General features: G+C 38.3%; 1 protein-coding gene and 2 long non-coding RNA genes across 3 annotated transcripts in view; 2 read left to right on the top strand and 1 right to left on the bottom strand.

Moving 5' to 3' along the window:
- Positions 1-33793: 33793 nt before the first annotated feature.
- Positions 33794-41589, bottom strand: LOC125910228 (uncharacterized). Its single transcript, XR_007453897.1, has 3 exons — positions 41504-41589; positions 35755-35914; positions 33794-35407 (listed from the first exon to the last, which is right to left on the bottom strand). It is a non-coding gene; the product is annotated as an uncharacterized LOC125910228 (long non-coding RNA).
- A 3463-nt stretch (positions 41590-45052) lies between these two features.
- NSMCE3 (NSE3 homolog, SMC5-SMC6 complex component) lies at positions 45053-48674 on the top strand. Its single transcript, XM_049613981.1, has one exon. It carries the CDS (start codon positions 45165-45167, stop codon positions 46023-46025), a length of 861 nt encoding a protein of 286 aa, XP_049469938.1. The 5' UTR covers positions 45053-45164; the 3' UTR covers positions 46026-48674.
- A 14772-nt stretch (positions 48675-63446) lies between these two features.
- LOC125910227 (uncharacterized) overlaps positions 63447-72089 on the top strand; it is a 54627-nt gene continuing 45984 nt past the window's right edge. The window contains exon 1 of the long non-coding RNA XR_007453896.1: positions 63447-63552. This is a non-coding gene — a long non-coding RNA (uncharacterized LOC125910227). The remainder of the gene's footprint in view (positions 63553-72089) is intronic.

The following is a 72089-nucleotide window of genomic DNA, read 5'->3' as shown; positions in this document are numbered from 1 at the left end:
TTAATGGGACAGTAGGCATACTATGTCATCGAGGTTTTAGGAACAGTAGGCTTAGCATAGCATCTGTGGTCCCACACATTATGTATTATTTATGGCAATAGCCTATGTAGTTTTATGGACTAGTTACTTAGAATAACTTCATTGCACATACCTGGGATTTGAGTTTTGCAATATTGAGCTATACATTCAGGCACCAGTTTGGTTCTATTCTAAAAAACAAGGCTGTTTTGCATAATTATCAAACTGAAACAGCTTAATTCTTTATTTCTTTTTCAAAGGTTCTTTTGCAAAACCAATTTGATTTTGTGTTTAACAAAATACTTTATTTTTTTATTTTTGTTCAATATATGAAATTTATTGTCAAATTGGTTTCCATTTGGTTCCCAGTGCTCATCCCAAAAGGTGCCCTCCTCAATACCCATCACCCACCCTCCCCTCCCTCCCACCCCCCATCAACCCTCAGTTTGTTCTCAGTTTTTAAGAGTCTCTTATGCTTTGGCTCTCTCCCACTCTAACCTCTTTTTTTTTTTTTTCAAAATACTTTAAAAATTTGGCAGAGTTATACTTATATATTTATTTGTTTTATATTTAGGTAAATATAAAAAACAACTAGACTTTGTTCAGTTTTGCTACACAACTGGCCTTAATCATTATATCATTATGTATCATTAATCATTATATCATTATATCATTAATTTGCCTTATGACGTAGGTTTATGTGTCCTCTTTTCAAAATGTAGGAACTGAGGTTTCCCAAACATAGGGAGATTTTAAAATCTGGCTACATGACAAGGAGCTAGGGTCTGAACCGGTATCTTTCCATCTCTCATCTTTTTTTTTTCTTTTAACTGTGGGTAATTTCAAATATATACAAAGGTAAAGAATGCAGTATATTGGGCTTCAAGCACCTGTCAATCAGCTGTAACACCCCTTGGCCATTCTTGTTTCACTGATACCATTTGTCCCACTTAGTGTTTTTTTTTTTTTTTACTGTTTGTTTGTTTGTTTGTTTGTTTTAATGTTTATATTATTTTTGAGAGAGAGACAAAATGTGAGTGGGGAGGGGCAGAGAGAGAGGGAGACACAGAATCTGAAGCAGGCTCCAGGCTCTGAGCTGTCAGCAGAGAGCCCGATGCAGGGCTCAAACCCACAAACCGTGAGATCATGACCTGAGCCAAAGTCGGTCGCTTAACCCACTGAGCCACCCAGGCGCTCCTCCCCTGGACTATTAAAGCAAGTCTGAGACATCTTATCATTTCATTTCAAAATCCTGAGTATGCTATCTGTAAAGGAAAAGGATTCCTTTTACAAAATGATAAAGTCACAAAGCCATTACCACACCTAATGAATACCAGTAAATTTGTTTTATCATAAAATATCCCATGTTCAGATTTCCCAAACTATATCTATCTGTGTCTCTTAAGTCTCTTTCTCTTTTGTTTGTTTTGTTTTGTTTTTCCTGGACCTGACGAGGGGGCTGCTAGAGCCCACACAGCCCTTGTTATCCCTTTGGACATATACCACTAGAGAGATAGAGTGCAATTACTTATTTTAAGGTTACCTTAAAACTACTCTCTGTGGTTGAGCCACCAACCTAGATACTAATATGTCATTTTGCTTTTGATTTTAGGGATTTATTTTTCAAGTTTTGATTTAATTTTGTATCATGATCATATAGAACATTTACTGTTACAAAGTCAGATCTATACAAGAAAGGATTTTTGGAGGCTTCTGGTTGTCATCCTGTCCCCTTTATCCTGTTTCTATTTCTGTCTTCCTCCTGTCCCCACCACCTCACCTCCACCCCCATAGCAACCAGTCTTATGGGTTTTTGCTTTATACTTTCATCTAAAAATTATAAATCTATGTGTGTACTCTATACATACTGCATGCACATTTGCATACTAGACACACCGTCTTTGCTCTTGGTTTGTAATTTAATGATCTATCCTGGGGACGAGTCTATAGCATTATATAGAGATGTTTCTCCTGCTTTTTACAGCTGCACATGTGAGGGGTATTAATCCTTGTCTATGATACAAGTCACACACTCTGCCCTAATTTATCATTGCCTTTTTTATTTACTTCCGGTGGGTTTTTTTAATATGTAAAGATTCTAATTTTTACATACATAAGTTTCCTATTCTTTTTCCTTATTGCTTTGGATTTTGAGTAATTGGAAGTATTTCTCAAATTATAGGTTATAGAGGAACTCCCTATTTTCTTCTAATACTTAAATGGAATCTCTTTTCATCTTCTCTCTCTCTTTACTTTTCCACTTACATTTCTGATCAATTTAGAATAATCCTGATATAATTTGCATGAAACAAATCTATCTTTTCCCTTTTCCACATGACTATCTGGTTCTATCAATACCACTTATTAGAAAGTCCATTTTCCCCCCAGTGGTTTTAAACAACACTGTTTTCATATTCTAGAGTCCCATAGACAAATATGTCTATTTCTGGATATTTCAGTTCTATTCCACTGGTCAATTTGTACACCAATACTATGCTGTTTTGATAATAAAGGCTTTATAATATACTTTAATATCTGGTAGGTTAGCCTTCTTTGTTGTTACTCATTTCTAAGATTTCTTAGTGATTCTTGCTTTGGTTTTCTTCCAAATGAACTGCATAATCAATTTGCCTGGCTTTTAGGAAACAGTGATGGGATGTTTTTATTGATATGGTATTAAATTTATAGATTACCTTTGGGAAGAATGATATCTCTAATGTTGACTCATGTCTAAGAACATGGTGCATCATTTCATTTATTTAAACCACTTTTTTCTTTTTTGAGTGTTTTGCAGTTTTCTTTATGTAGGCTTCAGATTTTTTGTCACGTTGAAAGTAATGGTACTTATTTATCTGTTTTATTACTGTAAATGTGGTCTTTTTCTCTATTACATTTTCTATTTGCTGTGAATGAACATTGTTTTGTATACTAAGTTTTCTTTTTGTGTTTGGGTGTACTAGTTTTGCATGGATTCTTTTGTTTTACAAATATATAATCACATGCTCTGCAAATAAAGATATTTTTACCTCTTCTTTCACAAACTTTATGGGTCCAGTTTATTTTTCTTGTCCAACTGATGGGTGAATTACTTGAACTCAGTGTTTAAAAGTAGTTCACATTGTGGGTACCCTTTTCTTGTTACACACTTTAGCAGAAAAGCCTCTAATTATCTGTTGGCTTTTGTGGTGTTATATAAGTTGTATATGTATATATCTTCTATTATGTTGTGTTGTGACTTTATTATCTCCCTTAATTCCTGTTTTTTTGAGTGCTTTTCATATGAACCGATGCTGAGTTGTTTACATATCTTTGCTGTATCCTAGAGATGATCATATGATTTTTCTCCTTAGCTCTATTAATATGAGGAATGTATTTCCTAATGTTAAATCACTCTTGCATTTCTGGAATGAAATGCATTTGGATTAATCTTTGTCTTCCTGAATCTGCAGCCTTCCTTGATTGTATCTGCAGCTGGACAAGATCTCAGTCTGGTTTGTATCTTCAATGTCTAAAAATGCTGTGTGTGTGTGTGTGTGTGTGTGTGTGTTTATCTAAGGAATGTTGAATGGATTTTTTCCTTTTATAATAATGATTATGTGTGTGTGTGTGTGTGTGTGTGTGTATATATATATATATATATATATATATATATATATATATATATTTTAGAGAGAGAGAGAGTGGCATAGAGGGGCAGAGGGAGAGGAAGAGAGAATTTTAAGAATTTTAAGCCTCCACGCTTAGCTTAGCCCTAATGCGGGCCTCAATCCCATGACCCTGGAATCATGACCAAACTCAAGAGTCAGATGCTTAACTGACTAAGTCACCTAGGCACTCCAGTAATGATTATATTTTTAAAAACAAAAACAATGCATATTTCTACTAAAATAAGCAACATAGAAAAGTAACAACAGCAGAAGCAATAAATTAACTCAATTACACCATCCAGAAATGATCTATTTTTTTAATTTTTTTTAATGTTTGTTTATTTTCAAGACAGAGAGAGACAGAGTGTGAGCAGGGTAGGGGCAGAGAGAGAGGGAGGCACAGAATCCGAAGCAGGCTCCAGGCTCTGAACTGTCAGCACAGAGCCTGACGTGGGGCTTGCAACTCACGAACCCACGAGATCATGACCTGAGCCAGAGTCAGACACTTAACCAACTGAGCCACTCAGTTGCCCCAATCTATTTTTTCATATAGGTGGCCATAAATTTAGAAGTCTCTAAATGGATATAATGATAAAAGAAGAAAGTACAAGGGAATAACACTGTGTGTGTTTTAAACAATCATTTTTATTTGAAATTAACAGAAGAAGCACTGAGGTGAAATTAAAGTTAATTCTAAACTTCAAATTGGTGTTCCTTTATGGTAAGACACATTCGTTTCTAGAGCTAATGGAAAAAAAATACCTCCCAGCTGCCATTCAGATCCCCTTCATTGTAATTAATCACATATCACTTTCCTCCCCCACGAAATTACTGTGGCGATCTCACGCTTTCCCCCATGCCAGTACTGTGATTTTCACTCTTGTCTACTATGTTCTTCACTGTTTTCAAATTATTTATTAGATGTGCAATGGTGAGGGTTTAATTCTCACTTTGTAATTGGTTTCCTGAGTTCTGTCCCTAGTGTCCTGTAAGAGCACTGTCTCCGTTTATCACCTTGAGTGCTTCTGGTGTTGGATTTAAATTCTTATTAGGATCTTAGGTTCCATGAAGCACTTGTGAGGAGCTTCTGTTTCTTGGTTTATGTTTTCTTCCTCATTGTCAAGCTCTGTTTTCACAGCCCTTCTGCCTCTGTTTGTTTACTTGCTTGCTGTAGCAGTGGATGTTTGTACACGCACCTGCCAACACTCTGTCTCACTCATGTGCAGTGCCACTGGCTCTGTCCTTGTGTTTCTTGGCTCCCATCTGTGTGACTCCTCTCCTATAGCCCTTACCCGGCTTATTATCCCCTGTCAGGGACAGATGTTACCTGTCAGCCTTTTTTTCTAGCCTCCAGGAGAGGATGGGGATAGCCATGCAGGCTGAGCACTGCCCTTGCAAAGGCCCTGGGGTCTTGCTTTTCCTTTGGAAACCCCACAAAATGACCCCTTGGTAGAGCCCTGGTGGGTCTCACTCCTGTGAGTACTGGCTCATCCCTTCAATCTTGGCTCTTTCTTCCTCTGTTGAGCCATGAGATACACTGTATGGGCTTCTATTCCAAAGGGATTTTAAAACAAAATTTCCTAGAGCCAGCTACCCCCAACTCTGCTCACATTGTTACCGGACAGAGAACTGATTCTGAACTCAGGTTCGACTGCTCCCTCTGAGAGACAAGGATGTTGGGAAAGGAAAGGTTGCTTTATTCAGGGAAGCCGGCAACCTGGGAAGATGGTGGATTAACGTCTCAAAGACCATCTTCCTCATATGGGGGAAGCTGCAGGTTTTTAAAGGTGAAGGCATGGGAGAACAGAGGGTTGGGGAGCTGTAGGCAGGAGAAACAGGTGCCCTGGCAGTTAGTCCTCTGTCGACACAACCCTGAGCAGATTTGCTGGCATCGGTGACAGCTGTTTTCAAATGTAGTCAGGGCCTTATCTTCTGGAAAGTGTGGTCCTTCGCTCCTCAAGACCAGTGGTCTGCAAATCTCCAGGAAAGCAACTTAGTTCTGCTACAGATCGAGGGACTTAGGTCAGCCAGAAAGAGTGCATAAGTCTGAAGCAAGTTCACCCTTCAGACCAGCTGGAGTGCTGTTACAAGGTCACTTCAGACTTGCAGGTATTACTGGGAACTCTCAGGACTCTATTTACCTTCTGTGCTCACAGTGACTTTCGAAGGGGAGGGTGGGTAAGGAATCATATGCTGTTGGAACCTCCTCTTCACTTATTTCTGTACCCAGCGTCCCTCTCCAGTTCAGATATTGCGCCTTTCTCTTCCTTTTTCTTTTTTTTTTTTTTTATTGTGCTGGTGAATTTCTTAAAATGTTTGTCCTGTGTTTTTCATGAAGAGCCGGAAGAGGGCCCTGTGGTCTTGCCTCATACGGGTATTTAGGTGAGCTCCCAGGCCCTGTGTTTCCTTCCCACGTTCCGTTACATACTGAGGCCAGTGTGGACACTTTTTGAGGGACACTGAGTGCTGAGAGTTCTGATGGGCTCAGCATGTATCACTGTCTTAATCTTTCCAATTGTGTTTTGGGATAGGCATTACTATTAAACGTGTTTATAGACAAGGAAACTGAAGCACAGAGAAGTCAAGCAACATTGACTTGATTTGAACCCAGAGAACCCTGATGTAGAACCTGAAGTGTTTTGTGTGATGTTGCCTCTGGGTGAAAACACATGAAGGAATCTCATGGAAGCCAGTTACTGACACAGGGATGGCAGTCCCCCAACGTGTGAGCAGGCGTTGGTATCATAAGAACTGAAAATGTTTTTTAAGGAAACTACCCTGGGAGCTGTCAGTATTACCACTCTCAGATTAATGACTTCTGAGTGTATTTCTTCTGTCATAATTCAGTCATTCTACAAATAGCTTTCTGTTAGGTGCCAGGAACTGCCTAGGGTGCTTTATGAATATGAATCTTTCACCCTTCCCCCTTCCCACTGACCTGCAGGAGGCTCTGATTTTTGTGTTACTGACGGAGAAAGTGGAGGTCAGAGTGAAATGAGGGGATTCCCCAGGTCACCTGGCTAGTGAGGGGTGTAGTAGCTGGATTCAAGTCCAGGTTCACGTGGTCCCTGAAGTGAAGCTCTTTGAATGATGCTCCCCTGCCGGGAGTTAGGTCATCAAACTTTTGTCAGTGAGTTTTGAAGAGCTCTCTGCTTTGCCTGTGACCGATCTTTACCATCTTTTTTTTAAAGAGAGTGAGAGAGAGAGCATGCACATGCACGAATGGGAGTGGGGGACAGAAGGGAAGAGAGAGAGAATCTCAAGCAGGCTCTGTGCTCAGCATGGAGTCCAATGTGGGGTTTGATCCCACAATCCTGGCATCATGACCTGAGCTGAAATCAATAGTTGGATGCCCAGTGAACTGCGCCACCCAGGGGCCCCTAATTTTTACCATCTTTAACGAAAGTGTCAAAGAGAGTCCTCACCCTTTTAAACAAGCATCAGAAGGGAAATTGTTGGGGCAGCAGTGTATGAAAGAAGTGATCTGTAGGCAGGAATCTTGGGGGAAGATATTGACTTAATTTTCAACTGTCTCCCAGAAAAAAATAATAGAAGTATATGAAAACATTATTACTTATAAGTTAACATTTAATCCAACATATTGTTTTCTCTTCTAAAGTAAAAAATAGAAGTAAAATCTTCTTCATAGGTATCTTAGCTTGGGCTACCATAACAAAATACCATAGACTGGGTAGCTTAAAACCTGAAATCTATTATCTCTAAGCCCTGATTGGGTTCTGATGAGATTCTGCATCCTGACTTGTAGATGGCTGCCTTCTTGCTGTGTTCCTACATGCCTATTCCTTGGTGTACACATGGGGAAAAAGAGTGATCTGTCTTTTTTCCTATAAAGGCTACCAGTCGTATCAGATTAGAACGCTGCCCTTGTGGCTCATCAAACCTTAATGATCTCCTTAAAAGCCTCCCTCCAGAAGCAGTCACATTTGGGGTTAGAACTTCAGCATATGAGTTTTGGGAGGACATGATTCAGTCTATAGCAATAGACACAATAGAGAAGATGTTTTCATTTCTCTCTTTTATTTTTTTTTTGCTGTATTTATATTTTATCCAATTTTTCAGCTGGATTATAAACACCAGTGGGAAGGATGTGTCTCTAAATGTCTAATTTACAAACCACCCAGCATATTGTTCTTTTTTAAAAAATTTCGTTAAGTTTATTTATATACTTTGAGACAGAGAGAGAGAGAGAGAGCATGTGCACTAGTGGGGGAGGGGCAGAGAGAAGGAGAGACAGAATCCCAAGAGGCTCCATACCATCAGCACAGAGCTGGATGAGGGGCTCGAACTCACAAACCATGAGATCATGACCTGAGCTGAGATCAAGAGTCGGACACTTAACCGACTGCACCACCCAGGCGCCTCTGTTCTTAATTTCTTCCCATCAGGTGATAATTATCATAGAAGGTAATGAGGGTGATCAGTGTTTGAGTAAAACTTTGAATATTTTATATGGTAGTTGAAAAATAACATTCAATCAACTTTTAAAAGGTGTGTCCATCCAGAAGAGGCTGTAAAGCAACTAAAGTATTTATTTGTGATTACAGTCCCAGAGACACAAAGTCTAGTGACATGGGAAGTTTGCTCCAAATTTGCTAGCAGGAAGGGTAGATTTGCAAAGGCAAAACCCAGGTTACATAACTTGTTTTGAAAGAATTAAGATTGGTGTTGGCAGAGTTTAAACTAACAGGTGGTACATTATCTCTAGTTCGGTCCAAAGTAGAAGGATGTGTTCCAAGAAGTGGTGGAGTTGCAACTGATTCAAGGGAAAAGTTCATGGTGTTCCGGAAACTGAAACAGGAGAGGTGCATGGGGTCTACTTCCCCAATCTCTTTTCAACTCTATTTTGAGTGACTCTCTTCACAATGCTTATTTTATCTTGAAACTCCTTCCACAGGTGGCTGTGCATATTTTCATTCTACCGGATCAGGTAGACATCCTGTATGTTTTATATAAGAGAAAGGATAGGATGCTCTGTATGGTTTTAGTGGAGAGATACATTTGGAATTTAATGCTCTCATTTAGTTACAGAAAACTAGAGAGAACCGCTGCTTTAAACAGTTGGGTTCTTGGCAGATGAACTTACAAAAGAATATTGCCAGTTTTTTTTTTTCCCTGTGGGTCGGAGGTGCCTTGATATAACTAGCTCTTAGGGGAAAAAAATGTATGAGGCAAGTATAAAATGTGGCTCAGTGTGATTAGAAAGGAAAGTCTATCTTTTTAGAAATGTGTTGAACTCTGAAAGTTTTAATTAAAACTCAGACATCGTCACATGATATTCTAAACTTGAACTTAGCCTTTCCCTTGAAAAGAGATACCTCTTTCTTCTCTGTAAATGTAACTATCCTGGTGTCTTAAATCTTCCAGCTATATAGGATCACCATGTCCCTTAAGATTCAAGTGAACCTGTTCACACCCCAGTGTTCTGCATTTGGGAAACCCAGCATGCTCTGTCCCTCTCCTCCTTCCCCAAGGATGGCTATACCTGGCCCTGGAGATTTTTCCGGTCACCCTGACTACAGTTTCCTGCCTCTGCTGAATGTTCAGGCTCCCCTGAGCACTGGGTCTCCCATGACCAGCCTGTACCTATTCCACATGCTTCAGTCTGGGCACTGCTCCCCATCTCAAAGGACCTAACACAGATGACAGCAACCCATGTGGTACCAGCCATACTGCCTGGCAGTTCTGGAACACTTCCTGCATTCGTGTTGTGAATCCAGTGGTCATCTTTGGCTCATCTATTTTTCCATGTGCTTTCTAGAGCAGTAGAGTCTCACCAGTCTCCCCTATATCACGGGTTGCCCCCTCTCAGCCTCTCTGGTGCCTCTTTCTCCTGAAAGGAGAAAAGGGAGAGCCAAGTCCATGCTCTCTTGCTATGGTGGCTTCAGCTAGACCCGTGGCCTGAAATACTAGCTCTAGTTCAACTTCTTTCTTGGACTCCTGCAGACTCATGTGTCCCACTGCCCAGTCACCATCTTTATATGGATGTCTGGTAGGCATCCAAATAGAATACATCCAAAGCAGAAGTCTTCATTTCCCGCTCAAGTCTGTTCCTCTTAGCCCTTTTCCGCACAAGTAACTGATACTTCCATTTACCCTGTTGCCCAGACCAAGCATTTAGCAGTCTTCCTTGACTGCTTTCTCTTTCTCTGCAGGTCCATCAGCAAGACCCATTAGCTCTCCCTCCGTGATATACCCAGAATCTGACTCCTTCTCACTACCTCCGCCATGACTTCCCTAGTCGAAGCCACTATAACCCCTTGCTGCACTAATGCAGCCTCAGTACTATCTACCTAATTCCATTCTGGCCTCTAAGTCTGTAAGCCACACAGGTGCCTTGGCGGTCATTTAAAAACTTAAGTCACATGACGTCACTCCCTAGTTCAAAATCCTCATGGATGCTAGTCTCACCCAGAATATTAATCTGAACTCCTCATCATTCCCTGCAAGGCCCTGTATGATTTGCCCCTTGCCCACCTCCTGGACCCTCCCCTTCTGCACCAGCCACCTTCACCTTCCTGCTTTTCCTTGGGCACCCACATGCTTGCCTTTCTTAGGGTCCATGTGCATGCTGTTCTTTCCCCTGCCATGCTCTTCCATGAGATTTTACTCTGGCTTTCTCCTTCGCTTCTGTCAGGCTACTACCCAAGTGACAGCTCTACACAAAGGCCATCCCTGAGCACACTACCTAAAATACCGTCCTTGCCCCATATAATTTTTATGCAACAAATTCTGGTTCTCACTCTCCTTTGCTTCCTTCTTCCAAAATGAGTACAGTTGATGAGTGGAAATGGAGAGGAGAATTAGGAATGGAGGGACTCTGTTTTCTAGTGTTGAACACTAGATAAAACCATTGATTTTCTTAAACAAGGGACCAATTCCTTGAGATTAGCTTCCCTAATACCTGAGGACAGCTGAAATTATAAAGCTAAATTTTAAAAGCTAAAATATTAAAAATTTAGATTTTTTTTCCTTCTGGCTACAAAGCAAATGGAAAGAAATATTGTTATATTGGTATTCCTACTGTGCTATCCAGATAATACACAGTTCTAGAATGCTTGTCAGATATCGTGGGTCCTGTATCTCAGGGTTAGCAGGGATTTTCATATTTATGGCAGTGAATTTTAAATATTTTAAAAATTTACATACAGTAAAATTCACTTCTTTTTGACATGCAGTTCCATGAGTTTTAACATATATACAGATCAGTATAACCACCTTCATCACAACCCCCCCCCAAATATTCTCTTATATTGCCCCTTCGTAGTCAAACTTTGACCCTACTATTAATCCTTGGAAACAAATGATGTGTTCTCCCATCCCTAAGGTTTTTCTGCTTCCAGGATATCATCTAGCTGCACTCATGCAATGTGTGCCCTAAGAGACTGGCTTCATTTACATTTGAGGCTCATCCGTGCCTTTGTATATATAAATAATTTTGTTCCTTTTTATTATTAGGCACTATTCATTCATATCGATGTAATACAGCTTCTTTATCCCTTAACCCATTAGAACACCACATTATTTCTACTTTTTGGTGATAGTGAACAAAGCTTCCATAACATTTGTTTATAGGTTTCTATATGGACATACATTTTTGTTTTCAATAAAAATAGGTGGAGTCAGGATGGCTGGGTCATATGCAGAGGGACCCTCAACTTTGTAAGACATAGCCACACTGTTTTATCAGGGTGGCTGTACCATTTTCATTTCCTCGAGCTTGTATGACAGTCTGGTTGCTGTGCGTTGTCACCAACCTAGTTTGTTTCCTTTGCTCTGCCATTTAATAGGTGTGCACATAGTAGTATGTTACTGTGGTTTTCATTTGCATTTCCCAACAACCAGTGATGTCCAGTGTCTTTCCATATGCTTATTTGCCCTCCGTGTATCTTTTCACATAGGAATATCTGTCAGCTCTTTTTCCATTTTTATAGGAGGTGTTTGTTTGGAGATTCTTTACATATTCTAGATGTTGTTTGTCAGCCATATGATTTGAAAGTGTTTCCTCCAAATCTGCGGCTTCTCTTTCATTTTCTTAACAGTGTCTTCCTCCAAGTAAAAGCTTTTCATCAATTATTTCTCTTCCAGTTAATCAATATATTTTTTCTTTTAGGGATCATGCATTTGGTGTTATAGCTAAGGATCTCTGCCTAAGCCAAGGTTCTGATGATTTCCTTCTATGTTTTCTTCTAAGACTTTTTTTTTAGTTTGATACATTACCTTTAAGTCTACCAAACATTTTGAGTTAGTTTTTGTATATGATGTGAAGTTTATATCTTTTGGCATCCAGGTACCAAATTGTCCCAGCACCGCTTTTGAAAAAGACTACCCCTTCTCCACTAAATTGCCATTGCACCTTTTTCAGAGTACATTTGGCCACATTTCTGTGAAAAGATGTTCTGGCTCTCTGTTCTGCTCCGGTGATCTGTGTATCTACCCTTCGCCAGTCCCATACTATATCAATTACTGTAGCTTTACGGTAAGACTTTAGATCATGTACTGTGAGCTCTACAACACTGTTCTTTTTCAAAAGCTGTTTGAGTTTTCTCCTGCTTCCAAGAGGCACCTTTTATCAGTGATCTGACCATAAAATGTAGGGTTTTGCATTCCCCCACTCTCATGTACTTCCCATTACTGCATTTGCCTCAGAGCAGAGTGTGAGAGGAAAGAACTTGGTTGGGGGGTCAGTGTGGCCACCCTCCTCCCACCCCAGCCCACCTCCCACCACCCCAGCACCAGCTCCTGTCACTGTAGCTTCCACTGCAGGCTCTCCTCAGGAGGGCCAGGAGAATCCAAATAACTCGGTCTAACAGTTGCCCCTTCTTGTCCCTTTCCAGAGGACTCTGAACAAATAGAATGAGTTTTTTCTTGGAACTTTTATGTCTGTATGAACGTCTAAGAATCTAAGCCAGAGGATACTGGTGGGAGAAAACAAAACTAAAAACAAACAAAAAGTAGGGAATCCATCATCATATGATTCTTTGAGGTTCCGTTTCCTTACTTACTCAGTCTACCTACTCTTATTAACTTTTCAGACTCTTAAGATCATTGTTTTGTACACTCTGCCCAGGGTTTTGAGTTGTAAACAGTTGGCGAGAGAGGGTGGAATGTGCTTGTCCCATCTTAACTGGAACCAAAAACTCTGACCAAGAAATCTATTAAGAAATGGATCTTTGTATTTTATAAGTCATTCGTTCATTCATTCATTCATTCATTCATTATTCATTATTCATTCATTCAACAGCTATTATCACCTTCTAACTACTCGCACTATTCTGAGCATGTAAGATATATCGGTGAACAGATCAGACAGAGAGTTGATATCTTAATGATGGTGTTGAGTTATAAAATTAAAAGAAGAATGTTGTATGTTTGAAAGTGATATGTGCTAGGGAAAAAGGAACAGGTGGAATATAGTACAGATATACTATACTCTCTAAGAGATATACTATACTCAGAGAGAGTGATTAGGGGAGAGGTTGCTATTTTAAATATGGTGGTGACAGCAGGACTCGTTGAGCAGGCTATACTTGGACCAAGTGAAGGAATGAGGAAGTAAAAGAATTAGCCATGTGGATATCTGAGACAGAAGGAATAGTCAGTGCAAAGGCCTTGAGTGGGAGTGACGGGTTCTAAAAATATCCAGGAGGCCATTGTGGTGAGAGGCAAGTGAGCATGGGAGGAAGTAGAAGATGAGGCCGTAGGGGAAAGGAGCAGAAAAGAAAATGTAGCTCCTTTTAGGTAACCTGAAGGACTTTGACTTTGTGTAAAACAGGGAGCCACTGGAGAATGTTAAGCAGGTAGTGACATGGTCTGATTTAACTTTTCAAAGGATCATCTGACTGCTGAGTAGAGATGAAATGCAGGGGAGCCATGCAAGGAGGAAAACCAGTGAGGAGGCCATAACGGTGTGATGGCTAATTTATGTGTCAATTTGGCTGGGCCAAAGGTATCCAGATGTTTGGTCAAACATTTTTCTGAATGTTTCTGTGAAAGATTTTTGGATGAGAGTAACATTTAAATTGATGGACTTTGTCTAAAGCAAATTCCCTTCCATAATGTGGTGGGACTCATCCAATCAGTTGATGGCCTTAATAGAACAAAGATTGACCTCCCTTGAGCAGTAAAGAGTTCTGTCAGCAGACTGCCTTTGGACTTGAACTGCAACTCTTTCTCAGGTCTCCAGCCTGCTGGCCTGTCCGATTTTGGACTTGCCAAGCCTCAATGATCATGTGATCCTGTTCTTCAAGACAGTATCTCCCTGCTCCCCTCCTCTCTCTCTCCCCCCACCCCCACCCTGTGTGTGTTTGTGTATGTGTGTGTGTGTGTGTGTGTGTGTATGTGCATACACACAAATGACTCTCTCTGTGTACACACACACACACACACACACACACACATCCTGTTGGTTCAGTTTCTCTGGATAACTGATTAATACAAATAGTAACCCAGATAAGAGATGGTGGTAGCTTGAATCACATGGGGGGTAGCAGTGGGGCTAATGAGAAATTATTTCATTTAGGGTAATCTGCATAACTTCCTGAAAGTTTGGACATGGGATTCAGAAAAAGAGAAAGGTTAAAGATGATTCAGAGGTTTTGTACAATTTCAACAGAACGACAAATGTGAGAATGCTAGAAATCAGGGTGATACTTAATTTAAAAAGAAAACTCCTTTAGGTACCTGGGTGGCTCAGTTGGCTAAGCGTCCAACTTCAGCTCAGGTCATGATCTCACAGTTTGTGGGTTCAAGCCCCACATGGGGGGGTGATCTACCTTAGCTCCCACTATGAGTGCAGAGCCTGCTTGGGATTCTGTCTCTCTCTGCCCCTCCCCTACTTGTGCTCTCTCTCTCTCTCTCTCTCTCTCTCTCTCTCAAAATAAATAAATAAACTTAAAAAAAGAAAACAAAACTCCTTAGAACATTTACTGGAAAAGGAGATCCTTTTTTAAAGTTTTATTTATTTATTTTTAGAAAGAGAGAGAGAGAGAATGAGCAGGAGAGGGTCAGAGAGAGGAAGAGAGAAGAATCCGAAATAGGCTCCACACCATCAGCACGGAACTTGACACAGGGCTCAATCTCATAAACTGTGAGATCACAACCTGAGCTGAAATCAAGAGTTGGAAGCTTAACTGACTGAGCCACCAGGTGCCCTGAAAAGGAGATCCTTTTAAAAAATATTTGCAAAACTGTAAAATACCTAGTCCTAAAATTAACAAGAAATATTAATAACCTATAGGAAAATAAAAACTCTGGAACTCTACAGAAAATCATAAAACGTATTTTTTAAAACATAAATAATAGATAAATACTCAATGTATTCAATACTATGAAGATGTCAGTGTTCACTGAGATGACATATAGATGTAATGAATCCCATTTAAAGTAACAACTGCATTGGAATAGGTATTGGTTTCCTAGGGCTGCTGTAACAAAGTACTGCAAATTGCGTGGCTTAACACTACAGCATTCATTAGTAGAGAATTGGCCAAATAAGAATTTACTGGCTGGTATGCTTTGGAACACTGATGTCCCATAAATGAACCTGTTATAGGTGTTTTCGGGTGGCTTGGTGGATTCCCATATCTCAGATTCCTTGAAGGGTGCCCCAAAAGAAGCTGGTTCTGAAAGTACATGCCATGGTCTCTGCAGGGAACAACATCGAGCACTCCCTCTACCATCACGATACTCTGAAACTGTGCTGCTCATGGAGGGCTCAAGGCCCATGGAGCTGATGAAGGAGTTTGTATTCCAGCTGTCCCAAGGTTGTGGGTGGTTGGAGTTTCAGAAAGGCCAAGTTCCTGGAGGGTGTAGCTATAGTTGGTGGCATCAAAATTCTGTCTTCATCTGTATCAGATACTTCTGGTTATCTGAGCTAATGTGTCCTTTCAGTGCTGTCTCTACTAACCACAGGGCAAATAATCCCACAGGGCAAGCAGATTCTGCAAATTACAGTACCATGATCCTGTGGAAATATGAATAATTCTGAACAGATTTGAAATCCATTTGCATTATTAAAAGACATTTCACTATTACATTTATCAAGAAAAGCAAAAACAAAAGCAGTTTTCTATTCTGTAAGTATAATTTCATTTGTAAAGGTGTGTGGCTGGAAACACTGTTTTTAAAATGTTATCATCTACCTGTATATATCTCACAAATAAGACTATCAAGGGGCGCCTGGGTGGCTCAGTTGGTTAAGCGCCTGACTTCGGCTCAGGTCATAATCTCACGGTTCGTGAGTTCGAGCCCCACGTCAGACTCTGTGCTGACAGCTCGGAGCCTGGAGCCTGCTTCCAATTCTGTGTCTCCTTCTCTCTCTGCCCCTCCCCCACTTGTGCTCTGTCTCTCTGTATCAAAAATAAATAAATGTAAAAAATTTTTATAAAAACAAATAAGACTCTCAAAAATTTAAAGAACTCGTTATTTTAAAAGCCTTCTCAGAGACTTCTGCTGCCCACCATGGTGAGGTAACTGGAATTGAATTCATCCTCCCACTATGAACAGTTATAACACTGGACAAAATAAATGAGGCGATTGTTTTCTGATATTAGATAATAAGTGGTGCAAAACTACAATCCTTCAGAAAGGAGAAATTCATAAGTGAGTTCTATAGTCATCCTAGTTTTCTGCCTTAAGGCACTTTCCACGCTACAATGGAAGGAAATGGAGCCTAAGCAGAGCACAGTTGTCTCACTGAGGTTGGGGGACTGAGACCAGAGTATTGAGCTGCTAAAGTAAAAGGAGTTTGTAGGGAAGCATATTGGAGAGAAGAGAGCTGTACATAGAAGGAGCTCCCGAAGTCTTCATAAGAGTCCCCAGTTATTTAGCCAAATAATTTAGCTGTACATATGCAGGGTGAGATTCTGCAGGCCCTGACAGAGAAGAACTGCTAGAGGGCAATGAGCCGAACAGATTCCAGAAGTTGCACAATAAGGCAAGGAGTTCCAACCATGAGCAGACATCACTGAACAGCCTGAGCACTGAGCTCACAGCCCAGAAAGATCATGGCTTCAGAGTAGATCTACCTTAGCTCTAGAGTAAGGATTACTCTAGACCGTGGTTTGACAATCTATGGTTCATGGGCCAAATATGGTATGTTTGCCTTTTGTTCAACCCATGAGCTAAGAATTATTTTTACATTTTTAAAGTGTTATATTTTTTAAAATAATAATGAAGAAAAATATTCAACAGAGAAAATACATGACCCACAACATGTAAAATATTTACTGTAGAGGAAAAGTTTGCCAATCCCTGCTCTAGACCCATCATAATAAATCTTAAAAAGACGCTCAAAAGGATTGAGCTTATCCACCACTAAATCAACTACTTGCTAGAATTAAATTCACTCTCTGAAGGAAGAAACTAAAATCCAGATTCTAACAGTATCATATCCACAATTTCCAGCATACAATCAAAACTTACTAGATGAATTCATTAGAGAACAAATTTCAAACAACCAAAATGACCTGAGACATTGACAAAAGACAATTGGAAAGCTTTTACTGGCCAAAATTGGGACAATATGTTCATCAAAAGGAATAAAATTGCAGAGGAGTGAAACATATTAAATGTATTTTGATCTATGAGTTCATAATGATCTTTACAAAAAGTGGATTTCTACTCCTAGATGATGCTAGAGAACCAATGTATTCTCTTGAAGTCTAAATAAAGAGAAAGATTTAATCACAGTAGATAAATAGGTCCATCTCCATATGAAAGAATTCAGACTAATAAATGAGGAAGAAATAATATAATTAGAGTATCATTACTTTGCAACTTCCAGTATATTAATGAATCTGGGCATTGGCAGCCAAATTTGACAAGCTTTCTTGTGATTGAATACAGTATGACCTGTCATCTTACCAAAGAGAAAGAACCTGAGTCCAATCAGGCCTCTAAATCCTGTCGCTTATTTTTTTTGTTGTTATTGCTTATTTATAAGAAATTCATCTGAGAAATACACATTTTGAACTGCACCAAAAGTAGACAGTCATTGAATCCATACAGGAGACTACAGATGAAATGCCTGAGGTCCTTCAACAGATAAAGTATAAGGAAGAGGGAAGGATTGAGAGTAAAAAAGACAAAAAGTCATAACAATTTTTAAAATGAACAGATGAAACTTCAGTGTCTTGGGATGCACATTTAGTGTTGAAACAATAAAAGAATGCAGCAGCAGAATGCACATGGTTCCTAGAACATTTATAAAAATTGGCCATATGCAGGGCGATAAAGCAAGCTTCACCAAATGTCAAAGGTTTGAAACAGAACAGAGTGTGGTCTCTGAGAACAGTATAATTGAGCTAGAACTACATAACCAAAAGCTAACTAGGAAAGCTCTGTATATGGGGCACCTGGGTGACTCAGTTGGGTGTCCGACTTTGGCTTAGGTCATGATCTTGCAGTTCGTGGGTTCGAGCCCTGTGTTGGGCTCTGTGCTGACAGCTTGGAGCCTGGAATCTGCTTCAGATTCTGTGTCTCCCTGTCTGTCTGTCCCTCCCCATCATACTCTATCTCTCTCTTTCTCAAAAATAAATAAACATTAAAAAAAAGAAAGCTGTGTATGCTTGGAAATTAAGTACTATACTTCTAAATAGCCTATGGATCAAAGAAGAAATAATAATCAATATTAGAAAATATTTCGAACTGAATGATTATATCAAAACTAATGAGATACAAGTAATGCTGTGTTTAGAGGGATTGGAAGTATATATGAGAGAAGAAACAAAGCTGAAAATTAATGACCTATTCCTCTCAAGAATTTAGGAAAAGAATTTAAAATTAAATGGAAATTTAATAAGGAAGAAATAATAAAGAGTAAAGATAAGTACAGAAAGTAACCAAATAAAATTTCAACATACAATAAAAAGGATGAATAAAGGCCAAAGAAGGTTTGTTGCTAACTCGTAAAATTGATAAATCCATGGCAAGACTGTTGAAGAAACCAAACCAAAGGGATAAATTACTAATATCAGAAATGAAAAGGAAATATCACTTAATTTTTTTTAACTTTTTATTTATTTTTGAGACAGAGAGAGACAGAGCATGAACGGGGGAGGGGCAGAGAGAGAGGGAGACACAGAATCTGAAACAGGCTCCAGGCTCTGAGCTGTCAGCACAGAGCCCGACACGGGGCTCAAACTCACGGACTGTGAGATCATGACCTGAGCCGAAGTCGGACACTTAACTGACTGAGCCACCCAGGTGCCCCAGGAAATATCACTTAAGATCCTGCAGACATTACAAAGACAATGAAAGATATTGTCAACAAATTCATGACAATGCATTTGAAAATTTACATAAGATGAGGAATGCATAGAAAAACACAAACTACCAAAACTGACACAAGAAGAAATAAAAAATTTGAATTAACGGTTAAAGAAATTGAATTCATAATTAAATTCCTTCCCCATAATTAAATACCTCAGGCCTAGAGGACTTCACTGGCAAATTCTACTAAACACTTAAGGATGAAATTGTGTACATTGTACATGAATTCTTCCAGAGAATAGAAAAAGAGGGATTATTTTCCATTGCTTTTATTTTATTTTATTTTATTTTATTTTATTTTATGTCTTATTATTTACTTTTTTTGAGAGAGAAAGAGAGGGGAGGCAAAGGAAGGGGTGGAGAGAGAGGGAGTGAGAGAACACAAGCAGGGTCAGCATGGAGCCCAACATGGGATTCGAACTCACAAACCACGAGATCATGACTTGAGCTGAAATCAGGAGTCTGATGCTTAACCAGCTGAGCCACCCACATGCCCCTCCCATTGCATTTATGAAGGCAGCATAACTTTAGTACCAAAGCTAACAAGGGCCTTATGATAAAGGGAAATTATAGGGCCATATATCTTGAATATAGATCCAAAATTCCTTTAAAATTTTTAATAAACGTGACTCTAAAATGAAGGGGAAAAATCAAAGGAAATATGTATAGACATAAAATTGGCGGTGTTTTCTGGAAGGAGTCAAAAGATACCAATGGAAGTATCAAGACTGGAATTCAGGTGATACTGGAGATCTTACCTTCTCATTTAGTCTTTCTCTTCACAGTTTGAATTTTCTAACCATGCTATTCATATTTTTGCTTCAAAACATCAGAAGGGGTTTTCTTGGTGGCAAAGGAGTTTTTCTTTGCAGTGCTCATTGCTAAAATAATAATTGCTATAAAATAAAAAAATAAAGGTAATTTAATTTAACAAAATTCATGAAAAGCATTGCTAATCTTTAGGGACTTCCTTGAAGTACGGAGAGGTCTTGATGCATCAAATAAACATTAGTTGGCACTCAGTATTTTCTATTTGCTAAGGCTGAAAACTTTTACTTGTGTCCTTAAGGTATTCTTCAACAAAAATTTCAGGTCATCAGAGTGCTCTGTTCCCTATACTATCTGCTCTCCTGTAATTTTATTCTAATTCATAGTAGATTGACAGGCTATTAGCATATGGGCAAAGTTTTAAAATTTTGATACTAAGTTTTATGTCTGAGTCTGTGGCTCCGGATGTTGCCCTTGACTCCATGGTTATCAATTAAATTATAGCTCCCTGGAGTTCTCCAGGAAAGCAGGACTTTTGAAGCCCTGGGATCTTTGTCCAACTTTGTGTAGTTAAGCTATAAACCGATGTCCATTTTCTCTGTGCTTTTTCACTTTTGATGTTTGCTCAGTTTGTAGCATGTTTTCATTGTTCATCCTCACTACAAATATCTGATGTAATACAGCATTTTTTGGAGGCTCCTTTTCTGGTAAAATCCCATGAGGAGAATGAAAGACAAATATGTTTTTTGGAAAATTAAAAAAAGTCATTTTAAGAAATGTATATGATTACCAAGACCCACAAAAACGATTTCATTTATCATGATTACCTTTTCATCTATCTTTTCATCATAGGATGTGAAATGTAAGGTCCCCATTTACTGACTTTTTTTAAGTAGGGTGATGCTGGCTCAGAGAAGTGCAGACTCCAGTGTTTTAATGGGCCTGTGCAGCTCACTTACACTGACGGCAGATAAGAATTAATTCTACTGGAACTTGATAAAGTTTAAGTCCATCAGCAGCCACACTACTTTATATTAGATTTTCAAATGAATGAAAAATTAATGAAGAGCTCTCACAATAGCTTCATAATGGGCATATTTAAACCTTATCCTGCTTGCCAAAAATAATTATATCCCATTTTTTTCCTGCCAACCACTTTAACGCCTTTCACAGAAAATGGGAAAAGGGAGTTGCTGCAAGTAGGGTGTTTCCTACAAGAAAGAAGAAAGGTTTTGGAATCTTTGAGCAACTTGTAAGTCTTTTCAATTCTGGAACACTCTGTTTTGGAATGTTTCCTATATTTATGTTTATTTGTTTACATATCATTTATCCTTCAAGTCAATTACAATCATTTGTTTCCAAATTCCATAATTATGAAAGTCTGGCACCACGATAGAAGTTGCTTCTTATGGTGCATCAATTGTCTGCTGAGGATCCTGGATGTGTTTTAGGAGCTGAGGCTGAACTCAGTGACCCCATCTGACCTGATTCTGGGTTACCCCAGGGAGGAGCACACCAGTCTGACCAGACTTGGTGGGGAGAGAGGGAGAAGGGGGGACTTGCTTCTACTTAGACCCATCTTGTCCCCACTCCACCCTAAGCCTCTGAGGGATTTTCTAACCCACCCAGCCCTCTTCCTAGGAGCTGCACAGTCTTGTCCACCCCTTGGAATATGAGCCTTTGGCACCTGATATTTCCTTCTCAGTCCTAGGGGGGAAGCCACTGAAAAGGAGACAAAAGGATCCATTTTTTAACATTATATGTTTTAGTATTATTGCTGCACCTTTAGTTTATAGCTGGGTGCATTTATTTCACTTTTTAGATTTGTATTATACACTCTGAACAAGTTATGTTTGTTTCTTTTTTTTTTTTTTTTTTTTGGTCAGTGCCATCAAATTTACAGTAATGTGTAATGTATGATCAAAACAGTTTTTATTTTGACTCTAGAGTCTTAGAGTTTTTTCAGGTGGATCTTGGGCATTCTTAAATTAAGAATATATGTCTAAGTGAACATAGCTTTAAAATGAGAGTTGAATTAATAAAGTTAGAATTAATTAAAAAATGAACTACCCTTTTTAGAAAAAAAATGTTAAGTAATCATAAAAGTAAAAAGTGAGAATGGTCAGAACAGAGGCAGGGATCACTGGACAGAGCACAGAAAAGAGATGAATTTTATGCTTTGTATGTAAATTCCTTTTAAGAAAGTTATGATTTCTTAGCATGGTGATCGAGTCAGGGAAATTAGAGAATATGAATCATGATATCACTTAGAAAAATGATTATATACAACCTGGAACAAACAATATATATCTGCATTTTGTTTTCTAAGTATAATTACATACATTAATGACACAAATTTTGAAGTATAATTTCAATAAAACCAGATTACTGTTGCAAAAAAACCAGAAGGAGCTCTAGCTTTAGACCCATTTGTTGGCTCATTTGTTGCTATAGAAGAAACAGTGTATCCTTCATATTCAAGAGATATATATTTTTCTCATGATATTTCCTTATTCAAAACCTCTTGCATTGAGTACAGATTACACCATTACAGTCATCAAAGAAATAATGCAGTTGTTAATTAAAAAACAATTTCCTCCAATTTTATTGAGATATAATTAACCTATAACATTGTGTTATTCCCAGGTGTACAGCATGATGATTTGATGTATGTATATATCACAAGACGATTACCACAGTTTAGTTAACATCCATCACCTCACACCATTAAAAATATTTTTTCTTATGATGAGAACTTTTACGATTTACTCTCTTAGCAAATTACAAATATACATCACCGTATTGTTAACTAGAGTCACCATGCTGTACGTTACATCCCTGGGACTTCTCTTATAATTGGAAGTTTGTACCTTTTGACCACCTTTACCCATTTTGCCCACCTCTGATAACCATCAATATGTTCTCCATATGTATGAATTTGTAGTTTTTAGATTCCACATATATTTGTGGGTTTGTTTTTTTTTTAGATTCTACAAAGAGTTGTCTTTTTCTGACTTACTTAGCATAATACTCTAGGGGTCTGTCCATATTGTTCCAAATGGCAGAGTTTCCTCCTTTTTTATACCTGAATAATATTCCACTATATATACATATGTATATTACATATACATTCATACATATGCAATTTCTTTATCCATTCATTCCTCAGTGGGCACTTAGTTTCACTTATCTTGGCTATTTAGAATATATAAATATTCTATATTTATTTAGATATTAAGAAAATATATTTAGAAAATATAAATATATAAACTGCAGTGAGTGCAGGAGGGCAGATATCTTTTCAAGATAGTGGCTTTGTTTCCTTTGGATATATGTCTCTTCTTACATTTTTTAAACTCAGGTGATTTCTGGTTCTGTACCTCTTCCTGCACAGTGGACCTCCCCATCAGCCTCTGTTTCTCCCACCTGGAGATGCCGTGGCTGCTAGCTGTTCCACTGCTGCCTAAGTGGCTCTGGGTTGGCTGCAGGGAGCCCCTCTCCTCTCTCAGGGCTATGGCCGTTGGTGGTCCAATTCTTTACCCTTGTACTCAGCACCTTCCAAGGACACCGGGTGAGAGAGGGTTGCATGCCTCTGCCACTTCAGGGGGACCTCACCCCCATGACTTCTTCCCAGTCTTGGGGAATGCAGCTCTCCATGGGGCCATGCAACTTTTCCCTGTGCCGTCCCAGCAGCCCTTGCTCCCTATTGTCCTTGTGAGACTCCAGTTCAGCACTCTGAGGATCTGACATTTCAGGCAAGGTAGAGGCTGGACTGTTCTTGGTTTTCCAGTGCTTTGGGAATGAGATCTAAATCTGAGGATCTTCATGTACTGGCCTTGTCATCTTGTCCCTCTTCTTTCCCTTCTGGTAGTTTGGTTCTCAGTGCCTGGGGGGCCAGTGCACCACCCCCTCCAACGTGGCAGGGATCATGCATTCCTCCACTTTTAGTGGAGGAGCTTCTAGGTTCCAGAGCTGCAGGAAGGCTGGCTGCAGCATTGCTAAGGACTTCCACTCCCACAGATGAGAAATCATCCCTCAGCCAACTGTGACCTGTGCCCCAAGAACAGGAAGGTCCTGCCACTTTTGTTGTTTTCTGAGTAATTGTAAATAAGACACATTCAGTCTCCTTGGGGGAAAAAAAGCATGATGTTTTACATCAATCACTTCATTGGAACTCTTCAAAAACTCACATTATATAATTATATATAAAAAGTGTATATATATTATATATTAAAAAGTCACATATAATTATAATTAAAATAAATATATTATTTTAATATAATTTTGTACTTATGGAACTTTTATTACTGAGATCTGGCCCTTATCTTTTATATGTGCTTGTTCAGTTTCCCGGGTAATAAATAACAGTGACTGGATCTGCATCTAGGAAATGTTCTGTGAAAGTCTCCATATTTGTCAACCAAACCTTTAAGGTACTGCGAACTTGGTCTACATATCAGAAGAGGCACATGTTCTTCTCATTTCCTCACCAAGGGTGCTGAGGGCAGATTCCTTCCCCACCACTGACCTATATAGCTGCACCAGGACAGGTGCAGTTACGTGCCTGGACTTCCATCCCACCCCCCCAAACCCCCCCACCCCTGCCACCTCAGTGTACTTGTAGTTTACTAGCAGGGTGGGGGTGTGGCTGAAGGCAGAGTTGGTTCATTCTTGGCTCTAGCCTCTAAATGTTAGGCTCTGCTCCAACATTCCACATGCGTTGAACTTCCAGAACCCTGGCGTGTTTCCAGGATTTGCCAGTCCTGCTTTGCCCTTCCTGATTCCACCTGTTTCTTCATTCCTGGTCTTCCATCCTCGCTTCTTAGGCTCTGAGCTCTGGTTTCCTTGGGTGGACTGTCCCACCAGAGGGCTCTCATTCTGATGTGATTCAGTATGTCCTCTTTGGCTCTGGGCACCTGGCCTATAGGTTAGAGGCTTTTGCTGCCGGCCTTAGGCTGCAGGACTCCCTGGTGACCACATGAGGGGGGTGAGGAGTGGAGGTCAGGCTACAAGGAACAGTAGGATCATAGGCCCAGCATCTCTTTGCTGTTTTGCAGTTGCTGCAAGGCCCCCTGTGAGGACAAGATGAGTGTATTGATTTGGATATAGCAACTAGCACACAGTAAGCTAAAGAGTTCTCCTCAGGATATCTGGACTTAAATCAGGGTGTCCCACAGTCAGTGTGTCTCCATTGGCAGAGTTTGAAATGTGCTGCTCAGTGCCACCTACTTTTGTGCTCCCTGTGTGTGACAAAAGCCATGCTCCAGGGAGAGAGCAAAGCCAAGGACAGAGAGATGGATTTCTATCACAACCCAAACCTACGTACCTAGTACATATGCCCACCTCCGTGTTCTGTCCTCTACAATAATGTTTGCCCCCCAGGAGGATTTTAATCCAGACAGGATGTCATGATAAGCAATGGCTGTCATGCTGTGAATCATACAGATCCATCCTGCTGGTGTGTTTCTGTGACAGCATCATTGACACAGGGTCTGTCAAACAGATTCTGTGTGCATTGCTGCAGAAGAGAGAGGGTCATCACTGTATTTTAATACTAAGTAGTATTGAGAAGCAGGAAGCTTTGCTTTTTATCTTGTTTTCCATGGCAAATTTATTTGACCTGCATCGGCATTTTTTAGAATCACATATTCTAGAAAATACCTAAGACTAGAAAAGAAGTGAGAAATGAAAGAAGCATTATCCTCCCCTGCTCTGTTCCTTTTTAAACCAAGATATGCAGTGGTGAACCTCTGTATTTTCCAATCCCAAAATATATCTCCCCATTATATTATTGTACATTTTTGTGTTTTGTGACCTAATCCTATTAAAATTCATATATGAAATTATGGAACCAAAGCCTGTGATGGTTCGTATTCATATATTGGCGAAATAACTTGTTAAGGTCCTGAAAGTATTGGCAAAATTACAATCAGGCCTCAGCTAGGTATCCTTTGAGTGATACAGGTGAATTTTATTGAAGGTGGGAAAGTGGGATATAAAATATAGCACTCAAGGCAGTGTCTAGTAGTAGAAAATCAGAAAAACATGAGATGGGAGCTGAGATTGTGTCCCACTGTTTAGGTGGTGGACAGTTTCTAAGCTCTCACGGGGCTTCACTCTGTGTAGCTTTAAAAAGATAGCAATAACATTTCCTTTTGTTCTTTTAGCCTGACATTTTAAATAGACATTGAACTACTTGGTATTAAGTGAGGGTCTGGAGAAGGGTGAGGCTGCATCTCCATCTGCCATCTCAGCCTCCCTCTTTGCAACTCCCAGAGTGCTGACTGCTGGTCTGAACCATCCTCGGGCTGAAGCACGAGACTTCCCTTCCATAGAAATCCACTGCAAGGGGAGAAACACTCACAGGTTCAGAGAGGTAGGGGACCCCCCAGTGAGGCCTGCACTGGTAGAGAAGCTCCTCCTAAGGATAGAGAGCATCAGTCATTTTAGGACCTTTTATGTGGTCGCTCTTAAACAGGATTTTATTGAACACCTTCTGTGTGCCAGGAAATGTTCTGGATGCTGAGGATATAGTGATGAAAAAAATAGACAAAATTCCCATTCTCATGAAGCTTTATTTTAGGTAGGGGAGATGGAAAAACATAGATAAATCCTATGTCACATGCAGGTGTTAGAGTGAAAAAGGAAAACCAGGAAACAGATAGGGAGTGTGAGGACTGGGGAGCTATTTAATAGAGTGATGAGAGGTGCTCTCCTGTTGCTGGAGACCTAAGGAAGTGAGGGGGGGTGGGGAGAACTTTCCAGGCAGAGGGACTAGCCAGTGTAGAGGCCTCCACATGTGGGCATGCTTGGCACACTCCAGGAACAGCAAGGAGAGGTGTGGCTGGAGGGGAGTGTGTGAAGGGAAAGTTAGAGGCACACCAAGGGCTACCTTGTGTGGAGACTGGTGGATGATTTAAAGGACTTTGCCTTTTTACTCCAAGTAAGGCTAGGACCACTGTAATGGTGAGGAGAGGAGGGGCTTTTAAGAGGGTCCCTCTGGTATCTTTGTCTTGGCAGGGCAGGGCAGAATCCACAAAAGCAGTGAAGAAGGAATGAGATTAACTCATGTTGCATTTAGATGTGGTGCCTTAATTCTCCCTGCTGTGTTGTATTCCATTGTGTGTATGTCCCATATTTTATTTATGTATTTTATTGTGGATGGACAGTTGGATTATTTCAATTTGGTGACTATTGCAAATAATGCTGCTATGAACACTGACTTACATATCATTTTGTGCACCACTTAGGAGTGAAATTCTGGGTGCATGGATTCAATTTTAGTAGATAATGCCAAATAATTTTCTAAAGTGGTTGTTCCATTTACATTATCTCCATTATCACCAATACTTGGTATTGCCACTTATTTTCCTTTGAGCCATATGGTGGGTGAATCATGGTAACTCACTATAGTTTTATTCTGCATCTCCTTGATTATTAATTACGCTGAATGCCTTTTCACATGTTTATTTGACATTTGGATCCCCTCGTTTGTGAAGTACCTATAAAAGCTCTTGCCCATTTTCCATTGTGTTGTATGTACTTATTTGTTTTAAAGAGCTCTTTATATATGCTGGCGATAAGCTCTTTGTTCAGTTATTTGTAATTTGTCAGCTGTGTCTATATACACACATATATGGATTATCTTCTTGCATTTAGGGGCTTGCCTTTTCATCTCACAATGATCTTTTTGGTGTCTTGATTGAAATAAAGATTTCCTACCTCAAGGCTAAAAAGATTTTTGTCTTGCGTTATCTTTAAATAGTTTTATTACTTTTCCTTTTGCATTGGAAACTATAATTTACTGAGAGTTGATTTGATTTTTTTAATCAAAAAATATAGTTTCATTTTTCCATATGAATATCCAGTTGACCTAGGTCCATTTATTCAAAAGACAGCCCTTTTCCTCACTGCTATGAAATATCATCTTTGTGATGTGGAAGTGTTCTTATACCCATGGGTCACCTCCTGGATTCTCTGATCTTTTGGTCTATTTGTCCATACCATACATTGTCTTAAGTAACTGAAACTTTATAAGTAAATCTTGGTATCCAATAAAGTAAGCACTTTTTTTGTTCAGTGTTGTTTGGTTATTCATGTCCTTTGCATTCTTGTATAAATTTTGTAGTCAGCTTGTCAAATTCTACAAAGAAACTCTGCTAGAATTTTTGATGGGTTAGAGTGGATCTGTAAATCAATATAAAGACAGTGACATCTTTACCATAGTGTGTTTTCCATCCTATGAGCATTTATTTAGATCATCTTTAATTTCTCTCAATATTTTGTTTTATAATTTTCTGAGTAGAGACATTGCATAGCTTTCAAGAGCTATAAATCCTACCTGTCTTTTATTTATTTATTTATTTATTTATTTATTTATTTATTTAATTTTGGCGATGTGCATAGTGTTCAGTTATCTATTGCTATGCCACAAGCCACCTCAAAATATCATGGCTTAGATATCTATAGTTTATTATCCCTGATGGTTCTATGGGTATTACGTCTGCTTGTCTTGCCTGGAGTCCCTCCTGTGATGGTGTTCAAATTATGACTGGAAGATGCCTGATAGTCCCAATGGCCTCACTTATATGTATTTGGAACTTTGATGCCACTGAAGTTGGGCCTCTCCTGTCATCATTCAGTAATCTAGGTGGGGCATCTGTCCATGACAAAGAGAGCTCTGTGAACGGGAGTGTCCCAAGAGATCAAAAGCAGAAGATACAGGCCTCTTCAGTCCTGGGCTCCAAAATCCACATGATGTAACTTCTGCCACACTCTGTTGTTCAGGGCAAGCCATGAAGTCAGTCCACACATGAAGGGTGAAACGATTTTCCCCACCTCTTGATGGGAGAAGCAGCCACTCACATTACAGTACAAAAGCACATGTGGGATCCATCTCTGGGAAAATGTATCACATATGGCATATATTTTTTATTCCATTTTCTGTTTGCCATTGAAAAATGGAAATGAAACTGATTGATGCTTATTGACCTTATACCCAACTACTTTGATAACTTATTGGTTCTGATGGCTGATCTGTACATTCTTTTCAATTTTCCACATATAGAATGTCATTGGAAAAAGAAAAGACAATTTTGTTTCTTTCCAATCTTCATAATTAAAAAAAAATTTTTTAGCATTTATTCATTTTTGAAAGGCAGAGAGAGACAGAGAGTGAATGGGGAAGGGGCAGAGAGAGAGGGAGACACAGAAACAGAAGCAGGCTTCAGGCTTCAAGCTGTCAGCACGGAGCTGGACGCAGGGCTTGAACTCACAGACTGCCAGATCATGACCTGAGCCGAAGTCGGCTGCTTAACGAACTGAGCCACCCAGGCACCCCAATCTTCATAATTTTTATTCCTTATCTCAGAGGGAACATTTTCAACATTTCACAATAAAGAGCGATGTTTAGTGCATATTGTTTGTAGTGATCAGTTAAGTTCCCTTCTATTTCAATATTGTTAAGTTTCTTATTTTGTTAGTATTAAAAAAATTTTTTTTAATGTTTATTTATTTTTGAGACAGAGAAACAGAGCATGAGCAGGGGAGGGTGAGGGGTAAAGAGAGGGAGACACAGAATCTGAAGCAGGCTCTGGGCTCTGAGTTGTCAGGACAGAGCCCCATGCAGGGCTCGAACTCATAAACTATGAGATCATGACCTGAGCTGAAGTCATTCACTTAACCAACTGAGCCACCAAGGTACCCCTGTTTTTTTTTTAAGATCATGAGTGGATACTGAATTTTCTCCTATGACTTTTCTTTCTTTTTTTAGATGACCACAGTAAAGTTCTTTATTCTGTAATATAGTGAATCACGAATCACCTTGATTGATTTTTGAATGTTCGCTTTCCTAGATTGAACTCTGCTTTCTCATGCTGAATCTCTTGATTTTGTCAATGTTTTGTTCAGGGCTTTTGATTATGTGTTTGGGAGGGAGACTGGCCTTTTATCCACACTTTTCAAAATGTCCTTGTCAGGGTCTTGTATACGTTTTATTTGGTTATGTTTTTCTAGGAATTTGCCCATTTCATCTGTTTTCAAATGTATTGGCAAACATTGTAATTAATATTCTGTTATCCTTCTAATATATATAGGGACGTCCCTTGCTGTTGTTCATACCTGTGTGAGAGCACAAGAAAGCTGTTTCTGGGAGTGTTGAAAGAAGTTGGAACCAATTGCTGCTGTCAGGGCAGAGGTATTGCTAGGACCTTACTGGCAGGAAGAACAAGCAAACAGGAAGAAGAAAGTCCTACACCTTACCCCACTTTTCAGGCTACTCCATTGCCCCCTGTTAGAAGACTGCAACATGAAGCCACCTAACAGAAGAAAAACATAGCTTACAGAGATCCAACCCCAGTATTAGAGAGCAGTGGAGGGGCGCCTGGGTGGCTCAGTCGGTTGAGCGTCCAACTTTGGCTTAGGTCATGATCCCATGGTTCTTGAGTTCTGGCCTCGCATCAGGCTCTGTGCTGACAGCTCAGAGCCTGGAGCCTGCTTCAGATTTTGTGTGTGTCTCTCTCTCTCTGCCCCTCCCCAACATGCGCTCTGTCTTTCTCTGCCTCTCAAAAATAAAGAAAACTAATAAAAAATTTAAAAAAAATAGAGAGCAGTGGATTTGGAACTGAGAGATCATAGCTTAATAAACAGCACACTCTCACACTAAAATATTTTCAGTACCCTCTTGACCTCACCCCACCTGGAGAAGACTCTTAGAGTCATTTTTCTTTCTGTTCCATCTCCCCACTCTTCTCCTTTTTCCTGGGGTATTCAGAGATCGTTTGGGTCCGGGTTCTTACCAAAATCTTCCTTCTTCTATTTCAAGAATCCTTATGAGCAACTGTAGTACAATTTACATTCACATTATCATTGTCCATTAAGATTTTAAAATAAATATTACAAGATTTGTTCTCACTATTGCTTACTAAACTCTGTCTTCACCTCCCATGGGTGCTTGTTTGATTTGGTTCTTTGGCAAGACTATACTGGAGTGTTCTCAGAGAGGACACCTGAGACCACTGCTTCCCACTGTGCACCTCCCATAATCTGCTCCTTGGTACTCACATAATAATATGTTGCCTGGGCTGAGAATTTTTGGATTACAAGTGAAAAATGTGATGTTAAACTGATTGTTTCTAGAAACAACTTACTCATTTTCTCTGGAAGCTGATAGGATTGTTCTTGAAATTTTAGCAGGATGGATCTAAATTCTGCCTTTTCAGAACCCTATCAAATCCAAAGCCTTGTTTTTCCTTTGATATAGTTTCTTTGCTCATTCTCTGTCATATGTTTTGTTTTCTCCCCCAACTTCTGTGATTTACGTATTATGCCTTCTGTTTCTGCCCTTTATATCTTGATATTTCACTTATTATTTTTATTTCATTAACTTTTGTCGTGTATCTTTCATTTGAGCCTTCTAAAATAGTAATTTGGCTTTCAGCAGGGACCGTTCTCTTTTACAGTACCTCTACTAGAATTTTACATTTAAAAATCAAGAATTACTCTGTTCCAGAAGTATCTTATTGTGATCTAATAATATCTCCTTGTGTGTCCTCATTATGTTTTTGATAGTCTTATTCTGTTTCTTCTATTGGTTGTGCTCCATAGTAGCCATCTGTTCTGGAATTTGGCTGTCTCCTTCCTTAAAACCACTGTACTTAGGTGTATGTATGAGTTTACTTTGCCTGATCATTTTGCTTGGAGTTTCCCCAATGCTGGTTTGGGCTCAGCAGGTGGCCATGACAGGATCCCCTTAAGGCCATGGTAAATAGGAAGAGATGGTAGCAGAAGTATTTTCCCTCTGTGGGGAAGGGGTAACTGGGCCTGGCAAACTACATTGTCTTGCTTTAGATATGGCAGGGGGAGGGGGGAGGAAAGGGGTAGTGTCTGTTTTCAGAATCAAATAGGGTTAGCTTATCTTCAGGCCTACCTTGCAACCTTTTTTTTTTTTTTTTTTTGTAAACATTTATTGTTGAGAGACAGAGAAAGAGTGTGAGCAGGGGAGAGACAGAGAGAGAGGGAGACACAGAATCTGAAGCAGGCTCCAGGCTCTGAGCTGCCAGCACAGAGCCTGATGGGGGGCCCAAACCCATGAACAACGAGATCATGACCTGAGCCAAAGTCGTATCCTTAACCCACTGAGCCACCCAAGTACCCTGCAACTTGTCTTTCAACAGGACAGTGGAGTGACACCTCAGGCAAGCCTTACAGGCTCCCTCTCTGCTCAGAAGACCCCCTGGATCATTTCACTGTGGCTTGGAATGGCAGTTTCTCACTCTGAGCTCTTCCAGAAGATGCAGCCTTTCTCCATACTACCTGACCTTTGGCCTATAGAGTTTTACTGATTTGGGCTTCCTGTGCTGAGCATGCACCTCTACCATAGGCCAGCCATGGGGTGCAACTGTGAGTCAGCCTGTGGGCACATGCTATGCATCATCAGTAGCCACAGGATATAGGAGAACATGTGGCTAGCTGGCCAGTCTGGGGCTGTCAGAGCTCAACTGTACCCTGGTCATCATATTAGGAACACTTCTAGGCAGGAAACAGGGCTAGACTTGGGGGTGCTTCATGAGTCACTTGGGGGTGCTGCAAGGACACACTGGAACTCCTGAAAACCTCCAGAGCCTCAGGATATAACTTCCTGTCTTCTCTTTCCAAGAAAACTGGGGACCAAGTTTGTAGCATAGAGTAAGGTCTTAGGGGTCAGGGACCAGCTATAGGCCAAGTGGCAGTGAACGAAAGACTCAGTCCCCTGCAGGATGGCCTGGAGAAGCTAAAATTCCAAGTCCATCAGGTGGATAGAGAAATGATATGATGACTTTGCTGGAAAGTAAGAGCAGTGGGGAGTTTGCAGTATCCCCTTGTTCTAGTGTATGGCCGGAGTAAACTCCTCAGTAGGTACTTACAGGGAACCACTGGCTGAGGATGGGAATCACTCAGGCTAGGGTGAAGTTCCTGAAAATGAGGATGCATCTTCAGTACATCCAAGCAAATTCTGCCTTTCCAACTTACAGACTGTAAATATCTGGGCAAACCATAGATCCTCCCTGTTCCCAGATAACATCTAAATGTCTTTTTGCACAGAGAGGGAGGCTGACAGCCACCTTGTGGGCTTGTACCACTACCTTCAGCAGTGCTTCAAGCTGATGTTCAAATGTCTATAGATCTCAGAGCTAGGTGGAGGGGTTAGCACATGGCTAGTGACTGGGAGCCATGGCTTCACTAGGCGAAATCTGAACAACCAACAGATATATTCCCTTTGTTGGGATTCTCTCATCCACAGAAATCAGTTGGGATGCTTTGGGCTACAAGTGATATAAAGCCCAACTCACAAAAGCTTCAATGCCAAAGGAAGTAAATTATCTCAAATAACAAGTTCAGAGGTGGGCTGCTCCAGAGTTAGTTGGTTCAGCATCCTAGAGAAGTCATCCGGGATTCAGATTCTTTCCAGCTTTTCATTCTGCCACTTTCAATATTTTGATGTGTTGGCTTAGCTCTACTCATGGTCACAAGATGATTGCCACTGCTTGAGGCATTACACACAGATGTAAAATGTCTAGAAGAGGATTTTTTTTTTCCTGTGAACCTCTTTTTGAGAGCAACTAGACATTTCTCAGACTCCCCCCCCCCCCCCCCCCCCAACACACACACTACCAAAATATTCCTCACATCTCACTGGCCAGAACTGGGTCACATGTCAACTCTTAAACCAGCCACTTGTTATTTTGGTTGTATAATTTATTTATAAATTTAAAAAATACTGCCCTTGAATAAGATTAATCAAGTGAACATGTGAATGGATGTTGATATTAAGTGGCAATAAGTTGGGCTAAATTTCTGTAATTTGCACCTAATAATCACACCTGGACACAAAGGATTAGCCATAAGCATAACAGATATATCCACATTAATCATTGTGTGAAATTTCTCAATATACAGTTTTTAAAGGTCCAAAGTAATAACCACACTGAATTAGGTAATTTGCTTAGAGGTGCATGTGAAAGGAAAAGAAAACATGCATGAGTAGTATGAACCACTTGGATAATTACAAACAACTGAACAGCTCAAGAAAATTTCATAAGCACATTTTTAATGACTGATTGGATCCTAGGAAGCAGTTAATTAGCTAACATTTGCTTTTCCCATGCCACCTCTCTCAAACCTGTGAGATTAATAAAATCTGAATTGAAAAAAAAAAAAACACCTCTTGTTTCTCGTGAAAGAAAGATGCCCTGCTTTATCCAGCCAGATAAAGGGATGTTGTTGCCAGCTTCAGGAGGCAGGGATCCTTCAGGAAACCAGCTCCTTGGCCTCTTGTGCATTTAGGGCTGGCTTTCCCACGGTGGCTTCCTGGTTGCTGGATGCAGCACTGAGGCCAAGCCAGCTGGGCGGGCACATAAGTAGGCAGCTGGTTCCCCTCTGCGCTTTTTCCTTTCCTGATGCATGTGATTCTCACCCGATGTGCAGGGCTTTCTCTCTTCCTTGAATCACTTTCTCACGCACAGCACTGGTACGTTTGCTGTCCAACATGTTTGTATTTATAAAGTTGCTACTTTCCCCTGGTGTTACAGGGTGTGTTCTGTTTTACCTATTCTGTTTCTTCCTTCACCAGGCTTTGTGCCTCCTTTTGTACAAGTGAGGTCAAACTTGTTTATTCCCTGGAATGCCATTCTTTCTTATTTTCTGTTCAAGGCTTCTGAAAGCTCCACAGAGCTGCCAAAACATCTCATGCACATGCAAGGAAAGCACTTAGAGGATCCGGGACTGAAGTTTCCTTTAGTATTGAGCTTCTGAGGGTATCTTCTGAGAGAACTAGGGACGAGTTGGTCAAATTCTCTTCTTAGCAGGGTTGTCACATATGCCCTATATGATTCACAAGTTTTCATGGAATTAGAGTAGCAATTGGTCTTTTAATGGTCTAAGACAAGTGGATAGAAGTGAGAGTTCTGGTTGAGCATAGGTTTTACTTATTCGAATGGTTTTCATACTAAGAAAGGCAATGATCATCATACCTTTTTGTCCAGGTGAGAGAGAGAAAGTCCAGGTAAGAGAAAGCATTGCCCATGTACAAAGGACAGAGCATCTGACTTTCGTATTCCCTCCAGGGAGAAAGATACTTTACATCAATTCTTAATTTCTGAAAATATTTTTTGGGGGAAGTATCACACTTACTGGACTATATGAACTGAAAAAAACTAGTGTTGCTGTTCTTCTCCTTCTTCTTCTTTTACAGTTAAGATTTTCTTTTTTCTACCAGATGGGCAGCTTCCAGAAGGTACACATGGAAATCTGGTCAGCCAAATTAGTGAGTGGACTGAGCCCCATGGTCAATGAGGTGACATGTCTCACCTGAATCACTCTCACATTTCTAGATTTTTTTTCTCTAAATTTTATTAAGTTTCACGATCCTTGTATAGTTCTTGTATATAATTTCATTGTTCCCGGTTGTCGTATTTAAGAAACTGTAGGAGCTAAATTCAATTCAGTATAGTGTAGTAAAGATATGACATCAGGGTAAGGGAGACTATGTCAAAGTTTGGGCTAGATCAATAAGCAAGTTATGTATGTCTTCCTTATTAATCCATTGCATGTGTCTGAAAGGCTATTTTGGGGGTGGGGGTGGGTGTTGCCTTATTTTTTATTGTAGATCTTGTCTTCAGTGTTGTATATGGAAATGAAAAATGAGCCTGTGAAGCAAGGGAGAAGAACTTAAAATAACATACCATAAAATAATTATACTTTTGTAGATGTTAACTTATTTTGCATTTTTTTGGTGAATATCCTGCATTGAGTTATACATACTGCACTATGATTAACTCAGAGGCAATTTTCACAGTATAGGTTGATATGTTTTGATATGGTAGATCTCTTTGAGAGAACAGGTACTTGTTCTTGCTCGTGAGTGGGAAGATACAGTTTTGAAACCACTGGATCACAATGCATGCACAATTGACTTTATTACCTATTTTTGATTTTGCCCTTCTCTCAAAAATAGTTGAGGGCCAAGGCTATTTATGCAGCCCCCAAAGCCTACCTTTGTCTGATGTCTCTGGTACAGGAAGCCAGGAAGCAGCAGGAACAACCAAAGCCCCCATTTCCTCAAGATATTTTGCTGCTGTTAAAGATTCATTCAACATTAGAGTGGTTTTTAAATGGAGACCTCCACTTGTCCTAGAAGTCACAGAATTGTGTCACTTAAAGAAAAAGAGAGCCAAGTTAGGAAATTTATTGTCTTATGAGCAGATGCTCTGGGAAACTCAGGATGCTCCAGTATATGGACATCTAATAAATGAGGAACCAGGTATTTCTTTACATGTTACTTTCAGGATGGGCTTTCTATTTTCCTTCCAATATGTGTGTATGATTTATGATTTAGAATTCTTTCATATATTAATCATATTTTATAGCTGAAAGTTTGCCTAACTCAGCCCTGCCTTTCTGCAGGTGAAGAGGCTGAGACCTAACCAGTGAGAAGTCTTCCAGGACCCAGAGGAAAGAAATTGGTGGCAGAGGAAGGATGAAATTGTGTTCCATAAACCATATAGCATAAGGATGTTCATTAATCACCTAAAATATAAACAAAAATCTTTGTGACAGTGGCAGAAATCATTATTTCAACAGTAGACTCTCCTCCACTTTAGTTTAACTTTTTAATTAAAAAAAATCTTTCTGTTGGGGCACCTGGGTGGCTCAGTCGGTTAAGTGTCCAACTTTGGCTCAGGTCATGATCTCACGGTTTGTGTGTAAGCCCCATGTCAGGCACTGTGCTGACAGCTCAGTGCTTGGAACCTGCTTTGGTTTCTGTGTCTCCCTCTCTCTCTGCCCCTCCCTGCTCACGCTCTCTCTCTCTCTTTCAAAAATAAACACTAAAAAAAATTTTTTTAATTCTTTCTGTTGCTATTGATCCAGAAAGTCTGGGTGCCCTAACTGCATCTACTTGATGGTTCTCATTACTGTTTTCTTAGTCTTCTTTTCTGATTTCATCTCATTACACTTCAGAAGGAGCATCTTATTAAAGATTCTTCAGCTTGACCTTCTTCAGGTTCTTTTTTAAATGGGTTTATAAAGACATAATTAACATATCATAAAATGCACTTGTTATCATAAAATGCACTTGTTTAAAGTATACAATGTCTTCTTAGCATACTTCAGAGTTATGCAGCCATCATTATCTAATTTTATCACATTTAATCACCCCAAAAAGAAATCATATACCCTTTAGCAATCACTCCCCATACCCCACCTTCCCCACAACAAAACTGTGTTCCACAGAAGCTGTAGCGTGTTACGGTCCCACCAGCAACATAGGAGGTTTCTCTGCATCCTTGCCAAACTTGATATTATCTGCCTTTTTGTTTAAAGCTATTCTGGTGAATGTGAAGTAGTATATATGGTTTTGATTTTGCATTTCCCTAATGACCAATTGTGATGAACATCTTTTCATGTGATTAGCCATTCTTACATCCTCGGAGGAGACATGTCTACTTAAATCCCTTGCCCAGTTTTACAATTGGATTTGTGTCTTCTTATTGAGTTGCAAGAGTTGTTTATATGTTCTGTATATATGTCCCTTATCAGATACATGATTATTTGCAAATAATTTCCCCCAGACTGCATAGATTGCCTTTTCACTTTCTTGAGTCTCCTTGAACACACACAAATTTTTAATTTTTATGAAATCCAACTTCTCAACCTTCTTGTTTATCACCTGGGATTTTAGTGTCTTATCTAAGAAATCATTGACAAATGGAAGGTCATGAAAATTTGCTCCAATGTTTCATTCTAAGAGTTTTTGAATTTTAATTCTTACATTTGGGTCTATGATCCACTTTGAGTTAATTTTGTATGTGGTGTAAGGTCAGGGTCCAGTTCATTCGTTTGAATGAGGATATCCATTATCCCAACACCATTTGTTGTTATTCTGCTGAATTATCTTGGTCCCTTTTTTGAAAATCTGTTAACCATAGATGCATGGATTTGCTTTTGCACTCTCACTTCTACTCTACTGCTCTGTATGTGTATCAGTTTACTAGAGTTGCCATAACAAAATACACAGACTGGGTGGCTTAAACAACAGAAATTTCCTCACAATCTGGAGGCTAGAAATCCAAGACCAAAGTATTAGCAATAGTGTAGTTTCCCCTGAGCCTCTCTTCTTGACTTGCAGACAGCTGCCTTTCCACTGTGCCCTCAAATGGCCTTCTTTCTGTGTGCACATATCCCTGGTGTTTCCTCCAGGGATGAAGAAGGATGATGTCCTTATGAGGGCATTAGTCTTATTGGATTAGCAACCCACCCTAATGGCCTCATTTTAACTTAATCCATTTAAAGACCTTATTTCCAAAATCAGTCACATTCTGAGGTAGAAGGAATTGGGACTTAAACTTATGAATTTGAGGAGGAGGGAGACACAATTCAGCCCATAACAATATGTCTTATGTTTGTGCCAGTACCTCACAGCTTTGATTACAATAGTGTTGTTCTGACATTATTGTGGAAGTATGAGGAAGTGGGAGTCCTTCAACTTTGTAATTCTTAAAGAGTGTTTTGGCTATTCTGGGTCCCTGGAATATCCTTATGAATTTTAGGATCAGCATGTCAATTTCTATTAAAAAAAATGCAGCTGCGATTTTGATAGGTAGTGTCTTCAATCTTTTATATATATTTATATATATATTATATATGTATACACATTTGGTTTGCTACTATTTTGATAAGGATTTTTGCATCTGTATTTGTAAGAAATGTTGGTTTGTAGTTTTCTAATAATGTCTTTGGCTGGTTTTGGTATCAAGACAGTACTGGACTCAGAATGAGCTGGGAATCGGTTCTTCATTGTCTGGAAAAGTTTGTAAAGAGTCTTAATTCTTTTGTAAAGAATTTTGGTAGAATTCACCAATGAAACCATCTGGACCTGGATTTTCTTTATGGGAAGTTTTTAAACTAAGTCAATCTTTGTTTCTTTATATTTTCTATTTCTTCTTGAAATGTGTGTTTCTAGGAACTTTTCCATTTCACCAAATTTACCTCATTTGTTGGTATACAGTTGTTTATTGCTCATAGCATCCCCTTATAAACTTTTTTTTTCCTTTTTAAGGTTGGTAGTGATATACCCCCCTTCATTCCTGATTTTTTGAATTTTATTTATTTTGAGAGAGAGAGCATGCAAGTGGGGCAGAGAGAGAGAGAGAGAGAGAGAGAGAGAGAATCCCAAGCAGGCTCCGCACTTTCAGCACAGAGCCCGACATGGGGCTCAATCTCACAAACTGTGAGTTCATGACCTGAACCAAAATAAAGAGTCAGATGCTTAACCTACTGAGACACCCAGGTGCCCACATTCCTCATTTTTTTTTTAATCAATATGGGTGTTCTTTCTTGGTCAGTGTAGCTGTCAATTTTATTACTTCTTCAAATTCTTGGATCATCGTTGATGAGTTTTCTTATTTCACCTGTGCAGGTTTGCACTTATTTCTTTCCTCTGCAGATCATTCTTTCGGGAGTTGCTGGTAAGGTATTAGACTGGAACAAGTGGTGAGAGGCCCAGAAATTTCTGGCACGGCTGACTTTGCTTTTATAAGCCATTGTGAATCAAAGAACACACTGTTTACGTGTCTCCTGAGGCACCATGAAGCAGTCTCTAGGAGCCCAGGCTTAAAAGGGAGCAAAACTGCTCAAGGCCTCATAGCATTTGACCTGCCTGTAAGGCTTCTGCTGTGGGCAATTAGTCAGCAGCCTGGGGCAGGTTTTTGGAGAACTAGCCTCAGAAAGAAGACAGCTGCAGGCTCTCAGAAGGGAGACATGGGTTTCTGACGGCTGAATATCCACAAGTAAATGATCCTGGGTCTTCCCAGGCCTTGGAAAGGGGCAAGCCTTCTTCTTATCAGGAGCCTAAGTTCTCATTTTCATCTCAGGGAGGAAGAAGCCCTGTACTAACTCTCTTCTCTGCAGACTTTGAAGAACCCATGGTCTTTGTGTACTCTCCAGCCTTGAAAGCATGCCTGCTTCAGTTGTTAATTTAACTCAAAGGAGGGAACCAGGAAGAAGAGGGAATGAGAAACAGAGGACCTGTGCAAAATTATCATTTCTCCAGGATTCCTACAGCCACCTCTAAAGTACCTCGGAATATTATTTCTGGTTTTCTGTTTATAATTGTTGTCTCCTTCAGGACCACTAGTTATGCATAGGTGGGATCTTTCTTGTCTGCCTTCATTATTTCTGTATTTCGTTCCAATTCCCTTCTTTTATTCTTAACCCATTTCAATTTGCTCAGTTTTCTCAAAACTTATCTGTCTTATCCCTCTCTGGGTATTAGTTTTGTCCATTCTCCTTCTTGGTTCCCTTGCCCTGTGAGTTACCTCTGTTACAGGCTAAAGTGAAATCTAGAAGAAAAGAATGAGGCTTCTGTCATCTTGACCAGTGTGGCCTGTAGGGAAATGCTTTGGGTTAAATAGGAGAACACAGCTACTCTAGAATAGCAAATGTTTTCAAATATGTTCTAAGTCATCTGAAACTTCTTTCTGCAGAGGTAAATCACCAGATTAGCTCACATGTACATTCTATATGGAAAAACAGTCTTTCCTGATTTTTACTTTGGCCTTATTGCCAGCAATTAAAATCATAAGTGCATTCCTCAACCACAGAATATGCCAAGAAACAATAAAAATATCAAATTATATTCAGATAACATCTGATTACATTCAGTAACCTTACAGGTAATATTAACTTTGTCTAGCCCCCTCCTTTTGAAACAAAGTCTCATTCCTTAATACCCTCTTTTCTTCTGCTTCATTGGGTTTGGATATTGCTTGGTCAGAATTTTTTCAGTTCCAAGTGAGGAGAACCAACTGGAAGCAGATAAAGCGAAAGGACATCTGACTTGCTTCAGTAAGTAGTTATCCCTAGTTTGACCTTGAACTCAGGATCCAGGAGTTGGCAGCATTAGGATTTCTCCATCTCTTAGATCTCCTTTGAGCTGGCTTCACCATGAAGCAGGTTATGCCCAAGCAAAGGCAAAGGAGGCTAGGCTTCCATCACTGTTTAGCTTGTTAGCTCAGGGAAAGAGAACCTATGTGAGCTTCTGAAAGGATGCTGAATAGACTTCCGAACCAGTCTCTGTGGCTGCCCTGAATCATGTGCACTCAGGAAAGAAAGGTAGAGCCTTACTAAGGTCTCCTAGAGATGGGAAGCAGTTCCTAAAGGGAAAAGATGCAGAACAAGTGGCAAAAACAAGCAAACAAAAAAAATTTTTGGCCACCACTGAGAGACCTTGTGTATTTGCAATTTTATAACTTAACAGACCTTAATGATTTTATAAGTAAAAGGCTCCAGGTAACTGGAAGGTTTATATTTCTTGAAAAGAGTCTGAGAAGGTGCTTCTGGGCCAAATGGCTGCAATGCTTGGAAAGAGCTATCTCATCAAACTGCACCTCTCCACCACTACCCCCCACCCCCGCCTCTTCCACCAGTCAAGGACAGCTCTCTTGCCACTTAAAAGTATCCTTTCAAGAGAGATAAAGTGTTATCATGTAGTCCTGCTGTGTGATTTAACCCGTATGGATCTTTGTTATGAATGGACACAAGGGATTTCATTACAACCATTAAAATATCTGGAATCGTTTTCCTCCTGTCTACTCACCAAAATAGTATCTGCCTCCCCCGCTCCAACTCCTTTGCTCACATACTGCATACGGTCCCACTTTCTTTCACTGGAAAAGGCAGTGAAGCTGCTCATATATGATGGCTGCATGCTTTTATCATTGCTTTTCTCCCCCAAAAGCCCTTACCTGCTTTTTGCACTAGGTTGCTGGCAGAAAATTTTAAATCTTTGTCTGTTTCTGCAAGAAATACCAGGGAGTGAAGAGGAGAACCTAGTAAATAAAGATGATTAGAGATTGCTGGCAGTCATTTGCTACCAAGGAGATGAAATAAAGCAATTAATTACTCAGACATCTAAAGAGCAAGTGATAGTAGGCATTTCTTTGTTCAATGCATTTGAAATCTCAGCTAGCTTAATTTTTGCCTCAAAGAATTTTTACTTTTTTGTCTAGTAATAAAAATATTAAGGTCATTACCATAAACCATTTGAAAATGTTCTTTTTAAACCACTTGTCTTTATTACTTCATTGGCTGAACAAAAAGTCATAAATGTCGTATTCAAGTCACACTGAATTTGCTGAAAATTTGAATGTGTATAACTGCTACGGCATGGTGTCACCATGAAGTCAAAATCATTGAGAATGTATTTCTCATTTATCTCCCAAGCAACACAATCAACATTAATTTCATTTTTAAAATAATTTTAATAGCACCTTAATATGTTTTTTCCATACTTTTTTCTAATTTTTGTATGTACTTGTGTTTCACTGCAGTAAACATCTTTCTATATACAGCTTTGTAAAGTCCTCAGACACTTTCCTTAACATACACCCTCTGGAAAGAAGCAATCTATTATCAACTACCCTGTCCCACCTTATGCGAGGTACTTGGCAAACCTCTCATCAGTTCCCTAATGCCTGGATTATTATAGTAGTCCCCCCCTTATCTGTGGTTTCACTTCCCACTGTTTCAATTACTCTTGGTCAACTGTGGTCTGCAGGCAGATGATCCTCTTTCTGACATAATCTCAGAAGGTCAATAGCCTAATGCTACATCACGATGCCTGCATTATCCCCCTCACTTCATCTTATCACATAGGCATTTTATCATCCCATATCAGAAGGGTGACATTTTGAGGGAGACTACATTTACATAACTTTAATTACAGTATATTGTTGCAATTGTGCTATTTTACTATTATTATTTTCAGTCTCCTACTGTGACTAATTTATCAACTTTGTCATAGGTATATATATGTATGTATAGGAGAAAACATAGTATATATAAGATTCAGTACTGTCTGCAGTTTTAGGTATCCTTTGAGGGTCTTGGAATATGTTCCGCGTGGATCAGGGGAGACTACAGTAATCTCATTTCATTGATTTGGAAACAGAAAGGAGTGTCAGTAGCTGCCTTGATATCACACAGGTTCCTAATCTAGGTCCATAAGGCTCCATAACTTTGCTTTTTTAAGGACACCATGTTTATGTTCTGTCTGCTTTAACATATGGTTAAGAGGAGTCTCTGAAGGTGCACTGTCTTAATTCAGAACCGCCACTTACTTGCTATAGGACAGTTAATATTTTCTCTGTGCCTGTTTCTTCCTTTGTGAGAAGAGAAACATAATAAACACACAGGCCTCACAGGGTTGTTGTAGTGACTGAAGTAATATATGTACACCACTTAGAATAGTCTGACCCTTTGCAATAATCATTAGCTGTTGTTTGTATGTATTATTATTAGTGTTTGTGTCATTATCATCACAAGTTTTTCCTCAAACATCCATGGCTTCCCATGTCAATCTAAAATGGAGTGTGGGTCTGGGTGACTTCTCCATGTGATGCCTAAACTTCATTCTAGTATTATTGTATGTCTGTCTTTTCTCATGTGCATTCTCCTGGACACAGTGTAGGGAGGTGTTTTAACTGAAATCTTTTCTGACTTTGAGTATGACAATCTACTGAGTAAAGATGCTGCTGAAGGACACTGCAGATTTACAATGAAAATGCAGCCTAATTGTTGACAGTGGCTTTCATCTCATTTTGCACTTCTCTGTTATCTGTTGGTTGCTGATTCTTCCTCCCTTCTTTCTCTCTTTCATCTTTTTTTTTTTTTAATTCACGTTACAGCTGATTCTATTGGAGGGGACTTTTGCAGAATTTTTTATTGCAGGAGGTTTAACATGAAGCCCAAATTTGTAAGGAAAATGAAGATGAATTTTCTCATTGTAAAAAAAAAAAAAAATGAGTGCCTTGATGATATATTTGTTTTTCTTAGTAGGCTTCTGTCATTAAGATGGATGCTTGAGGATATATTGTTAGATCTTGCGTGGAACAGAGTTATTACTCATAGCTCACTGGATTTTAGCATACTTGCATCACAACATGGAGTATCATTTTACATTTAGTATTGCAGTTCCAATGCCATTATCAGATTGCATTTTCATATTGAATTACAAAAATTTTATGTTACTAACACTTAATGAAATTTTAATAAGGTTGTGTTTTGATGCTATTATTCAAATAATGTGTTTTGAATTGCTTTCCTTTGAATATATTTGCATTAAAGAGGAACTCAGTTTGATTTGGTTCTTTCAAGAGTTTTCCCACTTTCTGGGCGCTGCTTTCAATAAGATAAAGCAGGAAATTCAGTTTCTTCTCTGCAAGTCAGTAAATAGAAAAGGAACACATTTGCTAAGATCTGTAGAAGTAATGGCAGCAGACTGCAGATGGTTTGAGCTAATGAAATGACTCATGTTGGCTATTAGGGTTGCACATGATACCCCTGGGTTCTCTTTTCTTTGAGCCCTAAGGCTAATATATTAAAAATTAAGAAATTTAAGAGATTCGCATTATTGCAGTTCTTGATCAGTGATGCCCAAAATTAACTGAGAATCTCTTGAGAGAGCACGTTTCTGTTTGTAGCGTTCTTATTCATTTCTGCGAAAATTGTGGTTGTGGGCCCAACGCAATTTACGTGAGCAAGTGCTTTCCAGGAGAAATAAGCAAGAACACTTGATTGTAACGTGCTTTATGTGGTGGTTTGTCCTGGTTGTCTACCAGGGGGAGTTTGATGCATAATTATAAATACTGAAATAGCGAAAACATGGTTAAGAGTCCTGTTTACAAGGCAAGCCTGTCTTTATCAAACATTCGTTTTTAATAAACTCTTCAGGGCATTAGAGAAAAGTAACTGGTGGTAAATGTTTAGGCCGGTTTGAACCTGCACCGAGGGGTGGGGGTGGCAAAGACAAAGCAAATTAAGAGTCATCTGGGTCTTTTATTTTTTCAACGTCGCTGTATGTAGAGAGAAATGCTTTTACTTCACTTTCACACTCTTACCTTCCTCCTCCCCTTACTTTTCTCCTACATTCGTTCTTTGAGTTCCCTCCATCTGAAAATACTCGCGATTTTAAAACTCGTAATACTTCTGCAGTATTTGCCTGAGTCTGTGTGGTCCTAAAACGAGCCGCACACTTGCTTAGGAGTTTTGGTTCCTGTCCTCTATTTGGGGGCTTGGTAAGGACAACACTTTTAATTACAACAAAAGCCACTGCTGTGACTCGAGATGAAGCACAGAGACCACCCACTTCCTTCGGCCGACGCACGGCGGCAAGGCAAACGCCCCTGACGCAACGCGCAGCCCTTGTGACGCAACACGCAGTCTCCGTCGACGCAAGCGCAGTCTCCGTGATGCAACGCGCACCCACCCCCCCCCCCCCCCCCCCCCCCCCCCGGCCCCGCCCAAGGTCGCCCAGACGTGCCGTACGCCGACCCACAATTCCCGCTGCGTGCTGCTGTCTCGCCGCCGCCTCTGCCGCCGCCCGTTACGGCTCCCGCCGCTGGGGACATGTTGCAGAAACCGAGGAACCGGGGCCGCCCTAACACCCAGGCCGAGAGGGAGAGGGACTGGGGCCGCGGCGCCGCGGAGGAGGCCCCGAGCACCTCCCGCGGGGCGGGAGGCTCCCAGGAGGCCCGGGGCACGTCGTCGCAGGGCGGCCGCCGGGCTGAGGCCTCCCCCGAGGTGGGGCCCAGGTCCCAGCAGCAGCTGGAGCTGAAGGTGGCCGAGCTGGTGCAGTTCTTGCTGATTAAGGACCAGAAGAAGATCCCGATCAAGCGCACTGACATACTGAAGCACGTCATCGGGGACTATAAGGACATCTTCCCTGACCTCCTTAAACTGGCTGCCGAGCGCCTCGAGTATGTCTTCGGGTACAAGCTGGTGGAACTGGAACCCAAAAGCAATACGTACATCCTGATCAACACTCTGGAACCGGTGGAGGAGGATGCTGAGGTGAGAGGCGATCAGGGCACGCCCACCACCGGCCTCCTGATGATTGTTTTAGGTCTCATCTTTATGAAGGGCAATACCATCAAGGAAACGGAGGTCTGGGACTTCCTGCGTCGCTTGGGGGTGTACCCCACAAAGAAGCATTTAGTTTTTGGGGACCCAAAGAAACTTATTACCGAAGAATTTGTGCGACAGCGTTACCTGGAGTACCGGCGGATACCCCACACTGATCCTGTAGACTATGAATTCCAGTGGGGTCCCCGAACCAACCTGGAAACCAGCAAGATGAAAGTTCTTAAGTTTGTGGCCAAAGTCCATAATCAAGATCCCAAGGACTGGCCAGCACAGTACTGTGAGGCTTTGGCAGATGAGGAGGCCAGGGCCAGACCTGAGACAGGTGGCCCCACTCCCTCCTCTTGAAGTCTGAGAGAGAGATTTGAGCTCCAGAGGAGGTGTCAAAGGCACTGGGTGATGGGGTAGGGGGGTGGGAGGGAGCATATTTCTGTAACACTCAAATGTGTGTGGCTTTAGGATGTGTTTGCAAACTTCTGTTCTCTTTTAATATTGTAAGTTATTTGGTTCCAGCTTTTCACTTACAAAAATATTAGGAGAGGATTTTTTGTTTTAACTTGTGTTATTGTCTGTGTATTTTGGCATAAAAATTTTGCTAGCTTTATGCAAGTAATTGGAAAACTTTGCACCATGATCTGGAACAGGTGTTTAAGAAAGAACACATTGGTCAATTGCTTTGGCGCCAAGAAAGTAAAAGCAAAGTGACTACTATCTGGTGTCTTAACTACCCAGTTTGTAAGTTAAAATAAAAGCCTTTATAAATTAAAAATAAAAATGTAATTGCTTATACTTTTTTTTACCTTAAGACAGCTATTATATATTTATATATTTTCTATGTATATAAGCATTACGCATCATCTAAGCAATGTGCATATTGTATTTTCTCCAAATAATAATTTTTTATATTCATAATTCTCACCTCTGACCAACCATTTAGTTCCATTTAGGTTTTTTTTTCCTGCTATAGTTGTAATAAATACAGTATCTTTGAAGCAGTTAAGCACTGTGCATTTTTCAGTCGTGATTCATGAGATTAATTTCTTGACTCAAAACCGGCATCTTAAAAACAGGTTTTTTTCTTGCTACAGATTATTAAGGTAAAAGTGTTTTGTAGAAGTTGCTTTACTTTTGTGTGTGTATGTGCATATTGCATCACAATCTAAAATACATTTCCTACTGGATATAAAAAAGTTGATAAAACTGTTAGTGATTAACCATACTTGGGAATCTGACTACCTGGGTTTAGATACTGGTTTCACATAACTAGCTATATGAGCATGTTACTTATATACAGATGTTTCCTCACCTGTAAAACGAGCTCACGATGCCCATGTTATGTGTGGTAATGTGGTAATTTGATATTGGAAGTGTATGTCAAGTTCTTGGCACAATGCCCGGTGTGGAGGATTTTAGTTGTTAACTTTGTTCCTTAATTTTTTAAATTTGTTTTTTGTTGTTTATTTATTTATTTTGAGAGAGAGCAGGGGTGAGGCAGAGAGAGAGAGAGAGAGGGAATCCCAATTAGTCTCTGCACTGTCAGCGCAGAGCCTGACCAGGGCAGGGCTCGAACTCATGAACCTTGAGATCATGACCTGACCCGAAACCAGGAGTCAGAGGCTTAACCTGACTGAGCCACCCAGGCACCTAATATTTTAATCTTCTTGGTTTGGAGCAGTTAAATTTTTTTTTCAGGTTTTCTTTCATTATCTTCTAAATCATAGAATAGGAGTTCTGGTTCAAAAGTTACAACAATATTCTTCTAGCCTGATTCTATTGTGTGGTTTCATGGGAAAACATAACTCATGGTATATTGTGAGTATAGCCCACATAAAGTAAAACAGGACAGTTAGACCTAAGATCTCCCCTGGGCTTGAGAGCTAATTTTTTAGTGGAAAGGATATGGGTTTTGAGGTTGTCTGACAAATGGAATTTGAATTCTGGCTCATACTATGTCAGCATGGTGACTTGGGGTCGATTTTAAGTTTTCTGAATCTCAATTTATCTGTAAGATCAGAAAAACAGTAACTATATTATAGTTTGTTATATGTATTAAATGAATCTGAAGAAAAGAGCTCAGTCTCCTCTCATTCCTCCATAGCTTCTGGCAAAATGTTGTTTATATTCAGAGATTCAACAAATAATTATTCAGTGAGTGACTAAATTTAATTGTTTGGGGGGAAGGGACTACAAATTAACCCCAAAATGAGATAAGTACTTCAGTTAAAAAAAATGTGGATTTGATCAACACTGGACTAACTGCCATCTAGAAGCGTCTATGGTGGGTTTGTAGTGGTATGACAATGTGATAGGCTGATTGTTTTTTTGTTTTTTGTTTTCATTCTGTTGAATTGTAATTTGCATTTATTTCATCAATTAGAATATAACTGGTGCTTGAAGGCATTTCTCCTTGGTTTGCATTTTATTTCAGTGTATAAATTACCTTGCGACTAAGCATCCTGCTTACTGGTCCCTCACCTCACTGACTGCTTTCCTCTCTGGAGTGTTTTAACACTGGCATTTTCCTCCGTGTGTGAAAATTATCATTACCCAGCACCCACTGTCAGTTATGTCTGAGGCAGATATCTTCTCCCAACACTTTTCTATAGAGATGTTAGCCATTTACCTTTAATGAGTTACCGTTTTGTTTCAGGTTTTATTTTTTAAAGTTTTTATTTATTTATTTATTTTAAGCAATCTCTACAGCCAACATGGGGCTCAAACTCTCGATCATGGGATCAAGAGTTGAATGCTTCCAACTGAGTCAGCCAGACACCCCCATTGTAAAATATAAAACATTACAGACCAGATCAAGTCCTTAGAGGTTCTACCCTTCCCGGAGGTGTCTAAAGTTTGTGGGTATCATTCCATTGTATGATTTAACACTTTTACCATGTATGTGTATACACATGAACAATATATAGTAGTATTTTGTAAGCTTTGATGACTTCTATATGGGGTATCATACTGTACCCTTTTGCAACTTGGTGTTACAACTTACCCTGTTTTTGACATTTAGATACAAAGATCTGATTTATTCATTTTAGTTGTTCTTTCATGTGGAAAAAAAGTAACAGTTTGTTTATTCATTTCCTAATGGTTAGACCAGTTCTTTCCAATTTTTTGCTATTTGCCTGCAGTATATAGTGCTTCCTTATACATGTGAGTTTCTCTAGCCAGAAATAAATTGAGCAATCATGGGGCATTGCCAAATTGCTCTTGAACTTGTATTAAGTTACAATCCACTAACATTTTATAGTTCTTTTTCACTGACCTACCCTCCTACTTCATATGAAAATTTGTCCCTTCCAGCCGTACAGTGGGTATGTAGTGATAGTTTATTGTAGTATTAACTCGCACCTCTTATTTGCTAGTGACGTTAAGTATCTTTTGTTTGGGGTTTTTTTGCCATATTATTTTGTTTTTTTATCTGTTAGACCTGTTTTTTAATGATTTGTAAGATTTCTTTATATGTTCTGTGTATATTACTCCATTGTCATATCGTGCAAATAGCATGTCACATTTCATTTTTTCTTTTGTCATACAGATGATTTCATTTTAATGTGTCGAAATCATCAGTGTAGTGCTTTAAAAAGAAGTCTCCCTAATCCTGATAAGTGTTAAAATTAATAAGTTAAAATTAATAAGTGTTAAAATTTTTGACTTACATACACATTTTTTTTTAAGTTTATTTATTTTGAATGAGAGAGTGCACGCACTGAGTCAGGAAGGGGCAGAGAGGAGAGAGAATCGTAAGCAGGCTCTGTGGTGTCAGTGCAGAGCCCTTTGTGGGGCTTGATTTCATGAATTGTGAGATCCTGACCTGGGCTGAAATCAGGAGTCAGAGGCTCAACAGAGTCACCCAGTCACCTTACATTTATGTTTTTAATCTTTTTGTGTATCATGATTTGAGGTATGGATATAGTTTCCATATTTTTTCCTATACAGATTGCCTAGCATCAATTTCTCATAGTTTATCCTTTCCACACTGATTTATAACATGCTCTCTTATTATAAAGCCATAACTCATATAAATAAATTTATGTCTAGGACCAAATTGATTTATTTGCTATCTCTTTGCCAATGCCATGCTATTATAATTCTATAGCATCATAAAAAGGGTTTTTTTCTCCTTTTCCACTTCTTATACCTTTTATTTTAGTCTTTTTTGCACTGGCTGGAACTGCAATAAGTTTTTAAAAAAATTTTTAATGTTTTTATTTTATTTTAGAGAGACAGTGCAAGTGGGGGGAGGGGCAGAGAGAGGGAGACACAGAATCTGAAGCAGGCTCCAGGCTCTGAGCTGTAAGCGCAAAGCCCGAAGCAGGGCTTGAACTTCAGGACGGTGAGATCAACCTGAGCGGAAGGAAGTTGGATGTTTAACCGATTGAGCCACCCAGATGCCCCATGGAACTGCAATATGTTTTTGAAAAGAAGTGGCAACGTAGACTTCAAGAATGTTCCTGATTCCTTGTTCCTGATTTTAAAGGGAATCATATTTAAAGTTGTACATTAACTAGGTTTGCTTTTAATTTTTTCCCCAACAAATATCTTTAATTGTGTTTTTATATTCCCCCTTTCTAGCTTGCCTAAAGATGTTTAAAAAACTTATGCATAGCTTTTTAAATTTGTATCATGCTCTTTATTAATCTGCTAATGTGATTAAATTTTTATTTTTACTAAGTTCAGTATACTTTTTGATACAGTTTAGTGTAACAACACTGATAGGTTTTTCTGATATCTGACCATCCGGCAAATCTTCTTGTGAGTGATACATATAAAAGATAGCTTTTTATTTGCTAAAAATTTCTAAATTTTATGTCTTTGGTCGTAAGGGGAATTAGCCTGTAATTTCCCCATATTTTATTGTCGTTATTGGCTTTGAGATTACACTTATTTTAATTTTTTAATGCCCATACTTACAGAAAAGTTGCAAGTACAGTGCAAGGAATTCCACCCCCCCCCCAACTATTTGAATGCATTAGTTATCATGTTTCTTTAGTCACTTTCAATTTGCAAACAGTTCCTTAATCCTTCCTTGACTTCCATGATCTTGACACTTGAAGACTCCAGGCCGTTATTTTGTGGAACATCTGCAGTTAGGGTTTGTCTGCTATTGCTTTGTGATCAGATTTGAGTTCTGCATCTTTGGCAGGAATACCACAGAAGTGATGGCAGTGTTTTTCTTTTCGGATCCTATCAGTGGCACAAAATATCAATTTGTCCTATTATAATCTTGATCACTTTGGTTGAAGAGATTTTGTTTTTTGGGGTTTTTGTTTCTGTTTTGTTTGTTGTTTTTTCATCATTCCTCTCTACTGTGAAATTGTTTTGTTTCTCTCTATAATAAATCAGTAAGTTGTGTGGAGATACTTTGAGACTTTGTAAAATTGTATTCCTCACCAAATTTTCAGTTTATTCGTTGTCTATGTTTATCTGTATCTGTGTAGACTCATGGGTGATAATCTTGTACTATCATTATTTGATACACAAATCATCCCTGATTTGGCCAGTAATAACCTTTTTCAGCTGGCTTATGTCTTCAGCCCACCCCCATCATCGTGAGACTTCCTAACTTTCTGGATCTGTCCACTATCTACTGAAAACTGTGGGATCACATTAATAATATCATTTCCACTCTAACACCACAGTGTTTATTCTAGCTTTTCCCCTTTCTGTCTTTGTATTTATCTTCTCCAACAATGAGCAACTTAGATCCTGTTATTCTCATAATGCTTATTTGATCAATCCCCCTATAAATAACAAGTCTCCTGTTGTGGCTGCCATACCCTCCCACATGGGGATGCCCTTTGCCCCCCAGTGCTGAGCTGACATCCTGCAGGAACTACCCTTCTGGGTATGCACCCTCCTCACAATGTTTGAGCTCTGGCTCCCTCCTGGGGCTTTTGCCTTTCTCCTCCCATATATGTATCTTGCTCTGTTACGCTTCATGGCTTTAGCACTGAATTGCCCAGGAAATAGGAAATATTATTCTGTTCTCATAAATGAGTTGGGCTGCTTTTCTTTTGCCATATTATATAAGGATTCCATGTTTTTTAAGGTTTTGAAGAAATCCACCTGTAAAATTCTCTGGGCCTGGTGTTTTTGCTGGGTAGATTTTTAACTACTGCTTTTATTTCATTAATAGGATGTTGAAGTTTTCTCTTCAAATTACTTCTGGTCACTTGTATTTTCTAGAAAGTGTTTTCATCAGTTTTCTGATGTATTAATATAGAGTTGTTCTTAGTATTTTCCTTTCATTTAAAAATAATTTTATTACATCTTCTCTTAATATCCACTTTTGCATTCTCAGAATTATTTTTGCTTTCACTCTTCTTTTCTCCCCGCACCCCACCCCCCTGCCCAAAGCCAGTTTTGCCAGGAGTTTTGGTTATCTGGGGTCCACTGAGATTTCATATGAATTCTAGTAAGGGTTTTTTATGTTGATTTATTTTTGAGAGAGAGAGAGAGAGAGAGAGAGAGAATGGGTGCATGAGCATGAGTGTGGGAGAGGCAGAGAGAGAGGTAGAGAATCCCAAGCAGGCTCCACACTGTGAGTGCAGAGCCCGACATGGGGGCTTGAACTCACAAACCGTGAGATCATGACCTGAACCGAAACCAAGGGTCAGATGCTTAACCAACTGAGCCACTCAGCTGCCCCAATTTTAGTGTTTTTGAAAGAACATAAATTCTTGGTTTATGTCAGCACATGGCTTTACTTTTAGCATGTAAATAAAACATTTTCATTTATTCCATAACTATATAGAGAATTGTCAAGTGTTCTAAGGATCCTATTATTATGAATATGTGATGAGAAAAATAGGATTTTTAATTATTTCCTTTCCATTTAGTGAACAGAACATGTATTGAATTGGCCATCTTGTGGCTCCATTGTAGTTTATCCAACCTCGGGATACTCCAGAGTTCCTGAATGTCAAAATCATGTTCTCTGGTTATAAATTGACAAGTCCTAAGGGTAGTCAGGGGGAATACAGTGGGCTTCCATACACATTTGTTTTCTTTGTTCTGATTTATATGGGAGGAAGCAGATTTGAAAAAGTTTAAGTGTTATACCATATGAAGAAATGACATAGAAACTTCTATAGAGTTACTGTAATGACACAGCTGATATCTAAAGATGAATTGGAAGTGAAATTTAAAGGAAAAAGATGGTCTTTTAGGGTAACAGAACAGCACAGTGACTTCATTGGCAAATCATTTTTCATGGTAGTTACTTCATTTTGTACACTTGTGAGCTTTTCTTGTTTTCTCACTGGGAAATAGCAAGCTTACACAAGTACCCTATAAAACTTAAAAATGCATTTTCCTTATTTGGCAAATTAGATTCTCATTTTAGCCATTTTTTTTAAAGTAACAAATGTGTCATTGTTTCTTGCCCTTATATAGGAGATGTTATAGTTAAAGTAATCAGCCATGTTATGGGCTTTGTGGAGGTAGCACTGATTCCTAATTACTGGGCTGTAATTCTTAAGAGAAATTACTGAGTTTATGACAACTGTAGCCATCATTTGTTGGATTTTTCCCCATGTGCTGCCCTGCATTTGCATTTAGCCCATTACATACTCAGACCCACTTACCTATCTCGTTTACTAATACGTGATGCATTTTGTTTCATAAGTTATGCTTTAAAGGACTAATTAGCTCTTATAGTTTCAAAAAAATTTTCATTGTTAGATCAATAATCTGCCTGAATACTCAGATCCCTGTTAACAACTTAATTTTTCTGTCTTGGTCTCAGATATTCAAAATTGTTTTCCTATTCTAGGGCCAAAGTTCGTGGAATTTTAAATTATTCTGCCACAAAGTATCCATAGCTCTGTGGTCACGAAAATGTGTGTTCATTGCTTGCTTGAGATTGGACTGAAAGTTTTGAAAATCTAAGTAGAAGAGTTTTATATGGACTAGAATTATATCTTGATATCCATGTTTAAAAACTAATTTGGGGGGAGCCTGGGTGGCTCAGTCGGTTGAGCGCCGACTTAGGCTCAGGTCACGATCTCGCAGTCCGTGAGTTCGAGCCCCGCATCGGGCCCCTGTGCTGACTGACAGCTCAGAGCCCTGAGCCTGTTTCAGATTCTGTGTCTCCCTCTCTCTGACCCTCCCCCATTCATGCTCTGTCTCTCTCTGTCTCAAAAATAAATAAACGTTAAAAAAAATTTTTTTTTTAACTAATTTGGTTCTGTACTAATGCTTGGAATTGGGTCTAGGAGAGCCACTGCAGCAGTACTGATCTTTGAAGATGTAAAGGTAAAGACAAAGGACCTTTCCCAGGTGAAAGACATTCCCTAAAAAATTCCAGATTGTGGGCAGAGTCTGGGTGATTTAATTGGATCTTGACTAGAGAGGAGAATGTGCATCTATCCATTTTGGCATCCACACCACTTTTTACAGCTTCTGGCCCCTGGTGGAGGCTCAAAATATGCTGAATCAGTTAATGAATGAATGGTCCATTAGTCCTTACTTGCGTAGTCATATTAATAACAGCTGACATTTAGTAATCTTGTTCTCTGCTTGCCATTTACGCAGTAAGTGTTTGATGAACTGTCAAGCTGATCCTCAGTGACATTGTTTTCTCCTCCTTACTTCTTGCAGATACTTGTTTTCATTTTGATCATTGTGCAAGAGCTGCTTATGTATTTCCTCACCATAACCTTTCTTGTACTTATTCAGTAAATATTTTTCAACACCTCCTGTGTATCAGTCACTGAGAATGCAGTTGTGGGCAGGATACACACGATCTCCGCTTCTGTAAATCCAGCCTCATCTACAGGGATCAATGAAGGCTTCTCAGAAGAGGTCAATATCATATGATGGCTGAGGGATGAGTAAGAATTAAGTGAAGGAACCAAAAGGGTAAAGCAGCATGTTTTGGGAAAAGAAAATAACATGAACAGAAACTTAAAGAATTCCTGGAATTAAAAGACCCTCACTAGGCAGGGACAGCTGGAGACAGGCTGAGGAAATAGGCAAAGGCCAGGTCAGCCATTTATAAGGTTTGTCAAGTTTTGGAAATCCAAGCCAAGGAGTTTTATTAAGGCAAGGAGATGCTACTGAAGAGTTTTAAGCAGAGGAGTGATGTCATTCATTCATTCATTCATTCACTTATCCAACAAATATATATTAAATGCCTAGCTGGGCTCTTGGGCTAACCAGTAAATAAAATACATCCCTGCTCTTGATAATCCGTTTATATTTTAGTAAGATAATGCCAGTCCCAGACTCAAGGAAGTCAAGACTGGAGGCAGGAAGAACAAAGAAAAGCCATCCATGGAGAAGATGGTGATCATTGAAATTATAGAGTGGCACCAGTAGGGGTGGAGAGAAATTTCTTATGTAGAATTAGTAGGACTTGCTGATTTATTAGATGTGGTCAGAGTAAGGGAGGGTGAGTGGAAAATGTCTCATGGCTCTAATGTGGGAAATTAAGGAGGATGGTGATGCTAATAGTTGAACAGCATTTCAGGAAGATCTTCCTGGGTTTGATTTTCTATGCTAAGTGAGTATGAGGAGCCTCTGAGGTACACAGGTAGAATGTTGAACAGACAATTATGTATATAATTGTACAATAGGTCTGGGAGGGAGACAAAAATAAGAACCATACATCATGTTCTTAGATAAAGTAACAGAGGGGATTTACAGTATAAAAACAATATACGGATGTTGTGGTTATTGGGGATGTTCACAAATAAGTTATTTCCTTTCAGGGCATTTGGTAGGACTGTATTTCTTCATCCCATTGGATGTTGAGTGTGGCCATGTGGCTTCTTTGGCCACTGAAATGTGAACAGATCTTGCATGTGACACCTCCAGGCAAGAACTTTAAGTTCTATAGCTGAAATGATTGTAGGAGCATCACTGAACTGAAGCCTTCACTGACTTGAGTGCCTGGGTGAATTTGGGGCAAAACCTACTTGACCTGTTTTGGCCATATAATGCGAGCAAAAAATACACTTCTGTTGTGTTAGGCCACTGAGATTTTAGAGTTATTTTTAACCTATCCTATCCTGATTGATCCAGAAATTGATCCAGAAATCCCACCCTGATACACAGGAGATTGGAAAATGACCATACATGTTATATAATGGAAAAGCATTTGATAAAAGTGACTTTTGTGGCAACTTGAAGAAGCAGGCCATGCACCTAATGAACATATAACTCTAAAATTAAAGAAGAGAACCCTGAAATGACCATATACCTCTAAAATTAGAGAACAGAACCCTGGAAGTGTGAACGTTGGTGCCTGTGACTGCATCTAGAAAAACTGTCAGGAAAGAGATGAAATTGGAAAACACTTGGTTGGTATGTATTCAGTGATAAATAGAATAGAGAGAATCCAGAAGTGTATAGATATGCAAGTGCTTCTGAATCCCCAACCAATAAAAAATAAAAATAAGAGACAACAGTGAATTAAGCCACATTCTTGAGGCAAAGATCAAATACATGGTATAGTTGTCATTCCCATTGTCAAAATATGGGAATGTATTAAAGTGGTTTAGGATAAAGGCTTAACTATGAGTTGGATGTCCAATATTTTAAAAAGAACAAGATGAGAGAAAATAATTTAAATGTGGTCTGTCCACCAAAAGCATGAAGACCGGAAGTACACAATCAAGTAGAGAAAGAGGAACATGATGGGAATGTATATATATACATACATATATATGTATATATATATATATACATATATATGTGTGTGTATCAAATAACATTTCATATATTTTGATATATATATCAAAAATATATATAGCAATACATTATACACACACACACACACACACACACACACACACATGCATGCAAATCTAAAATGTATGCCTAATGCCTAGAAAAGAAGTATACAGGTATGGCTGTTGACACATGGCACCAAATAAAATCAAATTGTATTTAGATATTTGACCTGTCAAAGAAACCCTGGCCTGAATTTGCAAAAGTTGATGACTATTTGAGGCTTAAAATAACCCTTAGATCCCCACCTTTTGTGAGCCAATGCCTATAGTCCATGTGGCCCAGAAGGGTACTGGAAAAGATAGAACCCCAGAGTGGAGTCAAGGTATACAGTTTCAAAATAAATGTCATTACTTTATTTACATAAAAATGATTAAAATCTTATTTTTTTCACCATGGCCAAGTGGGATTTATTCCTAAAATGCAAGGATGATTAAACACATGAAAAGCAGTGTAATATGCCACATTAACAGAATGATTTGAAGAAAAACAAAGCTTGGGGACGCCTGGGTAGCTCAGTCAGTTAAGCGTCCAACTTTGGCTCAGGTCATGATCTCGCATTTTGTGAGTTTGAATCCTGCGTCGGGCTCTGTGCTGACAGCTCAGAGCCTGGAGCCTGCTTCAGATTCTGTGTCTCCCTCTCTCTCTCTGGCCCTCCCTCATTCACACTCTGTCTCTCTCTGTCTCAAAAATAAACATTAAAAAAATGTGAAAAAAGTTAAACAAAAAACAAAGATTGATTATCTTAGTTGATAGAGAAAAAACATTTGAAAATTCAACAACCTTTCACTATAAAAACACTTAAAAAACTAGAAATAGAAGAAAACCTTTTAGCATAATAAAGCCAGTATAAAAAAAAAAAAAACACCCACAGGTGACCTCACACTTAATGGTGAAACACTGAAAGCTTTCCAAGATCAGTAATAAGACAAGGATGACCACATTCACCACTATGATTGAGCACAGTATTGGAAATTCTAGCCAGTTAGGCAAGAAAATGAAATAAAATATATTCACACTGAGAAGGAATAAGTAAAATCATCTCTGTTACAGACGTAGATGTATCTTATATGTAGAATTGTAAAGGTTCCACTAAAAAACTCTTTGAATAAATGAATTCAGCACAGTTGCAGGATACAAAATCAAAGTGCAGCAATTGGTTGCAATTTTATACAACAGTTAACAATCTAAAAGGGGAGTTAGAATAACAATTTCATTTACAATAACACACAAAAAAGTACTTTAACCAAGTGCATGGAAGACTGCAGACTAAAGATGATAAATTTATTGTTGAAAGAAATTAAGGGATACATAAATACATGGAAAGACATCCCATGTTCATGGATTAGAAGACTAAATATTTTGAGATGTCAGTGGTGCCAGAAGTAATCTGTGGATCCTATGTCACCCATATCAAAATCCCAACATGTTTTTCAGAAATAGAAAAACTCATCCTAATATTCATATGGAATCTTAAGCAATCTCCCCAATAACCAAAACATCCTTAAAAAGAGCAAAGGTGGAGGATTCACCCTTCTGATTTCAAAGCTTTTGAAGCAATGTTAATCAAAACTGCATGGTACTGTCATTAATGACAGACATGTAGACCAATGGAATAGAATACAAAGCCAAGAAATAAACCCTCACATATATGGTCAAATGATTTTGGACAAGGGTGCCAAGACCATTCAATGGGAAAAAGACAGCCTTTGCAACAAAGGGTGCCAGAAAACTGTATATCCACATAGAAAAGAATGAAGTTGGATCCTTACCTTACACTGTATATAAAAAATAGCTTACAGTGGATTAGAGACCCAAACATAAGCACTAATAATATATAACTCTTAGAATAAAACATAGAAATCTTTATGACATTGGATTTGGCAATGATTTTTTGGATATGGCAAGCAACAAAGCAAAAATAAATAAATGGGACTTTATCAAAATTTAAAACTTTTGTGCATCAAAGGAAAATCAACAGACTGAAAAAGCCCTCAGAATGAGAGAAAATTTTTGAAAATCACATATATGATAGAGGATTAATATCTAAAATGTATAAAATTAGTATTCAGAATATATAAAGAACTCTCACAACTCAATAACCCCACATAAATCACCCCAAGTAACCCAGTTGCAACAATGGACAAAGGACCTGAATGTATACCTCCAAAGACTTCCAAAGAAGATATGCAAATGACAAGCACCTGAAAAGATGCTCAATATCACTAATCAATTAGGAAGATGTAAACCAAACCACATAAGATACCATTTCACATCTATTTGAATGACTTTTATTAAAAAAACAGAAAATACAAGTGTTGATGAGAATGTGGGGGAAAAGCAGAACCTTTGCACATTGTGCATTGGAATGTAAAATGGTTGTAGCCATTCTGGAAAACAGTATGGTGTTCTCCCCAAAAATTAAACATATAATTACCATATATGATCTAGCGCTTCCACATCTGGGTATATAGCCAAAAGAACTGAAAGCAGTCACTTGAACAGATATTTGTACACCTATATTTATAGTAGCATCATTTACAATAGCCAAAAGTGGAAGTAACCCAATTGTCCTATGGCAGATGAAAAGGTAAAGGAAATGTGGTATATGCATAGAATACAATGTTGCTCAGCCTTAAAAATAGAAGGAGGGGTGCCTGGGTGGCTCAGTTGGTTGAGTGACTGATTGCAGCTCATCATGATCTCACCATTTGTGAGCTCGAGCCCTGCATCAGGCTCTCTGCCGTCAGCGTGAAACCTGCTTCAGATCTTGTCTCCCTCTCTCTCTGCCCCTCCCCTACTCATGGGCAGGTGCTCTGCTCTCTCTCTTTCAAAAATAAATAAACATTAAAAAAAAAAGGAAATTCTGACATGTGCTACCCTGTGGATGAAACTTGAAGACGTTATGCTAAGTGCAATAAGCAAACACAAAAGAAAAAATTCTGTATGATCCCACTTATATGAGATCCCTAGAGTGGTCACATTCATAAAGATAGAATGCAAAACAATGGTTGCCAGGTTCTGAGAGGAAGAGTGAATGAGGAGTTATTGTTTAACAACTATGGAGTTTCAGTCTGGGAAGATGAAAAAGATCTGGAGATGGACGGTGGTGATGGCTGCACAACGATATGAACTTAATGCCACTGAACTGTATGCCAAAAAATCATTAAAATGGTACATTTCATGTTATGTACACTTAATCACAATAAAATAAATAATTAAAGCATGGTAAATTTTTTTTGTATGTGTTTTACTGCCATTTTTTAAAAGAGTAAACATGAAAAAAAATCTTATCTGGTTTTTTTTTGTTTTTTTTTTTTTTTACTTCGTAGCATCATCTATATAGTTGAGCACTTCCTGTGTCTCAAAATAGCCTCTTTTCTTGGCTTCTGTGTAGATTGCTGTCCCAATGTTTTCAATAATAATTTTTGAGCTCAGTTTTGAAACTTTTCAGGCCAGTTTATCTATAAATGATTTGAATGATATTATGGTACTGTTGTGACATCTAATATAGAAAATTAATGCTGCCTATTCTGTGAAGTTAAACCTTCCCAGGGGATGCTGTAAGAATCCATAGCTACTAGAATCATTGCAGAAATATTATTAACATGAACTTGAAATATTTCCTAAATTAACAAAACATCCTCTTTTTTTTTTCTATCCTGTATATGTATTTTAAACGAAAAATAGGGGTGCCTGGATGGCTCAGTTGGTTTGGCGACTGACTTCGGCTCAGGTCATGATCTCATGACTTGTGAGTTCAAGCCCCGTGTCGGGCTCTGTGCTGACAGGTCAGAGCCTGGAGCCTGCTTCAGATTCTGTGTCTTCCTCTCTCTCCTCTCCTCCTCCCACCTTGTGTTCTATCAAAAATAAATAAACATTAAAAAAAATTTTTTTAAGGAAAAATAAATTTTGCTACATTTGGTGGAAATACTACATTTATGGGTAATGAATGGCAATAATGATTTTTTTCTATATTTAATTTAGCCAAAACTTTTTAGGTACTAATAAAATATTAAGACTTTTTCACTTTTATATGTTGCTGGTAGGGATAAAAAATGGTACCACTTCTGTGTTGGAGAATTTGGCAGTGTCTAGCAAAATTAAATATTTATCTTTTGATGCAACAATCCTACTTCTAAGAATATATCCCAAAGTCATACTGCAATCATTTAAAAGATGTATGAATATGGCTGTTTATTGCAACACTATAGTAAAAAATAAAAGACCAAAACAACTCAAATGTCCATCAATAGGAACCTGGTTGAATAAACTGTGGTATATCTGAGCAATGAAGTACTAAACAACTATAAGAAGGAATAAGTATTTCTATGTATGCCTATTAAGTGTTCTTCACTGTACTGGGTCAAAAAAAAAGTAGATAGAGAAAATATTTATAGTATGCTATTATTTATTTACCTTTACTAAAAACCAAATAATGGAAGGATTAAATTTAAAAATAAATGGTTACCTATAGAAGAAAGGAGGGGGAACATAATGGAGATGATAGAATAAAAACTAGACTTTTTTGAGACTTCTTTTATGGATATGACTTCGGAATCCTTTTATACAATTCCAAACAAAGCTAAACTTAAAAAAAAAATCCCTAACAATAAAAAATGAAACCAATGAATCTGGGTTCCCAGTCAGTAGCATAACCACACATAAAGGAACCATGGTGACTCTATCACACCATAATTTGACTATTTTTTCTTGGTACAATCTACTCTAAGGATAGAAAGAAAAATCTTAAACTGTTTTCAATAATCATGTTTTTGGTGCTAGTATTAGCATTGTTATTTTGAGACTGTTGTGTGGATATCACGAGATTAAATCAGATGGATAATTGTAATGAGAAATAAGGTTTTTGTCATGGCTGAAAGGAAATAGAGATATCAGGTTGATAGAATTAAGAAAAAACCCCGTAGTTTTGAATTTGAATCAGAGACATTAGTATGATCTTATAATATATTGTATCTAACAACTGAAAATATTTAAAACTATGACCAAGTGGCAAGGATACTTCTGGCATGAAGAGTGTGGTATCTAAATACCATTCTCAGTGAAAGGAACCAAGACGTACTGTAGAAATTGCTGATTCCAGGTCTGGGGCAGGGGATACGTATGATGATTCTGGAACATCTTGTCATAGATTTCTTGAAAGCAGGAAAACTTTCAAAGTCTACTAGAATTGTGTCAACCTGAATTGACTCTATCTTGTTAATGACTCCAGTGAATGAAATATATCAAATTTGTTTGTTTTGGGCTCATAACAAATCAAACACACACAACCCCTAAACAAACAGTACCTTTGGAGGATGCCAAAGACCGAACTAATTTTTTTTTAATAAACATATATCAAAGATTATATTTGACTCGTTATTTAATGAGGGAACCAGTAAAATTAACAACCAGTTCCAAGGATAATTCAAGCTATGTGCACACATAGGCCACCAGCAATGCTGAAATAAATTTACAAATAGATGTGAAAATGGTCAGCACCCATGGGATGGTGATCATTGCATTCTACCAGACGAAATTCGTTTATATTTATATTATCAAAAATAATTTACATTACTAGTCTTATTCTGTAATTTAGAGTTGTAAAATAGCTTAAAGACAATGAAAGGCACAAATAACTCAAAAGAGTGCACTAGACAGGATATCCAGTATTTTTTTCCCATTTCAAAGTCTTTAACAAGTTTTCGTGACACTCTCTCCCCTCTTGATCATATTAATATTAAAGATTATTCTTGATTACAAGAAAAATTTTGTTGAAAGTTTTGTTTCATTAGAGTTAGCCTGATTATTTATATAGGTGCAGCAAGAATATTAACTAACCATTATAGGCCCAAGTTTATTTAGTAAATATAGCACCATATCAACTAATTATTTTGAAATCTGGAAAATAAAGAATTGACCATGCATCCTGGTTTTCCTATATGAACTGTACTCTAGAGTGACAAAACAATTGATGAGGAAAAGTATTCTATATACTGATCCCTGGGAATAAAGAAAGAAGAAATGATGGCATTATACATAGCGTTTTGGAAACACTAACAATTTAATGATCTAAGCAATCATTAAGAATGGCTGTCAACATCATAGAGAGACACATTATTTACCTTCTATTAGTCTGAATGTTATCAAATCTCTGTGTGTAACCACCAAATTACAAGATATCCAGAGGATATGGAAATTTTAACTAATAGGAGGAGACAATCAGCAAAGTTAGGCTGTAGAAAACTCTATGGGACAAATAAACTAGTTTCTTCAATAACTTTCTTGGAAGAAAAAAATACAATGGAGGGGAAAACCCATAAATGAAAAAAAAATATCTTAAGATTTAGAACAATTAGTTTCACTTATGGAATTCCTTTGTATCCTGTGTAAACTGATTCAAAATAAGATAATTAAGGAAACGTGAACTGTGAACATTTGATATTAATGAATGATTAATTTTTCTAGAGGTGATGACATTATTTGGGTTATGTTTTCAAAACCAATCTTATTTTAGAAATATTCACTGCCATATTTAAGGATGAAATCATACAGTGTCTGATATTTACTGCAAAGTAATCTAGAGTGGAGAGGGTATAAATGAAATGCAACAGACCATTTGGTTAGTTGTTGAGTCTGGGTGATAGGTATGTGGGACTTGATTAAACTGTCTTCTCTGGTTTTACATCAGTGGGAAGTTTTCCACAAAGAAGTTAAAAGAAATAAATTTAAAGGCCTTCTAATAAACAAACTCCTTCCATTGGTTTTCTTTAGTAATTTCTAACTTGTTGTTTAGAATCTAGACTGTATAAAACTATTTTGTAGTTTTATAGTATTTTCAAGTTTAGCCTCTAAGATATTTTACAATGTAATTCAAATTAAAAAATAATACTGCCCTTTAAAAAATATAACTGTTATTCATACAGTTTTTTGATCAACTGAAAGCTTTTTTAAAGCCAAATCACTTTTCCTTCAAACTTCTCCAAGTGAATAATCAATTTTTTGTTTGGTTTGTTTCCAGATAACCTTTTTCATGCTGCTCTCTGCAGTGTGCGTAATGCTGAATTTGGCTGGTTCAATTCTCTCCTGTCAGAATGCTCAGCTAGTCAACTCCCTAGAAGGCTGTCAGTTGGTGAGTAATGAAATGCAAACCTTTTGATAAAGGTCATAGGCTTTGATTTTACCTGAAAGTAATTTTAAAGATAAATTTTGTTATATCCTTGGATTTATTGTGATATTTTATAATTGTGTAAGGAATTTAAGTTGACTCATTTCTAAAAACTATGTTAAATTAAAAGCTGTCCTCCTTGTAAATCAGTTACGAATAGGATATTTTTAAGGATCACAGTGTAATGCTGTTTTAGAACAAGTGTCTTTAGTAATGATTATATTTTGGCATTTGTTGCATTGATTTTTATCTCCACTGAATTTTTAAAAAATCAATTTTACAAGTCAATCTTAAGTGCTAAGATACATGTAAGCTTGATAATGGGTGCTAGTTCACAGTTTTTTCAATTAAAAAAGTGGATTATCTTTTAGGAATAGATCTAGGAAACTTGTAGACAGTGTGCTGTGTACATTGTAGGGGATCAATAGATGGTTTGTTAGCTAGAACCTTCATTCGTATCATGAGTTAGCTCCTGGTACGGTAATATGTGCTTCTGGGTGGGGCAGAAATCGAAGTGTATCCAGTCACATTCAGTAAGGGTATAGTTTGACCCGATGTGACCATGGCTGCTGGATGCGAGCCATTGGTATTTGTTTATCTACCTTGGAGACAACACAGGGCTACCTTTTAGAGCCATTCTCCTCCACAGCTGCCTGTGTACGTGGCTCATGGTCATTATTTCTGGGAGGTCAGGGGCTATACTGAATTACCTAAAGCTTTTCTGTAGCAAGGCCGTGCTTACTTTTCCTGTGGCCATGCTGTTTGTGTTCGAAGGAACAGCCGTTTCGAAGTGCTGCTCTCTACAGTTCTTAGCAGCAAAACTAGAAGGACTAGTGTAAGTTGGCACAGTTTCGATACAGAGGCACCTACGGAGTTCCCAAAACTGTGAGAGCTTCATCTTGCTATTTTCTGTTCGGTATGGCCTAGACCACCTTGATCAGATTTCACCCCAATATGATGTACAGAGTATCCCTTGGTATGATGCAGTATTGCTTGTGACTAAGAAATGATAAAACCTGGAGTGCCTCCACCATCAGAAAGGGTCACTTGCCAGCTTGCATCCATAACTGGGTCAGCCTCTTTATTCCTAAATACAGGGTGCTGTGAATATGATAACATCTGGCAACTGACAAGAGACTGCCCATTTTTCCTCTGATCCCCATTTTTCAATGCAAGGCCTTGTGTTTGGGAGACAGTGTTTGGGGTGATGAGACGTGCATGGAAGTCTATATCAAGCAGAAGGCCCACACCTAGTGTCCCATCTCAAAAGGCTGACTCCTGTGGGTCTTAATCCCAGACCCCATTTTCCTACATCACAAGCAGCATGAAAGGATAGAACAGGTAGATTTGGTTTCCTTTATTCCTTTCTGTCTTCAGTACCCCCCTGAATAAATTTAATGCACATCATGTACACTCATGCACTGTCACATACATCTTGGTTATATAGCACTGTGGAATCATCAATATTTATCTGACTTTAGAGCTTAATCCTAAGCATCGCTCTGCCCTGGCTCATACATGCAGGTAATTCCTGAATGAGATCAGTGTATCTGCTTACTGAAATGCAGTGTGTATAGTGGAGAGAGTAGTGGATTTGGAATCAGCAAACCAGGATCAAAGTCATGGCTTCATAACCAACTACTTATATGACTTAGGACAAATCACTTTCCCTGTATCAGCTTTACATCTCTTTCCTGTTATGTGTGGGTATTACCTGCCCTGAGCTTTTCATGAGATATTTAATAAAATAGGATGTATAAAACACATAAAAAGTATACTTCTTATTAAAAATGTATAATTATAATATATAATTACTATATATAAAATATATAATTATAATATATAATTACTATAGAAAATTAATAATAACTATAGAAAACTTAGAAAAACAAAGTACACTTGTCACCCTACAATCCAGTCTTTCCAGTCTTTTCTGTGCATATGTGTGTATGTGTATGTATTGTGCATATGTACTTGTATACATATGTGTGTGTATTTAATGTACATTTAAATGTGCTATACTCTTCATGGAGCTTCATGATTTGGTTTTTTATTGACTGTGAACATTATTTCATGCTTTAAATTTTTTCTACAACTTTACTTGTAGTGGCTGCTCGGTATGAATGAATATAGCATTATTTATTTAACCAGTCTCTCTCTGCTTTTCTCATGTATGAAGGTTGCCATTATCTTTAAAGCTTTTGTTACATATTGACCTACTGCCTTCTAAAAGAGTTTACCAATTTATAATCCCAATTTATGAGAATGCTTTTCTTCCCACACCCTTCCCAGCCCTGAAAATTGTTACTTTTTAAAATTTATGCTAATTTGAAATGACATCATTGCTTTAATTTGAATTCCTTTAATAAGATTGAACTTTATTTATAATTGTATATATGTAAGTTTATATATGTACATGCATATATGCAATTTATATTTCTTGTTCAGTGAGTCGACTGTGACCTTTACCCATTTTTAGAAGTATTTATATTAGTGATTTGTAAGAACTCTTTATATATGTAATTGTATAATTCATTTATTTTATAACTGTACATACATATATATGTGTGCATGTACATATATGTAATTTTATATGTATATAATTTATATTTCTTCTATGAATTGACTGGGGCCTTTACCCATTTTTAGATTTAACTATCTTATTGATTTTTAAGAGAGTCTTACATTTTGAGTCCTACAGCTTGTATTGGTCAAATGTATTTCCTGGATTGTTAGTTGCCTTTTATGTTTAGTGTATTTAAATCTATGAATGTTTTCCTTTGTGATCTTATCTTGGAACCAATAAAAAGACATTCTTCCCAAAATCATGTTACCACCCCCCCTTTTTAAATATAGTTAACTCTTTTATATTCTGGAATTTGTTTAATGAATTTAGCTATTTTCCCCAAATGAGTAGCTAACTTTCCTAAAATGATTCCCTGAGTAATCTAATAATTTCCTGATTATTTGAAATGCCACCTAAATTCTAAGAGTCCTTTGGTGGCAAGCTACAAAAACTGACAAAGCCATAGGCTACTTATTGCAAAGACGATAGAGCCTATAACCAAGAGAATTAAAGATTAGGCTTGGGAACTGGCTGGTTCCAAGGAAGCTTCTGTGGATGAAGAGGCCTGTCCCAGATCACCTGCAGACACCCTGAACTCACGGGGGTTTTGTTCTGCACAAGTGAACAATTCCAGTGCTTTATAATCTCTGTCCTATTTACTCTTAGAGTCAGAACCCAGAGAGAGAAAGCATTTGATAGGCCAGGTCAAGACAGAAATCTATGAAACTGTTCCACTAAACTGAATCCAAGGCAATTTAAGAGGTAATTCCCAAAAATGAATTTAGGTGCTTTTAGGAAGGGGAGTAGGAGGAGGCAAGAAATGTATGGTAGGTGGTCAAAAAACAGCCAATATCTACTCTACCAGCATTATCATATATATGTACACATGCACGTAGATACTAGTGTCTATTTGCGTATGATTGAATTTTTCATTCTCATCTCCTCCTATGTCCATTTATTTATATTCCAAACAATATTACTTTAATTATACACACACACACACACACACACACACACACACACACACACACAAACTTGTAGGGCAAGCCCTACCCCCACTGGCCTTCCAGACTTTAACCTGCTTCTTAAAAAATATTTTGGGGGGCGCCTGGGTGGCTCAGTCGGTTGAGCGTCCGACTTCAGCTCAGGTCACGATCTCACTGTCCGTGGGTTCGTGCCCCGCGTCGGGCTCTGTGCTGACAGCTCGGAGCCTGGAGCCTGCTTCCCATTCTGTGTCTCCCTCTCTCTCTGCCCCTCCCCCGTTCATGCTCTGTCTCTCTCTGTCTCAAAAATAAATAAACGTTAAAAAAAATATATTCTTACCTATTCTTAAAAGCTTAGTCTTCCAGATGAGTTTAAATTTTTTTTGGTCAAGACTCAAAAGGAATATATTTAAGAGTTGAATTGGAATCACATTAAAATTATAGATTGTCTTGGGGTAGAATTGACATGTTAACATACCATGTTTTCCCATTCAGGAACATTGTGTGTGTTTTGGTTTATCCAAATTGTTTTAAAAATCCTCTACTGCAGTTTTTGTTTCCCTTTAGGATATCTAGTATATTTCCATATCTGTATGTATGTTTGTCTTTTTCCTCTGCATAATTAAAAATTAACTCATTTTCTCTGCATATATATAATAAAATATAATATAAATATAGAATATAAATATATATATTTATATATTCTAAATTTCTTTTCTATTCCAAACTCCCACCTCCTTCCAGAAAGTTTTTGGTAGCCAGACATTTTGTATGCTTATTTTGTATATTATCATTTTTACACACATGCAAAGTCTATTCTATAAATCATTATTCACACTGCTTTTGTCAGCCAGCCATGTAACTTGGCAACACATTGTATAATAGCACTTGGAGATCTTCCCAGCTGTTAAATAGAGAGCGGCAGAGAATTCCACTGGATAGATGGATGCAGGATGACTTATTCAACCGCCACTTAATGAAGGACAGGTTAGGGGTGTTTCTAATGTTTTGCTAAAACAAACATGGCAGAGATCACCCTTTGTGCACATTCCTTACTCAACAAATAGAGAGTGGTTATTATCGCTGCTGTGGGACCAGAGTAGAGTAAAGGGTACCGTGGCCAACCAGAGAGGGATATGCAAGTAGATCTCGAGAAGAAATTACTAAGAGTGTCCTTTCAGAAAAAGTATAAGAATTCACTTTAAATTTAGAATGTTATTCCTACTTTAACCTCCAAAGATGGGACACTGGACTCTTGCCAACAGTATATGACTGTGCCCGATTATCCAGATGCATGCAAACTTCTGTGTGTCATCAGAGATTTTTTAGTCTTTGCTAATCTGACAAAAATGTAAGATCTTAATCTGTAATTTGGATCTCTTTAATTAAAAGCAAAGTTGAGCATCATTTACGTTTGTTTAGAAGTTATTTCTTTAGGGGCACCTGGGTGGCTCCGTTAAGTGTCCACTCTTGATTTTGACTCAGGTCATGATCTCACAGTTGGTGAGATCAAGCCCCATATTTGGCTCTGTGCTGACAGTGTGGAGCCGGCTTGGGAGTCTCTCCCTCTCTCTCTGCTCCTCTCCTGCTCTCTCTCTCTCTCAAATAAATAGACTTTCTTAAAAAGTTATTTTTTTATTTGCTAACTGCCAGTTCATTTTTATTGTCTATTCTACTGTCATGTTGTTGCTGTTCACAATTGATTTGTAAGTGCACTTTCTATATTAAGGAAACTGCCCATTTTTATATGTGTTGCAGGTATATATTTTTCATAGTTTTTTTATTCATTTCTTGACTTTTTTTGGTATTCTTGTGTGGAAATTTCATACACTCAAATTTCTTTTATTCGTTTATATATTTTTACCCTTAATGATTTCTGGTTTATATGTTTTGCCTAGAAAAGCTTTTCCTGCTCCAAAATTATAAACAGTTTTTTCATTTTCCTTGCAGAATTTTAGGGTTTCATTTTTTAAATATTTATATGTTTCATTAATCTTAGATTTATTTTGCTATAAATATCATTATAAAATATTATTTAAAAATAATATCATTTAAAAAACACATGTGGACGTTACATATTTCCTTAAAATTTTAGTGCTAGATATTTTAAATACCTTGTTGCTCTGGTGGGTGCAATTTTAAAAATTATTGTTTCATATTAAAAGAAGACCCTAGTGGTGTATAAGACTTTCAGTGATTTTTTTATTATTTACATTTAATGGTATGTGACACTGAATGTACAATCGAGTCTTTGATCCATAGTTTGTCAGAAGAAATAATTATAATATTGTCTCTGCTTTCCAGCATTTTACTTGTTTTTTTGTCCTGCCTACTTATTTTGTTTAAAATTATCAAAATAACATTAGATATTAATGGTGATTCATCATTTACTTTTTGTTCCTGAATATAATGATTCACTGTCAAACATGGTACTGAGCTATAGTTTCAGACAGCTTTTTTGTGATGTTAAGGTGATAAAATTCTATTCATATTTTACTGAGAGTCTTTTAAAAATAAAATGGAGGTTAAATTTTATAAAGTTCTTTTGATATCTGTTAAGATTATATATTTTTTATTTTGATCCATTGGCGTGGTAGATTACATTAGTACTCTCAAGATTAAGCTACATGGAACATAATTGGAATGAAATCCCCACAGTCTTTTAAACTATTATTGGATTCTGTCTGCTGATATTTTATTTATGATTTTTCATTTGTATTCATAAATGTAATTAATTTGTAGTTTTCATTTGTCTCCTACCCTTCCATATTTTGTTTCATGATTATAAGTAATTTTTTATAAAAATTAGTTGAATAAATGAAATCTAAGGAATTTTCTGTTCCTTGATGAATATTGATACTCAAATGTATAATTCTGAGTCCAGCACTGTTTCATAAAATAGTTATTTAATGTAATTTTCTATTCCACCTTTTTTTCTATTTCTTTCTAAGCTTTTGACAATGTCTGTATTATTAACATTTTTTCATTGTATTGGCCTTTCCACATTTATTAATATGAAGTAATGCAGCGAATTGTCTCAAAAATATCTCTTGTAACATTGTGTTCTTATTCCTTTTATGTGTATTCATTCTGCTTTAAATTTTCTATTTCTCTTCCTTTCTTGTTATATTTTTCCAGAAATGTATCTATTTTATTTATTTGATGATTCAAACTACCAAAGAAATGAAATTTTGAAAAATTTCAAAACTACAGAAGTATAAAAAGTCCTCTTTAATACCTCTTTAATGCCCTCCATAAGGGCATGTACCCTTATGGAAGTTTCTATATGTAAAATTGAGAAATAGCCTCAGATCCAGTCCTTCTTTTTGACTCCTGCATTAGGTTCAATGGATGCAAGTTGTACCAGGCCCCAACCTACAAGGCACTTAAATGGTCTCTAACTTCTAATGTCATAAATAATCCTGGAGCTCATTGTCTTATAAATAACTCTGTGGACAAGTCTGTATGTATTTATGTAGGACATTTCCTAAAAGTTGGATTGATGGCCCAAAAGGTAAATGTATTAAAATTTTTGGCTGGTAATGCCTTCCAGAAAGTGTTACATTCATACACACTTCCACCTGCAGTCTGTGGGAATGAGTGTGCCCCACTCCTGTGCCAAAGTTACATACTACCAATGTTGAAAACGTTTGCCAGTCTGAAGGATGAAGAAAGAAATCTCCTTATTTTAATTTGCATACCCTGGTCATTAGGTTGAGCTTTTTTTTCTTTTTCAGAAGCAGAATTGAATGTACATTGGGAAAGAATTGAGATCTAGAAAGATCGTCTTTTTATCCAGAAATGGATTCTCTCTTGTTTTCAGGTCTTTCATGCCTTGAGGAAAGTCTTACACCTTTGTCAAGTGCTTAAACATTTTGTATTAACTTTATTCCTAGTTTGTTTGCAGTTTTTGATGCTAATGTCAAGGGTATTTTTCATCATTTTTTAAATAAATGATTATTGCTGTAATATAGGAAAGCTATTGATTTTTTTTAAATTAAAACTTTCATTTTGAGATAATAATGGATTTGTGAAAAGTTGCAAGAAATTATGCAGACAAATATTGTAGATTTTCCCAGTTTCCTGCATTGGTAACATCTTACAGGGTTACTGACATTGATATAGTCAAGATGCAGAACATTTCTACCACTATGAAGTTCCCTCATGTTGCTTTTTTATAGATATACTCACTTCCCTTCTACCCCTTCTCCCTCCTTAACCCTTGGCAGCCACTAGTCCACTAGAATACTCCATTTCTTTCTTTCTTTTTTTTATTTTAGAGAGAGAGAGTGCATGAGTGAGGTAGAGGGTAGGAGAGAGAGAGAGAGAGAGAGAGAAAGAGGGAATCTCAAGTAAGCTCCATTCTCAGCACAGAGCCCAACTTGGGGCTTGATCCCACGACCCTGGGATCATGATCTGAGCCGAAATCAAGAGTCAGTCACTTAACTGACTGAGCCACCCAGGTGCCCCTCTGTCTTTTTTTTTTTTTAATTTTCAAAATGTTATATAAGTGGAATCATACAGTATTTAACCTTTAGAATTGGCTCTTTTTATTCAGCATAATCCTCTGGAGATTCACTCAGGTTACTGCACAGCCTAATAGTTTTTTCCAGTTTACTCCATAGAGCAGTATTCCACCACATGGATATGCCATCGTTTGTTTGACCATTTACCTGTGGAAGGACATCTGGACTAATCCCACTCTATTACAAATAAAGCTGCTATGAACATTCATGTAAAGTTTTTTGCGTGAACATAATTTTTCATTTCTCTGAGATAGATACCCAGGAATTGCTGGGTTGTGTATGGCAGGAGCATGCTTCTTTTTTTTTTTTTTTTTTTTTTTTTTTTTTTGAGACACTGCCAAGCTGTTTTCCAGATTGCCAATATCATTTTACATTCCCACCAGCAGCGTACAAGAAGAGATCTAGTTTCTCTGCATCCTTGCTAGC

The sequence above is a fragment of the Panthera uncia genome (genome assembly GCF_023721935.1).
Source record: "Panthera uncia isolate 11264 chromosome B3 unlocalized genomic scaffold, Puncia_PCG_1.0 HiC_scaffold_1, whole genome shotgun sequence".
NCBI classification, from domain to species: domain Eukaryota; kingdom Metazoa; phylum Chordata; class Mammalia; order Carnivora; family Felidae; genus Panthera; species Panthera uncia.
This window is presented reverse-complemented; position numbering and strand designations above follow the sequence as displayed.

Excerpts from the sequence above, each read along its gene's own strand:
- NSMCE3 (XM_049613981.1), top strand. The coding sequence starts at position 45,165 with ATGTTGCAGAAACCGAGGAACCGGGGCCGCCCTAACACCCAGGCCGAG.